This window comes from Oncorhynchus gorbuscha, linkage group LG19, assembly GCF_021184085.1.
Source record: "Oncorhynchus gorbuscha isolate QuinsamMale2020 ecotype Even-year linkage group LG19, OgorEven_v1.0, whole genome shotgun sequence".
NCBI classification, from domain to species: domain Eukaryota; kingdom Metazoa; phylum Chordata; class Actinopteri; order Salmoniformes; family Salmonidae; genus Oncorhynchus; species Oncorhynchus gorbuscha.
The window spans coordinates 33,742,291-33,813,744 of NC_060191.1; the positions used below are offsets into that span (position 1 = coordinate 33,742,291).

Consider the following 71,454-nt stretch of genomic DNA (forward strand, 5'->3'; position numbering starts at 1 on the left):
TGAGTAAGCAAAATGGAAACTGCATCTGCTTCCCTGTGTATGCTGTCTAAGGTGCTAGACTTATTATGGACAGGGCATGCCATCTACAGGGGACTGATAGACAGTGCTAGACCAGTTAACACACATTGATCCCTCCAAAGCATTACATACAGTTGAAGTCGGAAGTTTACATACACTTAGGTTGGATTTATTAAAACTCTTTTTTCTTCAACCACTCCACAAATTTCTTGTTAACAAACTAGAGTTTGGCAAGTCGGTTAGGACATCTAGTATGTGCATGATACAAGTAATTTTTCAATAATTGTTTACAGACAGATAATTTCACGTACATAACTCACTTGTATTACAATTCCAGTGGGTCAGAAGTTTACATACACTAAATTGATAATAATAATATAATATATGCCATTTAGCAGACGCTTTTATCCAAAGCGACTTACAGTCATGTGTGCATACATTCTACATATGGGTGCCTTTAAACAGCTTGGAAAATTACAAAAAATGATGTCATGGAAGCTTCTGATAGGCTAATTGACATCATTTGAGTCAATTGGAGGTGTACCTGTGGATGTATTTCAACACCTACCTTCAAACTCAGAGTCTCTTTTATTGACATCATAGGGAAATTAAAATAAATCAGCCAAGACCTCAGAAAAAAAATTGTAGACCTCCACAAGTCTGGTTCATCCTTGGGAGCAATTTCCAAATGCCTAAAGGAACCATGTACATCTGTACAAACAATAGTACGTAAGTATAAACACCATGGGACCACGCAGCCGTCATACCCCTCAGGAAGGAGACGTGTTCTGTCTCCTAGAGATGAACGTACTTTGATGCGAAAAGTGCAAATCAATCCCAGAACAACAACAAAAGACCTTGTGAAGATGCCAGAGGAAACAGGTACAAAAGCATCTATATCAACAGTAAAACGAGTCCTATATTGACATAACCTAATTAAAGGTGACATTTTTAAAAACTGAAAGGCCGCTCAGCAAGGAAGAAGCTCCAAAACCGCCATAAAAAAGCTAGACTACAGTTTGCAACTGCACATGGGGACAAGATCGTACTTTTTGGAGAAATGTCCTCTGGTCTGATGAAACAAAAATAGAACTGTTTGGACATAATGATCATCGTTATGTTTGGAGGAAAAAGGGGGAGGCTTGCAAGCAGAAGAACACCATCCCAACCGTGAAGCACTGGGGTGGCAGTGTCATGTTGTGGGGGAGCTTTGCTGCAAGAGGGATTGGTGCACTTCACAAAATAGATGGCACCATGAGGATGGAAAATGATGTGGATCTATTGAAGCAACATCTCAAAACATCAAGTCAGGAAGTTAAAGCTTGGTCGCAAATGGTTCTTCCAAATGGATAATGACCCCAATCATACTTCCAAAGTTGTGGCAAAATGGCTTAAGGACAACAAAGTCAAGGTATTGGAGTGGCCATCACAAAGCCCTGACCTCAATCCTATAGAACATTTGTGGGCAGAACTGAAAAAGCGTGTGCGAGCAAGGAGGCCTACAAACCTGACTCAGTTACACCTGCTCAGTCAGGGGGAATGGGCCAAAATTCCCCCAACTTATTGTGGGAAGCTTGTGGAAGGCTACCCAAAACGTTTGACCCGAGTTAAATAATTTAAAAGCAATGCTACCAAATACTAATTGAGTGTATGTAAACTTCTGACCCACTGGGAATGTGATGAAAGAAATAATAGATCATATAAATCATTCTCTACTATTATTATGACATTTCACATTCTTATAATAAAGTGGTGATCCTAACTGACCAAAGACAAGATAATTTTTACTCTGATTAAATGTCAGGAATTGTGAAAAACTGAGTTTAAATGTTTTTGGCTAAGGTGTATGTAAACTTCCCGACTTCAACTGTATGAATCTTAAAATAAGACATTTAATAAGTATGAAGTAGAAAGTGAATATCCAACAGAGATTGGTAATACAAATAGAGTAACATCGTTAGGGTAGACAAATTAAAACAATGCCTTCCAATATGGAGAAATATTTTTGTTTAAAACCTTGCAATAGGGGGAAAAGCAGAACTTGGTTTGAGAGTGATCCATGTGTATTAGTAGTAATATATTGAGAAGGTCTTCCAATTGGGAAGAAGGGAGTCCTATTTGAAGGAAATAGATATGGAGACTAGTGAAAGTAACAAAGTGAATGGTAATTGGCTTTCAGATAGCACTCTGATAATGCAATATCTTAGTAATTTGTTTCAAGTAAATGTTTCAATACAAGGTCACATGACAAACGGAGGGATTGAGCATTGGGACTGATATTAATTGAGCGGCCGCTATCTGGTGTTTGGGCTAGAGATAAGCATCCTGTGGAACAATAGATAGCCGCCAGTACACACTGAACTCAAACAGGCTGTAAGAGATACAGTGTGGACAGTGTGGACATTTGGGACAGAGGTATGAATAATTGAATAAGACATTTTTTTGACAATTTCTAAATTCTATAGTTTGGGTAGCACCAGTGTTTTAAAAAAGAAGGTAATGTCCTCTTAAACAAATATCTGTTTCCATTACGTGGAACTGTGTTCAGAATGAAGTAAAACCAGGTAAATGTTTTTAGTACCGAATGTTGAGCTCATAAGCCAGCACCAACTTTTTGAAGGTACTAGCAGATTTGTTAAACAACAGGTTTCATCTTTTGACTAGTTTATGTCCCAGGGACAGTTCGTACAGAACTGTATGTCAATGCACCAGGTCAATATAACATTGATTACAAGAGAGGGGTTCTAGGATTGCTTACTTTAGAAGGTACCTATTCAGCTTGATGGGTAGGGTCTGGCCATTTTGTTTGTTTTTACCCTACAATTTTTACCACACATACGCCAGCACCCACACACAACCCACCTGTTAATGAATATTTGTTAGCGGTTAATACGCTTGTTTGATTTATTGTGTGGGGTCTTTTTATTTCGGTTTTCGTAGATTTTTCACGGGTTAGAAATGATGCAACTTAAAGGGTACACAAATGAACATTTCTGAAGTTTCTAATGTCAGAGTTTTGGTTGCACACATATAAATGATCTTGATAACAAATGCACTGAAAACCACAATGTAAACCTGATACACAAAATGTTTGAAATATCTTTAAATAATGTCTGATTTAAAGGGAAACAAACACTCACTTAATAGGGCTGCCTGACCTCTGATCTGACTTTCTGGTGAGGCCTGATCACCCTCACTAGAAAGACTTGAGACATTGGGTGAGATTTAAATCGGCTATGTAAACACTAGATAATTAGGAAGAAGGGTATAATTTATTAACAGTCCTATGTGTGATTCGGAACAAGAGACAGAGAGAGAGCTGCCCCTGAATGAGGGACACCTGTCTCTAGTCTATTTTACCATTACCTTATGGGATACAATTAAGTTAAGATGGAGTCATCAAGGGTCGTAATTCTAATTTGATTTGTTATTTTGATTTAACAGGCCCTTTGGTAAATATGCAAATTGATTTTGTTCACATGCCTGCTTATAAAAGGAAAAATATAATGTTGGTAATGGTGACAGTTACTTCAAATGGATTGAAGTTTTCCCCACCTCTAGTTTTATATGAAGAAATGGATTGCTGTTTTGTTGTTTTCTTTGTTTTTGTCTTGCTTCAATAACAAATCTCACCAGACTGGGTCTGATGGATGGGCGGGATTTCTCCCTAAGGATACGCCCTCTGACTCCCTGACCCTGTAACTCTGCGGTGAGATCGCCAAGATGATAGGGGTGTATAAAAAATGGTTTCAACTGGGCGTTGGTATTCTCTTTGGCATTTGTCTTGGAAATCAGTGAATAATTTGCCATTTGTCATACAGTAAATAATTTGTATGGATTTCCTGAATCAGAAATGCCCTAAACTAAACTGTTGTTCTGGTCTGTCTTCTCTCGATGAATTTAGGCTCTTCCAAAACTGTTTTTTTGGAGTATCAGACTGACTGTGGAGGTCTGCACACTGCGAAATGTATAGTACTTTATACTAGAAATGCATTGAGATACAGATCTGTAATTAACATGCCTTTCGCAACAAAAGCTCCAGCTGAAATGTCATTGCCAGAATCAATCAATTAAATTGTGTAATGAAGCATTTGTGTAACTGTATGAAGCGAAGGTCTTAAGTAAAAACATTCTACAGCAATGGTTTTACAAGTATAACCCAGAATGACTGTATAACCCAGGATGAAGCGTTTGAAATGATGAAGTGTCTGTGTTGATTTCCCTTACTTTAATAGAAATATGATATAGAAGCTAAACTCTAATGCTTACTTTAAAATGGAATGACTTATCACACAAGTGATACGAGGATGGAATATGATGGACATGTTTATGTTTGTGCTTTTCTAATAACCAATTTCTGTGTTCATGCAAGTGACTGATTGAACAAATCTTCACTATCAGTATCTGAAATTTGGCAGTACACCCAGAAACTTGTTTTGAGAAAGGGATATCTTAGTTTCAAGGTCTCAGCTTAGAGAGAAGAAGCCTTGTGAGGTATTGGTCGGTCACATGAATGACGCAAACTTAATGATGAATGAGCTAAATCATGAAAATAGAACTATAAGAGAACTAAATGGGACTTCCCCGGGTAGAGCTGTGTAATTGGTGCATTGAGTTGGTTGGAACCTCTCCACTCACATACTCTGGACTGGAGGTAATCACTTAACAACGCTGTAACCTACAATTGTTGTTCTACTGGTGTGTTTATGAGATCTTGTGGTGAACTCTCCGGACAAAGCCCCATGTTATGTTGTCAGTGGATCATTTCAGCATACCATTTCTTGTTCAATTCAGATTGTTTTTGTTTTTATTATTATTATTATTTTATTTTTTAAATACCCCTGAATACTATGATACCCTGTTTTTGTCTGAAACTGATCAAAATGCTGTTTAAAACAGGGGTGCTCAAACTTTTGTAATCTTTTATAATCTGAGTAGTGGGCCGCGGGCCGAAGAAATAGACATTATTTAGAAATGTAAAAAAGGTAAACAATAGTTTTTTTGGGGGTCTTTAAACAACATCTTCGTAGTAAGCAATCATAAAATCAAACTTAAAAATTACTGTGAGGGAAAAATGATGTATTCACCTTATTTGTTGGCTATGTAACAATTATTTACTTAACGAACAGTAAGACATTTCTGTCTTGCAAATGCTGTGTTTTATGGTCTCCACTCTAGCACCCTGCAGCTAGTCTGGGTGTTGAGGACATGGGTTCTACTAGAGATAGCTTGAAGCAAACAATTGACTTGTGTTGTAGTAAGCAATCATAAAATCACACTTAAAAAATGACTCAAATTGTAGCCATATAACTTGACACCAAACAACACATTCTAATTACCAGGATTAAAGATGCATAAAAAATTATTTAAGCGTGGTGGCACAGAAACTGCAACCAAGTTTATATGTTCATAAGGCTAATAACTTGAATATGTTTCAAATGACTTAAATATGCACTACGCAGAAATCGCTACGCCATTTACTGGTTGTTAAAATTGCTATGAAAACGCTATGAATGCTATGAAATACATTTTGCATAATCCAAAATATTGAATTTTCAGCTGGTGCACAAAACCGTAATTAAAAGACGCAAAAATTAAATTTAAGACCGGGAAGCATAAAAATAGTGCACATAGAACATATATACCGCTTCTTAGACTTGCTTTCAATGAGAATGATAGATCTATAACTTACATTTCTATGTTAATTTGGTTGGGTAGCCAAAAAATATTTAAATATGAGAAAGGTGTTGGAAAGTTCGGTAAATTTTGAGGATGCTCATCAGGCAGAAGCGCCTCTAGCCTTTCGGGGAGAAACAAAACATTTTAGTGCCCGCCCTCTTGGCAGTGGATAATTGTTTATGCATTGTTAAAGTAAAACTTTCAGCAATTCTACTCATTTTGCCATGGGGTGGAGAGAAAATATTGCCGCTTCGAAGGTAATATCCTCAAATTCTGCACATTTTGCTATGAGGTGATTTTGTATTTATTTTTTCAGTTTAAAGCTAATTTCCTGCAATTCTACACATTTTGCCAGGACTTATGTCATGTTCACATGATATTTCTGAGTGGGAGTGACTCAAACATAAGCTTAGACTAAGCTAGTGTCTGACCCTTAGAATCTGTCTGACTCTTGGCAGTACGCTGGATGTAGGCCTAAGTGGAGTTTTGGAGACACAGAAGATGATAAGGTTAGGGGTCCATCCCAAATAGTACCCTATTCTCTATATAGGGCAATACTTTTGACCAAAGCCTCTATTTCTAGAGCCCTTACCTGGTGTATGTTGGATTCCTGGACCTTCATTTCCTGTGGACTGGAGCGTGATGGGTTGAGGAAGAAGCCGTGACCCTCCACCACCCCCGGGGTCTTCAGCAGGCAAGAGATACTCAACACAGTGCCAAGGAGGGTCTTCTGATACTGAAGCCCATTGTTGGGATCTTTGGGTTGGATGTGCTCCACCAATACCTGGAGGAAGACAATTTGAAGTATATTATATTAGCAAAGAGTAAACTACTTTTGAGATCAAGGCTGTCCATCGTAGACATATGAATGCAGTTGTTAAAATAATAATAATCTTGTTATAAATAGAACAGCATAGAATATAATCAGGGTTGTAGAAAACAGTCCAGAGGAGTGATGACAATGCATTACGGCCCCTGACCGTAGCGATATCTTTTTGCCGGCTGAAGTAGAGGAGCAGGTCCAGGTAGGAGAAGAGTAGCAGCTGGCAGAGATCCAAGTCTTTCACACGGCCTTGGAAGATATCGAGCACAGGCCCGATCACCTCGCTGAAGGTGCGCACCTCCTGGTCAGCCAACAGGCCAGCGATCACCTCCTCCATGAACTCCACCACCTCCTCCAGCTCTGCAACGCACAACAGAAACCACACTTAATGTCAGGGTACTTCTTGGCTCAAAAAGGGGCATAGGTATAGAAAAATAAAAACCCTGTATAATAGGCCTGTTTAATGCAGAGAATATACTGTACTTTACAGAACCATACATGTACAGGGATTTTCCTGGCTCATAAAAGGGTTTAGGTATACAGTACCAGTCAAATGTTTGGACAGACCTACTCATTATAGGGTTTTTCTTAATTTTTTACTATTTTCTACATTGTAGAATAATAGTGAAGACATCAAAACTATGACATAATACATATGGAATCATGTAGTAACCCCCAAAAAAGTTAAACAAATCTAAATCTATTTTAAATTTGAGATTCTTCAAAGTAGCCACCCTTTGCCTTGATTACAGCTTTGCACACTCTTGGCATTCTCTCAACCAGCTTCACCTGGGATGCTTTTCCAACTCTTGAAGGAGTTCCCACATATGCTGAGCACTTGTTGACTGCTTTTCCTTCATTCTGCGGTCCAACTCATCCCAAACCATCTCAATTGGGTTGAGGTCAGGTGATTGTGAAGGCCAGGTCATCTGACACAGCCCTCCATCATTCTCCCTCTTGGTCAAATAGCCCTTACACAGCCTGAGGTGTGTTGGGCCATTGTCCTGTTGAAAGACAAATTATATTCCCACTAAGCGCAAACCAGACCGGATGGCTTATCGCTGCAGAATGCTATGGTAGCCATGCTGGTTAAGTGTGCCTTGAATAAAATAAAAACCAGCAAAGCACCGCCACACCTCCTCATCCATGCCTCACGGTGGGAATCACACATGCAGAGATCATCCATTCACTTACTCTGCGTCTCACAAAGATACGGCAGTTGGAACCAAAAATCTCAAATTTGGACTCATCAGACCAAAGGACAGATTTCCACCGGTCTAATGTCCATTGTTTATGTTTCTTGGCCCAAGCAAGTCTCTTATTATTATTATTGGTGTCCTTTAGTAATGGTTTTGTTGCAGCAATTCGACCATGAAGGCCTGATTCACACAGTCTCCTCTAAACAGTTGATGTTGAGATGCGTCTGTTACTTGAACTCTGTTAAGCATTTATTTGGGCTGCAATTTCTGAGGCTGGTAACTAATGAACTTATCCTCTACAACAGAGATAACTCTGGGACTTCCATTCCTGTGGCGGTCCTCATGAGAGCCAGTTTCATCATGGCATTTGAGGGTTTTTGCAACTACGCTTGAATAAACTTTCAAAGTTCTTGAAATGTTCCATATTGACTGACCTTCATGTCTTAAAGTAATGATGGACTGTCATTTCTCTTTGCTTGTTTGAGCAGTTCTTGCCATAATATAGGGCTGCCTTGTCACAACACAACAGATTGGCTCAAACGCATTAAAGAAAGAAATCCCACAAGTAAACTTTTAAGAAGGCACACCAGTTAATTGAAATGCATTCCAGGTGACTACCTCATGAAGCTGGTTGAGAGAATGCCAAGTGTGTGCAAAGCTGTCATCAAGGCAAAGGGTGGCTAGTTTGAAGAATCTCAAATTTAAAATAGATTTAGATTTGTTTCACTTTTTTGGGGGGTTACTACATGATTCCATATGTGTTATTTCATAGTTTCGATGTCTTCACTATTATTCTACAATGTAGAAAGTAGTAAAAATAAAGAAAATCCCTGGAATGAGTAGCTGTCCGAACTTTTGACTGGTACTCTATATTAGGAAAAATAACTTAACAGATCAGTAAAGTATATTCTCTGAATTGTACAGGCCTCTTTCCAACCATTTTTGTTGGACACAAACCACACAACAACAACACATAGGAAAGTGAGGATATTGTACTCTCATAAATGCAGATCGACAAGTTCAAAGCAGTAAAAAACAGTTATTTTAATCAGCTGGGGCAAACTAGCCTAAGTTACAGCACATCCTGTCTTGGGAGGCCTCAACAGTCGATACCTGAGCAGCAGACAACACCATTTTCTTTGGCTACTGAGATAGAACAGAAGAGGGATCCTCAGACAGTCGGGCTGCTTTAATAATTGAATGGACTCACGGGCTCCGCCGACTCCCTCCAGCAGCAAATCCAGTAGCTGCTCATACACGTTCTGGCTGATGTAGATCTCGGGGGTGAGCAGGACTGTGCGCGTGTTGGACACCGTCAGGTTCTTACAGCGCACCGCATAGGACAGCAGCTTCTCCGGTACTTTGGTGACCTGGGGGTGTGTAATGTCAGGAGGGAGCAGGGAGGTTAGGAATTTGTCACATCATTGTCAGCGATGGAGCACAAACTAAACATGCTTTATTTTGCCTATATGCAGACTGAAATTATCTAGAAATAAACAGCAGATTTATCCTTAGACAGGTCATTCATTATGTTCAGTAAAACGATTTACCTTTTCACACTATTGTGGCAAACTGAACTGTGCAGGCTCTGATATTTTCATTTTACATTGACCTATACACCATGGTTTAGGCACTGAGTGTAGAAAACATTAAGGGCATTTACTACCATATCCCGTTCAAAAGCACTTAAATCTTTTGTCTTGCCCATTCACCCTCTGAATGCCACATGTCCATGTCTCAATTGTATCAAGGCTTAAAAATCCTTCTTTAACTTGTCTTCTCCGCTTCATCTACACAGATGCCTGGGCTTGAACCCAGAATCTCTGGTGGCACAGCATACACAGTGCTCTTTCCATGACGGACTTGCCAGGGGAATCCAGGTGAAAGCTATGATCCCTTAGACCACTGATGATGATCCCTTAGACCACCGCGCCACCCGGGAGGCCCCATCTACACTGATTGAAGTGGATTTGACTAGTGACATCAATAAGAGATCATACCTTCACCTGGATTCACCTGGCAAGTCTGTCATGGAAAGATCAGGTGTTCCTAATGTTTTCTACACTGTGTATGCCTGTTACAACACACTTTTCCTGACTGAATTCTGGCTGGCAATTCGTGGAGGAAGAAATTGGGAATGAGAGTTAGTGCTGTGTATGTGACCCCACCTCTTCCTTGGCTCTCTGGTAGCAGGCGTAGAGGAACGGTATGGCGCACTTGTCCCCAGCATCTCGGTCAGCAGAGAGATTCACAGCATTACACGAGGTCATGTAGATGAGGTGGTTCCCTGGCTCCAGCATCAGTAATCTGTTGAAGAGTGCCTAATACAGGATTTTAAAAAATGTAAATAGTCAAACTTAGCCAACATGCTGTGCTTTGAACATTATGTACTTATTTACTGATCTCTGCTCCCTATGGATCATAACGTTCCTATGAACATTGTACGCTATATATTTTTCACTATTACCATCTTCTTAGAGTAGACGATGAACTGTGTATATATAATAGACCTAGTCCCCTGAAAATACAAGCCAGCGAGGAAATCGTCATGAGAAGAGGACACAGTACAGTATACCGTATGCGAATCTCATGGCATAGAGGTCAACTGAGCTGACCAGTGAACAGTTCGCTACCACCATTCCCAAAGTGCAATCCTATTGTACCTGCTCGATGTTGTCCATGTCCAGCCAGTCTTGCCCGTCCATCTCTGCGGCCATCTCCTCCAGGAACACACAGCGTGGCGGAATCCCATTGCCTCCTCTCAGACTGGGGTCACCTGAGGTCAAACAACAAACATGTTGAAGAGCAGACACCAAACACTTAAGACCATTTTACTTTTCACTTACAGCAGAAACGGTCATTCATGACTCATTCCAGTATCCAGTTTATGAGTATTAAGTTGGGGTGAGTCATTTATTCTTTACTGGACGGCCCTGAAAATGGAATACTAAGAGGCCAGCGGTCCAGCAGCACCAAAGAGCACGAGCTGATTAGATTTAGACAAGAAATTGACAGAAAGGGGCTCCAGCATCAGGGCACTTTCATGCCAGTCAGTGAGGGATGATGAGCAGAGGAGGATGCCAGTAATCGGGGACCTGTAGACTCCCTTGATGACACAGCCTCTGAGTCAGTCAGTTGGCTGATGCTCTCCATATAATCTAGTACAGCCACAGAGAGATGTCATGAAGAAAAGACTGCCAGGAAGAATGGTTATACTGAATTCCCTTACAAAGGAGTTTAAGAAAGCTGTAATCACACAAGGGAATAAAGTAGACAGTCAGAATGGGGATATTGATGGGTGATGAATCAGGCCGTTGCTTGTGTATGGGCACATAAATGGTTGCCTGGGAAACAGACTGATTTGCTTAACTTCATATCACTACGCTACATCAGATAAAGCCAGCCAGGAAACAGTAAGGGTTGTTTACATGACAACAAGATTCAGTAAACTAGAAGAAGGGACAAGTGGCAAGTGGCATCACGCTGCTACTCCATTGGGGGGGGGAAAGTGCCCTAAACAAAGTAGAAATAGTGTAAAAACCCTAATACGCTCCAATCTAACTTCCCACACTTACTGTTGTCCAAGGTGATGAGGAAGATCCTCTGGATCATGTGGTTGATGTTGAGCTGTTCGCACAGTTCCTGCCGCGACAGAAAGGAGCGGCTGATTTCGGCCACCGAGTCGTCATTGTCCTCGATGCTGTCCGAGTTCTCCGACTCGGACTGACTCCCCTCAGAGTCCTCCGCTGCAACACATGACATAAGCCAGCAGATATATGAAACCGTATGAGGTCATTGTCGAGCATCAAGCCAGTGAGCGAGCCGCATCATATCAGTAATGTTTAAGTTAGACACAGACCAAAATGAGTAACACAGTGGAACTATTAGAGCTGGAGTGACCAACCTTGGGGAGCTATAAGGATTGCAGGCTTTTATTCCAGCCCAGCACTAAAACGCCACCGATTGAGATAATCAAGGTCATGTCATGCAGCCGATTAGTCAGGTCACGTGTGTTAGAGCTGGGCTGGAGCAAAAGCGTGCACGCTTTGTAACTCCTCCTTAGGAGGGTTAACTCACAGGGTGGTTCGCCATGGTGCGAAGGTGGTTTCTGGCCCGATGCAAACTGCTTGGCGTCGGCGAGGGAGCTGAAAAGGGCAGCGAATGGGTTGCGGGAGATGTGTTGGTTGTTGTTGCCCTGGTCAGTCATCTCACTGGAGCATAGACTCCATCCACAGGTGCTGGCACCAGCCTGGACATAAAGTTACACTGTGGTAACGCACTGGACTAGATTAGTTCAAACAAATCTACAGAAGTTGTTTCAAGTGTTAAAAATGTGTGTCAGTCTGTGAAGGCAATCAAGGGATGCAGGGGAACCCAGATTCTAAAATCCAGAACCTATTTTTCTAACTATCCACTCCTTATATTATACTCTGTGGCAAGAAGTGGAACGATAACTTAAACAGAGCGGTACCCCTAGGCTAAACCCATACAGTATGAATTTTCATTCAGACCTGAGGAATAACAAGAACCCAATGTTTTAATTTATTTAATAACACTTTCTATTGAAAACTGTGAATCACAGACTGACTGATTAGCTTATTGATAGGGCTCTACAGTGCTGCCATTGTGGAGGCATATGATCTTAAATATTTTGCTGTGCTTACATGGAATTTGAATTTGGTAGAAACAATAGCAAAAGAAAAACTAGAAAAATAAATCACCCAGGTAATAATTGTTGTAATGATTTCTTCCCTGTCCCGCTGCCCACAGCCTTAGTAGTATGCAGACATGTGGAGGCACAGAAATTAAGGAAATTTGGAGAGCTACAGATGAGCTTCAAGAGTAGCTAGGAATCATACAGGCCCAATGTAGGCTATATCCCAACCTTTAAAAAAAAACTTCTGATTCTCCTAAACCCTGTATTTTGTGGCAATTAATATAATTAAAGGTGCAGTCTGCATATACTACATCACTTTTGTTTTACTTATAAATGTATTATATAAACCCATTGATTCTTGAAAAGTATAACAAATGACCCATGAGCCCCATTAGAAGCCAAAATATAAGCCTGTTTTCCCACATTGTTTGTAAACAAGGTACATGTAAACAAACACCATATAACTTCAAACCATAGTTAAAACAATCATTTGTTTATCATGGGAGGTAAGTCGAGTGTGGTTACATTTCTCCAGCAGTATCTCTCAAACTTTGACGGATACCGTTGCGGGGCATCTTCTTTGTTATTGTTTCTACTACGGATTGTCCCTTTAATACCTGAAATGTTTCTTTGCGTTCCTATCATTTTTCAATTTAGGCTCACGTGTGCACCCTGTAAAGCATTTCACAGTAGAGTCCTGAATGAATGAGGATGTTTACGGTTTGACTGAAATAAGGCAGCATAGACAGACTGTCAACAGATGGACGTCTTCCATCTTACACTCTCATTTGGCGTAATGTAACATTATTACCATCATCTTGCATAGGAAAGGTTCTGTCAACTTCAAATGTCGGTGAACTAACATTGACACCTGTCAAACGCGCTCGTTAGTAAACATAGCTTGTTAGATTGCTGACTAACTAGCTATAGCCTGGTTGGCTAATTAACGAGTTGTCAAGTGATGGTGACTTGATGAAGCTTTATCACAACAAACAAATAAAGGGTGTTCCGTGATGTTTTATTTGAAGGGAGGGCACATAGCTAGCTACTGTTACGCATCTTTAAATACCTAGAATCAATTACAGAAACGATTCAATAAGCAAGATGATGATGATGATGTAGCTAGTTGTCAGTGAATCACCGGTTCCGCTTAAGTAGCTAGCTAGCAGTCGTATTTAGCTGGCCATCTTGCTAGCTAACGTTAGGCTAGCAGCTGGACTATTTTACATTAGCCAGGTAAATTGTTAAGACCGCTGTACTTTTTCAGTTAAGGGGCAAAACCCGACTCTTTTGACAAATGTCAAACACAAAAATATCGGAGTATTGTCATACCTGAAACAACAGCAGATACGTGTATTTCAATTAGCTAGAAATGCTTTATTTCCTCTACTGTGATTCTGGCACCGCTCTGAAAGCAGGCAGGATAACTAAGTACTTCCGGGTCACGTATTTTTTAAAAATCTTTCAGAATGAAAGTTCCACCCTGTATACTTTGTAAATAAATAATTAGTGCGAAAATGATGGGTCATTTGAACAATTATCGATACATTTTATACTAGTATTATACAAATAACAATTAAAACGTTTATATAAGATATTATGTCATTTATTTGTTTATTTGTAAAAATGTCAAGCTTAAATGGTCAACAATGTTTTTTTGTGTGTGCAGGGCCGGCGTTATGGATTTAGGGGGCCTGGCCCGCCCTAGCGTACCTCCTTGTCGGTCCAAATCAAATATTGAAATATTTATAATTTATTTGACCAAGAAGCGCGCCGACAGAAAGAAGAATCTAATCATATTATTTATTGGACGCATACACATATTTTATTGGTCGCGAAACAGCGCCCCTTTGTACCAGAATGTGTAGACCATGTATCTGATTCTGTCTGGACCAAAAGAGTATGACATGTCATACTATTTCTGGCCAAACAGCATCAGATACATGAACTACGTATAGTAAGATTTGAGAGGGGCGCTGTTTTGGACAGGAGAATCGTAGGTGCGGTGAAGTTATCAGAGACCTTGGTATGGACCGAGGATCAGAAAAAATAAGAGTCTGTGACAGTAGGAGTGAAGTTTATGGAAAAAGTGGACTCTTGCCTTTTGGCTGATCCATTTGTGGTTTCACGGTGGGTGACAAAAATAGTCGGGTCATGTGGAATCGGTGAGGGTAACCAGAAGTGGTCTAGTAATAATTGTTTGAGTTTCTGTCGGGCAGAGGGAGAAGGCGTTCGGTGTTAGACGAATGGGGGAAAGAAAAGTGTATTGTTTCGCTTTCAAGAAAAGGGCACCAATGAAAGGAGTGATAACTGGGGTAGCAGTGAATATAAGAGTTGACCAGTAGAGGGGAAAGATTCCTGGTGTTTGTGATGCTCGTCGTTTGATGCGAAGCAGACAGGGCGGGGAGACAGAAGTGTCCTTGTCCTCTTTAGAGTTTTGATGTTGTCTTTCCCCTACCTAGTGAAGTTAGGATATATAAGTTATCCTGTTTGAGCGCATGTGCCGAATACATTATGATGTTACAGGTGTCAAGCTTATGGTCATGTGGCAGCAGTGTGTAGGAGGGAGGGTGCAATGTGTGAGAAAGGTGCAGAAGGGCACGAGACAAAGGAATGTGTAGTATTGGGGAAAGTAGTGGAATGTGTTAATTGTAGGGGTGCACATGAAGCTGGGGATCAGAAATGTGGTGAGAGTAGTAGAGACATACCAGTACAGAGGGAGGAGTGGGGAGAGTAGTAGAGACATACCAGTACAGAGGGAGGAGTGGTGAGAGTAGTAGAGACATACCAGTACAGAGGGAGGAGTGGGGAGAGTAGTAGAGACATACCAGTACAGAGGGAGGAGTGGTGAGAGTAGTAGAGACATACCAGTACAGAGGGAGGAGTGGTGAGAGTAGTAGAGACATACCAGTACAGAGGGAGAAGTGGTGAGAGTAGTAGAGACATACCAGTACAGAGGGAGGAGTGGTGAGAATAGTAGAGACATACCAGTACAGAGGGAGGAGTGGGGAGAGTAGTAGAGACATACCAGTACAGAGGGAGTGGTGAGAGTAGTAGAGACATACCAGTACAGAGGGAGGAGTGGTGAGAGTAGTAGAGACATACCAGTACAGAGGGAGGAGTGGTGAGAGTAGTAGAGACATACCAGTACAGAGGGAGGAGTGGAGAGAGTAGTAGAGACATACCAGTACAGAGGGAGGAGTGGGGAGAGTAGTAGAGACATACCAGTACAGAGGGAGGAGTGGGGAGAGTAGTAGAGACATACCAGTACAGAGGGAGGAGTGGTGAGAGTAGTAGAGACATACCAGTACAAAGGGAGGAGTGGTGAGAGTAGTAGAGACATACCAGTACAGAGGGAGGAGTGGTGAGAGTAGTAGAGACATACCAGTACAGAGGGAGGAGTGGTGAGAGTAGTAAGAGGCATACCAGTACAGAGGGAGGAGTGGTGAGAGTAGTAGAGACATACCAGTACAGAGGCCAAAAAGTGATATGTGTTTCAGTAAAATTTGATTTTTTAGCATTTATAACAATGGTTATCAATTGTACTGCAGGGATGGATCAGAAGTCTCAGAAAATGGAGGTTGTGGTGGCAGCTGCAGAGAGGTTTGGGTGTACGAGACTTGACATCAGAAGAGTTACAGGGTGTGTTTAAAAAAAATGTGTTTATGTCCCATCCTTTCAGGATGATGGCATGAGGTAGGAATAAATACATTTAATTCGTGGAGCAGGGTGGTGCTAATTTGATTTTATATACTTTTGAAATTAGTGAGTGTAGTGTTAGATTGTAGGGTATTTTATTTAGTACTTTTTTATTTTTCAAGCAAAGAATAAAGGAGTTGTACTCCAGTCTAGACGGTGACGGTAAATGCAACAAATTGAATGCCAACCACCGTTAAACCTCTTAAGAAGAAGAAGGGCGCTGGTTCGCTCATCGGATGCTTCCTACGGTAAGAGAGTTTTAAGCAACGAGGAAGAGGCGAAGCGTGAGAGCTCAGTCTCGCCAAAATCTGTCCAGAATACGCCCAATGCGTTTGTATGGGCATAATATACAGACCTAAACGTGTCGCCTGCCTTCCCACCTTTGGGACAACTACAGCTATTGTTAGGATGGAGACATAAGCATCTTGTCATTACAGATCTCTGGTTTCAGCCTCTTGCGAATTGGAAAGGAAAGTTAGCGAGTGTACTGATAAGGATGCGGTCTTCCCTTAAAGTAAATTGATGTTTTTCCAAAATTATATAATTACTCCTGTCTAAATAAAAACATTCAAAGTACTTCACCAGAAAGCATGACTTAGTCACAGAGGATCAGTAGCTTTAAAAAAATAATAGTGTAGGCATATGCCTATTTGGGAAGCTTGCATTGCAATATGTCGGGCTGATTGGGTTGCAGCTGTCAGTGAAAAGCGTCTAAAATATGTGTGAAGGTAGTGTGTCTTGAGTATAATTTGAAATGTTGCAACAAAATGACGGGGAGGGGTGTGTGGCGAAGACATGGAATGGCTCAGGAGTCTCCCGCCATTGATCGTAAACATTTCACATTACATATAGTATGTATACCAGTAGGCCTAGTAAATGTACCGTTAATCACCCATCATTTGGTTACATTAATTTCTATTAATGCATGTATTAATAAGCCATTTACCATTTTCATTCTCAGTGAAAAGTTGTTTGTGGAGTTCACAACTTGCTACACTTGCAAGAAACAAGTTTTGGTGTATTTCATAACCATTGAGTTTTTGTTCTGATTTGTTAATTGTCTTTTGTTTGGAAGCTCCATATGAGCATGTGTCTGGTTCCTCTGCCCTGATAACTTTGAGAGAGCTCCTGTGCCTGAGCATACATAGAAGTAGGCTTTCCTGGCCTGCTGTATGCAAACATCAGAAAGTGCCCAAATACTAATGTCTGATTGTCTTAACTCGCCATAAGCTGAGCTTCAAGTAATGTTTCTTCACCTCACTGAAAGTCAAGTCTGTTTTTTTAAACAGCCATTGAAAAATGACAGTTCCTCAGTATTTAAAAAATATTTTCAACACTCCCAGCCGTGATAATCACCAAGCCTTGGTGTGAAAGAGCTAAATATCATGATCGGATGATTCCATATATCCAGTGGAAACATTTAAAACAGCTGTCTGTCCTGTGCTCGCTGGTGTGGGAAACGCGCAGTGCCTGAAATAGGCTTGTTGATGCAGTGTTGCAAGTTCGCTAGGGACAGATTCAGGCTGGATCCAGTTGACGATTTGATACAATGTTTCATTATAGCAGTAGCTCAAGTCAAGATGGATAGAAAGGGAGGCAGAGTAGAGAGATGAATGGGATTGAAAGAACCGGAATTTGCATCAGGATGTTTTTATTTGTCAGCTTTAGCCCTATGCATTTTACTTACCGGTAGTTGACATGTCCTACTGATGCTGGCAGTTCTATGCACTCACTCCTTTAGCTCCACAGCGTATACATTTTTATTTAAGTAGTCAGTTAAGAACAAATTCTTATTTACAATGATGGCCTACCAAAAGGCCTCCTGCGGGGGCGGGGATTAAAAATAAGAGCTAACACAACAATAAAAGAGACCTAAGACAACAGCATGACAATGTGTTCATATGGCTGCGGCTGGTGCTCTAGCCTTGGTTGAATTTGAACTTTGTATTATTTTAGTTCAGATTTTTTTTGCTGATTAAACACATGACAATGATTGAGAAACCAAACGGATGGCGGCGATGGAAACCCGGATGATGTTGGGATCAGGAACCACCAGCCTGCGGAGGGAAACATGGAAAGGAGGGTGAGATCCAGTAGTTGGTGGGGAGTTCTAAAGGATAGGTTACTTCATTGACCCTCAAGGTTCCCACAAACCGAGGGCTCAGCTTCTGGCAGGGCAGGAAGAGCGGGAGGTTCCTGGTGGAGAGCCAGACGTGATCACCAGAATGGAACACGGGAGCCTCACTGCGGTGGCGGTCCACTGATCCTTCAGAGGGCGGTCTCCTTCGGAACCTCCCCAGCTCCTGGTTGGTCCTCTCCACCTGCCTGTTAGACTGAGGCCGGCACCCAGATGTGAGGCTGACCGTGCCCCCCCAGCTTCTCCATAAAGGCTTTCCAGACCCGCAACGTAAATTGGGTACCACGGTCAGAAACAATGTCCTTAGGAAAGCCATAGGGCCAGAAGATTTGCTGAAATAGTGCCTCAATGACCTGGAGAGCGGTAGGTAGACCAGAGCGAGAGATAAAACCCCAGGCTTTAGAGAATCAGTCAACAACCAGAATAGTGGTAAAACCATCAGAAGGGGGGAAGAGACATTAAAGTCAATGAACAGATGTGACCAAGGCTGCTGAGGCACAGGAAGTAGTTTCCCTGCTGGGGCGTGTCGGGGAGATTTGGATTGAGTACATACTAAACATGAGTTGACATAGTGTGCGTAATTGTGCCGGATCCCAATGGTCGCATATCCAGGGCTTGGACAGGAAAAGGAGAGGAGAGCAGGTTTGAAGTTGTGTTAAGGGAGTAGGCGAGGACCTGGTCGAAAAAGTTCCTGCGGCACCGGAGTCCACTAGAACTGTAGAGAACACTTGCCAGCGAAATGGGAACCAAAAAGAGTTTGTCGGAAAACGATGATAATGGAATACTTACGCCTACCCTGGGAGACGGAAGGTCACAGGACCGTCCCTCTGCTCTAGTGGACCCCGAGTTGGGACACCATTGAAGCTGGTTCCCCTTCCGGCCGCAATAGGGACAGCTGTTATCCAGACAGGTTATCCAGACAGATGGCCATCGCGATGAGAGCATCCAAGGATATATTGTCATCCCAACTCCGTCTGGACCTCCTCACGCAGTCCACCGTGGAATAGAGTGCGGAGCACCAGCTCATTCCATCCACTGGAGGAGGAAACCACGGCATTGCGATTCAGTGCCATCATACTTTTCCAGAAGGGACAGTCGGGCATCGCTGACCTGGGGGGATGGCTGGGGGACTGGCTCACAGTGACGACCCGTGGTAGGAGACCCTCACTGGTGGTGTCAAGGCGGTGAAGAACGTGGAGGACCTCCTTCATGGTCGTACCCAGTAGAGCCAGCTGGTCGTGGTGTTGGTGGAGTAGATGACCCTGTTCCTCGACCGTAGGGAAGATGGTGTAATCTTCCGCTGCTTCCATAATTTCTGAGGCAGTATTATGTCATGTAAACACAGAGTCAGGAAGCAGAAGGTTTAATAATAATTAACATGCCGGAAATACAAAACCAGAGATTCTTACTGAATGTAATCTAAACCAATACTGCCTGATGACTGAGGCTACAGAGGGCTATATGAAGGGAGCTTGTGCTTGTGCTGAAGTTCAAGTGTGCTTAACGATGAGGGGCAGGTGTGCGCAATGATGGTTGCCAGGTGAGCGCAATGTGGGTTGCCAGGACCTCTGGTTAGTAGACCGACAGCGTTGAGAGCCAGAGCAGGAGTGACGATAACATACACTTTAGAATTTAACGCGCATGCGCGGGCACACATAGGGGGTCCCGTGAAAAAGCATGCATGCCTATGGTGGAAATCAAAGGGCCTTCAACTGATTTGTTCTAGTGCCGGCTTTGTGCGTACTCCTATCATTTATTGCACGATCCAAAATTATCTGTGCGTTGTGTCACAGTAAAAGAGCGGTGCATTCTACTCAGGAGCACTTCTAGTTTCCAAATCCACAGAATTTACACCCAGAGGAGCGTTGTTGCTCATTTGGCGGCCCTTCTAGAGAGTCCCATCAGCAATAATTGTTTTGTACTGAAAGACTCATCTTTTTATGGGTGTTTCCCAGCAGTTTGTGATTTGTTAGTATTTTGTATCAGGGGTGAGTTCTTGTTGCCTCCCGAGTGGCGCAGTGGTCTAAGGCAGTGCTAGCTGTGTCACTAGAGATTTGGGGTTAGAGTCCAGGCCCTGTTGCAGCCTTTTTCAGTTTCTCCAACATCGGCTTAAATTAGTTTCTGTGTTGTTTTTTCCCCTTCCCTCTGGAAAATAGGTATTTCAAAGTAGCTTCAAATCAAAACTAGCATTGACATTATTTCTGTTTCCATGTGTCATTATTTTGCCTTTACTACATTACAACTGACCTTCATTTATGTTCATCAACAACTCACTTAAAGAGCATGGCCAGCTCTATGCATTGAATAGCAGTTTTATGCAACTTTTCCACAGACTAAGGGCCAGTATAATAGCAGAAGTTGTATACAGTGCAATCTGTACAGTTTGTTCAATGTAACACTGAACGCTACAGAAAAGGCACATTTCCATTGTTAGTCAGACTTTTAAACGGTCACTAGATGGTGTAGTTGTTCAAAGTGAAATGTTTTCATGAATATGTTTCTCTTCATCATGTTAATTTTCTTATATACGCTACATGACTAAAAGTATATGGACACCTGCTCATCAAACATCTCATTCCAAAATCATGGGCATTAACATGGAGTTGGTCCCCCCCTTTGCTGCTATAAAAGCCTCCACTCTTCTGGGAAGGCTTTTCACTAGATGGGACATTGCTGGGCAGAAATGTTATGAACTGACTTCTTGGAAAGGTGGCATCCTATGACAGTGCCACATTAAAAGTCACTGAACTCTTCAGTATGGGCCATTCTACTGCCAATGTTTGTCTATGGCGATTGCATGGCGGTGTGCTCGATTGTATACACCTGTCAGCACCGGGTGTGGCTGAAATATACAAATCCACTCATTTGAAGTGGTGTCCACATACTTTTGGTCATGTAGTGTACTGTACATTGAGCTAGTTTTATGCAATTGTATGGCTTATCAAGTACTTAATAATAGATCTTTACACTTTGTACACCTTGAATCATTACATACAATAATGATCATAGATTCTCAACTGAGCCCCACTATTGTTTTTCCCATCTTATTTAGTTTATCTTGATTTCACCTTAGAATAAACCTAAACTTCATTATCCCTTTCTCACACAAGTGATATCAATCATTTAAACGGTGTGCAATCTACTCTGCAAATCCTATTTCGCAAGAAGCAGGTCCTTAGCATAGCTCTGTCGGCAATAGTCCTCAAAAAGAAGACGTGAGATTGGGAGATGTGTAGAGAAGGGATTAAATCCTCTGACATGTTTCAGATGGAAGCAGACTCACCATGGCTATGCCCCAAATGGCACCCTTTCCCCTACGTAGTGCAATACTTTTGACCAGAGCCCTATGGGTCTGGTCAAAATATTGGCATCTAATTCAGCCCTTCTCTTTCAGGTTGCATTCAGAACTAGAGGGAACAGCTTAATTTATTTCATCCTGCATTGTTTTGCAGTGTTATCACTGGCACATTAATTAATGATTGCAGCTATGTTGTTGTTGATGCTGTGCTAGTGCCAGGTCCTCCTCTGTTAGGTGAGATGTTGTCTTCATAATGACTTTGGTCACTTCTCAGCATTCCTTCACAAGAAAGCATAATTATTTTTCTATAAAACCTGCAACGCATTCGATTATTAAGTATTATTGATCTGTAGGTTCTGTATTAACATTTGTATCTTTCTGTGTGTTTGTGTGCGTGAGTACATGTGAGTGTTCCTCTCCTGTGGAGTATGACCCCAGGAGTGATTGGAAGCCCACTCTGTTTGAGTCTCTCATACTCTGACCTCTCCGCAACCAGTAATTTCAAAGACGTCGCGCTCTTCTTTATCAGCGTCACAATGTCCTCAAGGTACTCATTCTCCACATTCTGGCCATTCACCTCCACAACGACATCCCCTTCCCACAGTCCAGCCCTATGTCCTAAGCCCTTTACCACCACCTGCAGGACAAAAGAAAACTGCAGTCATAACCGTGTGTAACGGATGTGAAACGGCTAGCTTAGTTAGCGGTGGTGCGCGCTAAATAGCATTTCAATCGGTGACGTCACTTGCTCTGAGACCTTGAAGTAGTGGTTCCCCTTGCTCTGCAAGGGCCGCGGCTTTTGTGGAGCGATGGGTAACGATGCTTCGTGGTTGATGTGTGCAGATGGTCCCTGGTTCGCGCCCGGGAATGGGCGAGGGGACGGTCTAAAGTTATACTGTTACACGTGGCACTCATTTCTAATAGGAAACATCTTAACACCTACCCTCGGTCATTATAACAATGCTTGTGGAAAACACAGCAGATCAATATCGGGAACTTTTGATTGATGAAAGCTGCTACTCATTACTACAACTTTGATTTGGAATTTTTCAAATGGCCTATTTATGTCAGGAAACATAATGATAGAGATGACAACAAATAGATGAGAGAGAGCTAGGATGACCATGGTGTTATGTTGTTGATGTTCAAAGGAATCCCTGCCCTATGAAAGTCCCTGGCTCATGTTGAACGCAACCCAGATTAAACCCAAAGCCTGATTCTTCTCTCTCTCGAGGACACAGAGTCTTGGACAGGGAAGTGAACCGTGCTCATTTTTACTCAGCCCATCCTGCATCTCAGTGCAAGGGGACTGTGTCTTCCTCATCCCCTCTCCTTTTGGCAGACTGTCCTCATGGAATAGCAGGGGAGATAGACCCAACTGCAGTAGGAAACAGAATAGACAGTGTTTTTTTGACCGGGAAGGTATTTTTAGTTGACACAATTCCTAAATATTCTAACACAAGAACTCGCTTAACTCCTATTGTGTAGAAGTCTCTTCCATGTATGGGTATGGTGGTGAGGCTAACCCGCTTGCCACTCTTCCCCAATGTCCTGACAATATTCTCACGCTCCATGGACTCCGAAGGATGCCCATTGACCACCAGCAGCAAGTCTCCATCCTGCATACCAGCCTTTTCTGCTGGACTCCCCACATCCACCTCACGGAGTAGGTGAGCTGGAATCGACAGCAACAAAATGTAGCTCAGCCAGCAGGTATAATGCTTATTATTTGTTCTAGGCATGTATGAGTCTTTCTAATGTCCTATTACAAGGTTTGTAGCGTGTCGAGTATGTCTGTCTATGCAGCACATTTTCCACGGACTTAGTCAGGATCATTAAGATATGACAATAAGAAATGATACGGTGGTCATAGTAGGTGCTTGTAACATGGTCATGCATGCAACAAATGGAAGTTTCTAGCAAAAGAGAAAACATTATCACCTGATGTGTGCATCATTCTCACCATTACGACCCCCTGATGACAACCTCCCTTGTCGTAATAGGAAGCCGTATTCATCTGACCCCTGGACCAGATGCATCGTTTTGGGCCTGTGTGGCAGATTGTGAGAGCCAGCCATGATAGGCAAGATGGGCAGTTTCCGCCGGATGTAGCTCGCTTCACTTTGTCTGTTGATGACTAGGACGGTAACATGGCCGCTACATTTCTTCACCTGAGCAGTACAAATCTCTAAACGTGAGGGGGAAGTGAGGAACATGCTTGGACGTGCACACACACAGACTTACTAAGACACATACAGAGACACATCTGCCAAGAGCATTTCTGAGAAGGAGGGCCTGTATGCTTACCATTTTACTGATTGCTGAATGGGTGAGCATTGATACCATGCACCGTTGATCCACACCAGTCTATCTCCACTACGCACCCCTGCCCCTGCAGGGCACTCACTCACTGTGCTCAACATGTATCGACCCTTCTGACCTGGAGAGATACAAACAGACACAATCAAACACCTTCACTGAGATCCTCTCGTAGGTAATCAAATCAAATGTTATTTGTCACATGCGCCGAATACAAAAGATGCAGACTTTACCGTGAAATGCTTACTTAACAAAGCAGAGTTAAAAAGTATGAAAAAATTATCAAATAAGAAAAATATGAAATTATAACACACTATACACTACCAACAATGCTTTGAAGAATCCTTTTTGATTCCAGGTAGAACACTTTTGGTTCATGGTAGAACCCTTGACACAGAGGGTTCTACATGGAACCCAAAAGGATTCTACCTGGAACCAAAAAGGGTTCTCCTATGGCAAACAACCATCTCTCGACCGTCTCTCGACTAACCCTATATCTATAGTCTGCCGTTTTTCAAATTGGACTCCACGCTTATCGGCCTCACCATCTCCCCCTCTCTCCTTCCGACTGTCTAGCAAATGATCTGCCAAAAAAGATTACGGAAATAATAACTTGTTTCTAACTTCAATGGGGATGATGCTGATCCCCAGACCTAAGACAGAGTCTTTGGTGATGTGACACAGCCTGGGTCGGGAACACGACTCCCCTCGGTAAGTCCTGGTCAGAGCCTGGAGGTCCAGTCCCTGGGCCAGCGCCTCCTTATACTCCTCCCCCTTCAGAACCAGCAGCAACAGCTGCAGCCCACATGCCTGGATCCTCTGCACCACATGTCAATCAGAGCAGAACATGTTGCAGCTAAGAAACAAAGACTCTGTTTAGACCAAGTAGGTCAGCTGAGCCAGAACAGCCCATAGGGAATGAGCCTGTTTATGAGGAAAATGGAAAAAGTCCAAGTTGAAACATGAAGTGGCATTAAGGATGCCCAAAATGTGTAATCATGACAAATTCGCTAATGTCCTATTTTGTATTATGCACATTGTCTCTAGTCCAATTTGTAGCCATCAAAACATAAAAAACTATGATCACTCCTCTTACCGTGGAAATTCCACTGCATCCTCAAAAAAGATCATGACAAAAATCACTCAAGTTTATTTTCTCTGCAGTAATGATTCCACGAATGACCCGTATGTCCTTGATCCAAAAATCCAGGTTACTCATCTCCAACTGAGATACAGTGCCTTCAGAAAGTACTCACACCCCTTGACTTTTTCACTGGCCTACTTACATTACCCCATACAGTCGTGGCCAAAAGTTTTGAGAATAACAGAAATATTAATTTTCACAAAGTCTGCTGCCTCAGTTTGTATGATGGCAATTTGCATATACTCCAGAATGTTATGAAGAGTGATCAGCTGAATTGCATTAATTGCAAAGTCCCTCTTTGCCATGCAAATTAACTGAATCCCCAAAAAACATTTCCACTGCATTTCAGCCCTGCCACAAAAGGAGGACAAGGCTGGAGATCACTCTGTCATGCTGATTGAGTTTGAATAACAGAATGGAAGCTTCAAAAGGAGGGTGGTGCTTGGAATCATTGTCCTTCCTTTGTCAACCATGGTTACTTGCAAGGAAACACGTGCCGTCATCATTGTCATCAAATACCTGGGTGTCTGGTTAGACTGTAAACTCTCCTTCCAGACTCACATTAAGCATCTCCAATCCAAAATTAAATCTAGAATTGGCTTCCTATATCGCAACAAAGCATCCTTCACTCATGCTGCCAAACATACCCTCGTAAAACTGACCATCCTACCGATCCTCGACTTCGGTCATCTATAAAATAGCCCCCAACACTCTACTCAACAAACTGGATGCAGTCTATCACAGTGCCATCCGTTTTGTCACCAAAGCCCCATACACTACCCACCATTGCGACCTGTACGCTCTCGTTGGTTGGCCCTCGCTTCATACTCATTGCCAAACCCACTGGCTACAAGTTATCTACCAGTCTCTGCTAGATAAAGCCCCGCCTTATCTCAGCTCACTGGTCACCATAGCAGCACCCACTCGTAGCATGCGCTCCAGCAGGTATATCTCACTGGTCACCCCCAAAGCCAATTCCTCTTTTGGTCGTCTTTCCTTCCAGTTCTCTGCTGCCCATGACTGGAACGAATTGCAAAAATCTCTGAAGCTGGAGACTCACATCTCCCTCACTAGCTTTAAACACCAGCTGTCAGAGTAGTTTACAGATCACTGCACCTGTACTTAGCCTATCTGTAAACAGCCCATCTACAGTATCTACCTACCTCATCCCCATACTGGTATTTATTTATTTTGCTCCTTTGCACGCCAGTATCTCTACCTGCACATTCATCTTCTGCCGCTCTACCATTCCAGTGTTTAATTGCTATATTGTAATTACTTCGCCACCATGGCCTATTTATTTCCTCAACTTACCTCATTTGCACTCACTGTATATAGACTTTTTGTTTTCTTTTGTTCTACTGTATTATTGACTGTATGTTTTGTTTATTCCATGTGTAACTCTGTATTGAAAGACTCACAGCTGTAATTACAAAGTATTGACTTAGGGGTGTAAATTAGATATTTCTCTATTTTCTTTTCAGAAATTGTGAGAAAAAAAAATTGAAACATGTTTTAACTCTGTCATTATCAGGTATTGTGTGTAGATGGGTGATAATATTTTTTTAAAATCTGTTATGAATTCAGGCTGTAACACAACAAAATGTGGAAAAAGTCACGGGGTATGAATGCTTGCTGGAGGCATTGTATTTTCCCCCGGCCCTGTCCGGATGCTTGAGCATCACTGGGCACAGTCACAGGTGATCATTAGCTTTCATGTGAGGACCCGTGTCCCAATATAGCATTTGATAGACACAGTCAAGTCCATTCATTACTTATTAATGTAGTGTCATTCTAAGGTTTGGCTCCATCTTTCACCATGAATATCCTAACCTGACTATTATTATGAGAAGGAGGATACTCACACACACACGCCACAGCATGCCAGCCCTTATACGAGCATTTCTCATTTGTATGCAGAATTCATCCTGTCCCTTCCTGCTCGACTGTTGCACACACACACACACACACACACACACACACACACACACACACACACACACACACACACACACACACACACACACACACACACACACACACACACACACACACACACACACACACACACACACACACACACACACACACACACACACACACACCTACATTCAATCTCTTGGCAAGGAGAGGTCTGTGCAGTCTGTCAGGTTGTTAGTGGTGATATCTGCAGTGTCATGTTCCCAGCTATCTGCTGACTGTCATTATTCTAGCTGTGGAGGGACCGGACAGCTTTTATCAGACGGCCTTTTATTACAGGATTGCAGCCTTTTTTCATTCTCTATTTTCGGTAGACCTAGCAAGGACTGCCCATGTTGTATGTTGACTATCAACATGTTTATTTTGGATACAGCAGTCAATGTATGCTGATGGAGTAGCGGTTCAGAATTCATTATTCATCCCCCCAAAAAATGCTCAAACGTATAATCCAGTCATTTTCATTTTAAAATCAAACTTGTTACTTCGTAAAAGGTAGAGACATTCATTTCCAGCACTGTCACATAACACAGAAGGCTACCTTTTAATCACCAATGATTAAACACACTTTAGAACACACTCACACTGACTCAAAGAGAGAATGCCTGTCAGAATATACCTATAGGCTATTGTAACGTAAAATACTATTTGAATATACAAATCCCGTGTACTCATTCGAATTCTGAAGCAAGACCAGCCTAGTGAAGCGGAGAAGCACGTCGGTGTCGTAACAATGGAGACTGGTCTTGAGAAAAGGCTTTGTGCCAAAACATATACATTAAACACTATACTCTCTTGGACGTTAAGATTCCTCTGTTTTGTCAGCATTCGAGATGGTAACGCCTTCTTCCTCCACCATAACACTAGGCCTCCTAGGCTTAATGTTTAGCTAACCTGTGACCAGACCTGGTAACCCATCACATAACTAAACACTCCCAAGGTTTCTTAGATAAGTGTTATCATACAATGGTTTGCGAGCTTGAACAACTCTGAGTTGATACCAACAAGTTGAATGTATTGACTATACTGTCAATGTAAGGTCATCGGGGTCATGAGTGCTACACTGCAGGTGAAATAATGGTTTATTATGGGCACAATGAGACTAAAACAGCAATGAGCCTATCTGGAAATGCTATGAGGATCTAGGTTAGGGCTATGATTTAAATGTGTTGTTGTGGGGACCTCGAGTACATCATTGTCCATTCTAAACCTGATGTAATGAATTTCAAAATAGACTTAACGTAATGGCATTGATTTTGACTTTTTAATTGAAATGAATTTAATCAAAGCGCACATACAGATTCACATTGCTCCTCTATCCTGTGCTAGAGCAAAACAGTCAAAGTCTATCATTTCCAATACAAGCACTGAATAACATATTCAATTATATCACACAAAATAGTATTCAGTACAAATGAATGAAGGACAACCTTCAAGTACATCAATAGATAAACTGCTATGAAAATATATTTTTTTTTTTGAGTGAGCAAATTGTTTGATGCAGCACAGCACACAGCCTGCTATTTAAAAAATCAAATAATGTTTAAGTCCCATGAGGACATCGAAGCCATTGCTTGGAGCATTTCATCTAGTGAAGGTCATAGAAAAGTGTTGCAACCAATGGCTTTCGCAGTACATGCAACACTAGATGTATTTTCAAGTATCGATCCACGTTGACTTTATCAACTGATTGTTCCTATTAAAACAGCAAAACACTTAATAATAAACACAAACGGAACACATTTCCTTTTAAACCTGCCTGAATATATTTATTAAACACAAGCAGACATCCTCAAGCAAAAAACAGGGAGAAAATACAAGATACTACACATTTTGCACACAGGTACATAAGGACGCCCAAAACAAATATGGCTATGTGCATAATTCTGCATAACCGATCATGCAACACATTCCTACGTAGTCTTGAAAAGGACACTTTCAGTTTCATACCATTTCATATATTTTATTTTTATTAGTTCATTTTGCATAGATTTGGCTGTCCCACATCTTACTTGCTACATTTCTTCAAGGCGATGGATACATGGGTTTATGCTCTGGTTGGAAGACTGGAACATACTCATGAATGGCTCATGATAAAAATAAAAAACGCAGACATGGCTTGAACATTACTTGGTACTCCCACCGGTCCTCGTCGGGATGTCCTTCTGAAGCATCTGCAGCGTCTGCCTGACGCCCTTCTCCACCCTGCGGAAGTGCATCTTTTTCCAGAAGCTTGGTGCCTGCTTCCTACCCCACTCCAGGTCTCGGAGGAAGATCTGCAGCTGTTCCCTGACGCGTTCGCGCTCCCAGGACAAGGCGTTCTTACTGATGACGCTCAGAATGGGGTGCCAGTCCTCCGAGATGTTCGAGCCCTCGGTGACTGAGGCCAGCACCTTCACGCGCCGCCCCGTGCCGCCTTGATCCGGCGGGACTCCTCGCACGTACAAGGACTGCTTCCCCACATTGCTGAGAGGATTCAGGTACAAGCTGTGGAACACAATGGAATAGATTTATACACAACCTACATATAGACACATTCAAACGCCACTTCATACAAAGACAATGCATAATAAGTGCATGATGAAAAGAAAATAGCCTAAATAAAAGTATTAAAGAAACCATAGTGGTCGAGTCATGCAAGTTCATTTTGTGTGTGTATATAGGAGTCTGCAACTGTTGGCCCACGAGCTAAATCTGGCCACCACAGAACAATTTATTGCCCCGCCTAACCCCATATACTGTAATTCCAGGACATGTGGGTACGGTGCTGCTTAGCTTACTGCACAGTGTGGATGCTGGGGTGCTCTCTGCAGGCATCCACCAGGGTCAGAGCAGCGTTGTCTCCGATGTTGTTGTAGGCCACGTTGAGCTCCTGCAGGCCCGTGTGATGGTTGAGCCTCTCAGCCAGCTCGCAGGCCCCCTTGTCGCCCATGCCCGTGTGCATCAGGGACAGCTGTCTGAGAGACTGGTTCCCTAGCAGGGCGTCCAGCAGGCAGCGAGCCCCGGACTCTAACAGCGGATTATCACACAGGCTACAGAGGGACAGTCACAGGGCACTGTATCAGCATTCAGACTGGACAAGTGAAGGCTGGTTGAAGCAGCATATCTGTTAGTTCAACATTAGACCAACCCTCATTTGGATCTCTTATTTGAAGTGTAAAGTGAGCAAATTCTCAAATGAGAGAAATTGTCCCTTTCTGACCAAAGCAAATTAATATGGCAATATTTACTGATAAAGTATTAGTTATCATACTTAAGGTAAGTGGTAAATTCCTTTGAGTTAAGTTTTATTATTACCAATACCTACCTTTTGAGCCATAGAAAAGGCAATAAGGTCATAAGCTTGGTAAAGAGTCAGCGTCTTACTGTAGAGATCTAATAGTACTGTTGGGGTCAAGTAGTAGATCTCGCAGGAGAATGCAGGACTCAGGACCCAGGCTATTAAACTGGAGACTGAAGACAACGGAGAAAGAAAAAAAGCATACACAGCTATCACAAACACACGCCCACACACATGCGTTAGCCTGCAATCCACGAACCTCAGGTAGTCAATAGAACGACTATTAAATACAAAGAAACAAACATTGAACACAGACTACACTCCTTTAAAACTTGTGAACTCCAGATTAATAAGACATTGAACACAGATTAAACTCCATGTTGCAGTTCTTAATGAAGTAACACCATGCTTTTTAAATTTTTTACAACCACAGCCAAAAAGCCGGCCAGACTGAATAACCTAATAACACTAAAATAGATAAAGGATATATTATGGGTAATAAAGTCTCCCTTTACTATCAATGCGCCTTCCTTTACTAGCATGAGAATACCCTGTTCTCAATGCCCAAGTCAAACAAGCAAGTCAAACATATTTAGGCTATAATGTCAAACCTACCATGAATAAACCCATGAATGTCACTGGATGGATCAAGTTAGGAACCTGATATGTCACTTGGCAGTTAATGATTTTAAGGCTTCCCTCGCAAACACTAACAAGCAATAAAAGCCAAAAGGGCAAATATTTCTGCATGTTTGGACATCTTTCAGTAAATAGAGAATTTGGAGTGTTAAGGCTTTGTGGTCCACTTAGATTTACCACCTGTATTCTGAAAATGATAACAATTAAATGAGGTGAACAGAGGGTATATGTAACGTAATAGGTAAAAATACACTCGTAATATGACCTTTTTACTGTGGTAAGTAGTGACTGTTACCATGGAAAGATACAAGAGGTCAATCTTGTGAGAACTTTGTAAAAAAAATATAAATACATCCTAACACAAAAAAGTTTACTTGACTAAAGGCCCAGAATTCAAACCTTCTCTCACTTGAGGTTGTGTGTGTGGCGGAAGGCGGGCCACAGCATGGTCAGCAGGTCGTTGGTCAGGTGACAGGAAGAAAGGTCCAGCTCCTCCAGGTGGTACCTCGTGGGTGCGCAGGCCAGCACAGAGCTCAGGACAAAGCATTTGAGGGGCGTCATACGCACGGTGGACAGCTTGATGCTGCGGATGGAGAGCAGGACCTCTGCCGTGAGCCGGGGATTCTGGAACTCGTAGAGGAGCACCAGCAGGTCCATGAGCTCCTCGGGGGGCTGCCACTTCACGATCTCTGCCGCCAAGTGCCTCTTGAGGGTCCGTGTGATCTGAGCCACCGTGGTGCTCTTGATGCTGCAGCCCAGCTGCTCCAGCAGAACCCGGTTCTCGTAGTGAAGCAGGCCGCCCATGAAGATGGGGTAGAGCTCGAAGGCCCGGCTGTCCAGGCGCTCCTGGGGCTGAGGGCCGTGAACTCCCAGCAGGCTCTGCTCCACTTGGTCCAGCACGTCCTCGTTGAAGCTGTCCTCGCTGCGGAACATCTCTGCCGCCATGGTGCGGGCGATGCGGCCCTTGCTGCGGCTGCTGATCTTTTCAAACAGGCTGGGAAAGAGCTTGAGCAGGTTGAAAACAGCAAAGACTCTGAGGGGGATGAACTTGGAGATGATGCTGATGAGCGTGTTGACATCTTCGCCCACTTGACCGATGACCACGGTCACCTCTTTGCTCAGTTTCTCCAGAGCCGTCTTGTTCTCGCCGAGGACGACGTACAGGGCAGCCAGGTACTCTTGCATGGCGGGAATGGCAAACACGTAGCGCTTCTCCCTTTCATCAAGCTCTGACCTTTTGGTCTCGACGCAGGGCACCAGGAAGAAGTCGAGGACGTCAGTGCGGAACACGGCCAGCTGACGCAGTTCCTCATCTGTTTTGGTCTTACCCCCCACAAACTGTTCCAGTTCCTCCTCTGAGAAGGAAGTGCGCTTTTTGGAGACTCCGTCAAAGGCCAGTTTGCCCACAGTGCGGACTACATAGAGCATCAATGAGTTCTGGTCATCTGGAGAAGATACAGCCCCACCCATGTCCAGCACTTCCCCTCCAAAGTTGAGTCTCAGAAAGCTGGTATAGATACCAGTTAGCGTACGTATGGGTGCCTGGGCGTCGGTGAAATGTAAAAAGTGGAGTATGGCACAAGTCAGCCAGCAATAGGAAGGTAAAAAGCAGGCGGCCGCCAACTGGCTCTCCCTCTGTAGGTTGAGGTAAAGCAGCTCGATGAGGGACTGGGCCTCCTGGTTTCTCGGCTTCTCTCCAATCTGTTGCAGCAGTCGGCTTGTGAAGTATGCTCGCTGGCGATCTGGGTCATTAAAGCCATATATCTGTGCGTAGCGTTTCACATACTTTGTAGGGATGTGGTCAAGGGCAGACAACCTTGTGGTGACCAAAATACTGGCCTAAAAAAAAATTAGTTAAATTATCAATACATGTACATTACTAAAAATGTTTCATCACAACTTGCTGGGGTTGGAAATAGACATACTGAACCTGATTGAAGTTGATAACCTTGAATGGTAACATACTGTATTTTTCTGTTTGATTTTATAGCAGCATCTGCATTGCTTAAACAGCACTTTCCTTAGCACACAGCACATTTTACTGTATGCAACTGACTAAATGTAGGTTGTGGGCCAATACCTCAGGCAGCAGGTACTTCCTGAGCAGGTTCACCACCACTGCCCCGGAGGGGAGGGCCTCGTCTGGGTTGCTGCACAGCTCTGTGGAGCTAATGCGGAAGTCCAGTTTCATCTTCTCCATGCCGTTAAACAGAAACAGCACATCCTTGGCCTGGTTGTTCTCTCCACTCAGCATGGGGATCTTTTTCAGGTGCAGGTATTTCCTGCTGACGAGGTCTCTCAGAGATGTGGACTTGGATAACTGGGAGAGGTCCTCGCAGGAGAAGGGCACCAGTAGTTTGAACTGGGTCAAAGTGAGCCCGGCACACCAGTCTAGAACCAGCTTCCGTACCACTGTGCTCTTCCCTGTCCCGACCGCCCCGTACAGCAGCACGTTAAGGCCCCGCTCCCTGCCTCCTTGCTGAGTGGGCTCAAAGAGCTGCTCCATGGTGACCGAGGCACTCTGGGGGACCTGGGATGGCTTGAGGAGAGGGGTGATTAAGGGCCCTTTCCTATCTTCTGGCTTCCTCTCCAGGATGAGCGGCTCCACGTGCATGGTCTCGGGGGTGAAGTAGCCCCCGAACTGCTTCTCTTCCTGAGGTAGGTGGCTGAACCATAAGGTCAACTTCTTCTTGTGGATCTCAATGGGATCTGTGAAGGAATCGACCAGTATTTAAACACAGCAATGAACGAACACATTCTCTTGAATTATCAAGAGCACCAAGATTACTGAAATACCTATGGCAAAACCTCTCGTTGAAGGATTAGTATGGCCACACATTACCTACAGTAGGATTAACTATCTTCTTATAATCTACGTAAACACCCTATAACAGACCAGTAAGTACAGAACAGTAAGGAACATGCAGTTATGGAACACTTACCACTTTGCCCTTGCTTTTTGTTGCTTTTTAATACTTGTCTGTTAATTGCATACTTATTTTCCTTATAGTTCCTAATACATAGCGGGGACCTACACAACAGATGGTGTGAATTACGAGGACCAGGCTTCAACCTTACGTGATGGGACATATGTACAAACTCGGTTTACCTGTTTGATTATGGACTAGACTGGAGCAAAAAAATCTTGAATGAAATCCACTGGCTGAATAGGAGGAGGATTTCAACCTCCTCCATAGTCCTCCTGGAAGCCTCAGCTGTCTGTGGGGGTGGACACAGAGAGGCTCACTCAACAACACTGACTATTTCTCTACTTACATGTCACAACAGGTCGCAAATGTCCAGGACACACACACACAATACTGATTGAGCACTAAGACTAGCACTTTAAGGTTTCCTGGACACAGATTAAGCCTAGTCCTGGACTAAAAAGCAAGCTCAACAGAGAATTGCCATTAAAAAAAATGATTTTTAGTCCAGTATCAGGCTTAATCTGTGTCTGGGAAACTGCCCCTATGTGTTGTCTGTCTACACTGTATGTAGGGGTGGAACTGTAAAATGTCAATGTCTGGGTAATGAGCAGTTGGTTTGGTGTTTCTGTCAAATGTACAAGTCTGTGGAAGAGAATGTTGACTCACCTGTGACATGAGCTCATCTTCCTATAAGTGAGGACTCTGCTTGCGAGTCTGCTGAGATTCACATCTAAAGACAAACACAGTCACTACGCCATATAATTCTCAGTGGTTATAAGGAATACATAATACATACAGTATGCTGTAACTATTCCCTCCCTCAATTTATTACAATTGTTATATAGAGATAACAATACTGTTATGCTACACAGACAGTTTTTCTTACCTCTTTGTAAAATAGAGATGTTAGATTTGGAGAGGACATCATTGAGAGTGCCTTGCCATCTCCTCCTGAGGACCCCTGAGCCGATCCAACACTGCCACATCCTCCTAGTAGGCTTTCAACACTGTCAAAGGAAAGAAATCAGTAAATGAGCCAATAACTGTCTCTAATTTCATTGATTAATTTGGTTGTGCATAAAATGAAACAAAGTAATTTATTCAGAAGAAAGCTTGAATGCATGACTCACTTGTTCCAACTAGTTTACATCTTGAGGAAACTTAAACAGTGCTTCCACTTCCTGATCCTAAGTCTTTGTTTCCCGTGGGTCTTGGTTTACTGTAGTTTAACGTGAACCTGCAATGCAACATGACACTCAACTTAGTGCAGTATATCATATCAATGACCTCAAAAGCATAAAGTCACCTACTAAGTCAATTACACAGTAAGTGTTTTTGACATTGTCAACACTCTCTTAGTTACATCGAAGCTAAGTAAGTGTTAGTTCCCACTGGACACAGACGTCGATTCAACGTCCATTCCATGTTGGTTCAACGTAATTTCATCGAAATTATGTGGAAACTGTTGATTCAACCAATGTGTGCCCAGTAGGTTATCACTCGGATATTAGCATATTCACACAAATCTAATTTCACTAAAAAGCATTCATACACACGCATGAATGCATTCATACACACATGCAGGAAGGGAAACACTATACCCTATGAAAAGTTTGTCCCAGTCCCAATGCGTTTCCTCTGTGTTCTCTCAGGATCAGACATGTAGCTAATAGGCTAGACTGTGCTGCTCCACTTTCCAGCTGCTTGCTCTTGACTGGCCAAACAAGCTGAGTCATGACAGCAATAAGAGATATGCACTCCTAGAGGCAATGTGAGAGAGAGTCCCGGAACATAGTCTTCTCCCAAACCACCACACCATTACCCCTGTCCAATCCCTACTCAGCACAGCTAATTTACACTGTGTAAGGCCCTCCCCTTCTTTAGTTATGCACCTATCCCTCTCCCACTCTCTTTGGTCCTCCCTCAATGCATGGAATCTCGGCCACTCCTAAGTTCAACACTTTTGGAACAATTTTGAAACATATGGGCAGTCTATCAGAGGAGGCTTGTGGGAGGAGCTGACGGCTCATTGTAATGGCTGCAATGGAATTAATGGAACGGAATCAAACAAATGGAAATCACATGTTTGACTCAGTTCCATTTATTCATTTCCAGCCATTACAATGAGCCCGTCTTCTTATAGCTCCTACCACCAGCCTCTTCTGCAGTCTGAGTCTATTAATGCACTGGTGTGCCCCATAAGACGTTTACATTATCTGTGTTAAAAGACAAGGTCACAGGGTTGTCATTTCAGCTAAAGCTAGGGTATGGAAAAGTGTCAAGTCAAGTCAAACAGCAGTGACCTAGCCAAAGCCATCTACTACAGCCATCTTTACCTCTGCCATGTGCAGTGGCGTGTATTCATGGATGCAAGTGTCAAGGGGAGCCCGTTTGGATTTGGCTTCACACCAATCACATCAGAAGCCAAACGTCAATGCATCTCTTTGTGTTGTTGTGATCCGGTGGGTGGCTAGCTAAAATTGTCCCATTCCTAAATTAGCCATGGATGGAGAAAGGGATTTGGACTTAATTCTCCGCACTGGCTAATGATTATAACGTCGATTGTGATCCAACCACAAACGTATACATTGGTGCCCCTGGCCTGCGATGATGGAAGTTCAACATGGAGCTAAATGTAATAGGCCTAGCACATTGTTGCCCATGAAAGGAAGTTAGGCTAGCGAGCAAGCATTTTAGCCTGGTAGCCTAGAACAGAAACTAAAAGCATGTACTGTATGACAGAGTCATAGACCATTTTGGCAACATGAAAAGAGGAGGATGGCATTGCTGATTTATCTCAACAAGTGGGGTGAATCAAGATGTTTTTTTCTACTTGCAAACACACACAGAAATCAGTACAATGGACAGCCACATCATATTTAGTTTACGTTGATTGGACTAAATAGTTTTCGGTATCTTTTAGCTGTCACTGTCTTAATCGAATCACCTATGCTTAGTCTGTTAAAGTTGAAATGGTGCTGGATTAATGGAGGCCGCGCCTGGTTTCTTTGCGACAACTCTCCATGGTTAGTAGTCTGAAAATAACAGGAAAATGTACTTGCTTGACTATGCTGTAACTGTTTGTTACATGCAATATGTTTTGTGGACTTAACCAGACAGATGTTTCTCTACGGTTTTGGCGATGAAACAAAAGATTTATTGAATTTATTCTGCCACTGTGTCTTCTTATTGTCTCAGCCTTAGGCCTATATGATCTAACAAGTTATAGAGCAAACAACGCAATTATCACAACACATAGGTTGCCATAATTATGGCTTTTTTCCCACTGGTTTGCCTACTTTGGTCTTGGCACCTGCGCTCTAGCCAACAGCTCGCAGATACAGCACGGGTAGGCTGTGCGGGTATAGTCTGAGATATTATGGATAAGGGTAAGAATATTTGTATTTGTCAAACGGATGTCAAGCATCGATAATCATGTCACCAGAATAAGACCCTCGATATTTATTGGAAAGGAGCATCAAGATCACAGTGCACTTTCACCACCCTGTGATGTTCATTAGGGATGCACGATATATCGGTAGCTAAAAATGCCAACATCGGCCTGATGTCTAGTTTAACGCCGATGTGCAAAACCAATGTCAAAGCTAACGCGGATGTGCCAAACCAATGTCAAAGCTGACGTGAATACCTATTTAACGTAAGTAGATGACGTAATGATGCCACGAAAAATACAGCGCTACACAGAACAAAAGCAGAAAAAATACTAAGCGCACACTTCTAACAACCAAACAAGTTCTTGTCGAGTAGTCATTTGAAAGAGTAAAATCATTTCAGCGAGACAACTCAAAGGCGAAATCCATTAACCCCTTGACAATCAACAGTCCTCTGTCGTGGATGATGTCGACTTTCGTTGGCTGGTCGAGCCCTGGTACACACTATTTTTCAGATGTTGCCCTACCGGAGTTACACAGTACTGTTGAAACGTGCATCCATGAGCTATTTGCTATGGGCGTCAATACTATTATCTTCACGACTGACATTTGGACCAGCGATGTCAGACCCATGAGCATGCTGACTCTGACAGCACAGTGGGTCGACGAGGATTTCGTACTGAGGAAAGCCATATTGCATGCTCAAAAATGTGCTGGTTCTCAAACAACTGCTGCCATTTCAATGACATTTGAGAACATGTTTGAAACTTGGAAACATGAACACACCCCTAGTGCCATTCGAACAACTGACTTGATAAAAAAGCTCATCAGCCTAGTGGTTAGAGCGTTGGACTAGTAACCGAAAGGTTGCAAGTTCAAATCCCTGAGATGACAAGGTACAAATCTGTCGTTCTGCCCCTGAACAAGGCAGTTAACCCACTGTTCCTAGGCAGTCATTGAAACTAAGAATTTGTTCTTAACTGACTTGCCTAGTTAAATAAAGGTAAAATACATTTTTAAAAATAAACTGTGTCTGCAGCAGACATGACACCCTCTGTTATGGCATTGAAATGCCTGCTCAACCTCACGGCCGACAGACAGTGGGGTTAAACCTTACAAAAGCTCGAGGCTGTGAATAAGCGATTCGGTGGCATTCTCTCTGAGCCTCTTTAATGTGTCGCCACCATGCTCGATGCTAGGTACAAGGACCGCTACTTCGATGTAGACAAGAAACAGGGTTTACGTGAAATGTTACATACACAGCTGGACAAGATGGAAAAGGACAGTGTGCACTGAGGAAGAGTGTCCATGGACAGACATAGCTGAAACTTCACGGCTTGACATGTATGATGAAATCCTGGTTGAGAATGAAACGACTGAACAATTGAACAACGAAACAGCTCAGCAAATAAGTGAAAGAAATGGGCTTTTATTGTGTTTTCTGGTAATGGGGACATACGTAAATACAAACAAAATACATTTTGGTGTGGTGTGTGTAACCTTTATTTAACTAGGCAAGTCAGTTAAGAACAAATTCTTAGTTTCAATGACGGCCTACCCCGGCCAAACCAGAACGATGCTGGGCCAATTGTGCACCGCCCTATGAGACTCCCAATCACGGCCGGATGTGATACAGCCTGGATTCAAACCAGGGAGTGTAGTGACGCCTCTGAACGGATATTCAGTGACTTAGACCGCTGCGTCCATGTGTGTGTTAACTATTGAACTGTACTAGAATGGACGCAAACATTTTAAATATCGGTACTGATTTATTACAAGGAAAATATTGAATATCGGTATCTGCCAAAAATGTCATATCAGTGCATCCCTAATGTTCATCATAAATTAAGTCATCTGTAGCCTAATAAACTGCATGGTTTTCAGAGTCATAGTGAGAGGAGGACCACACACCATATCAACACATTAATCCAAGTGAACTTTGATATGATGGTTATTATATCAATATTTGCACATAAAGGCGTTTCCACTTGCATTTCTCGCATAATTAATTTTACAGACACAAAATGATCCCATCAAGCTGAAAGACCAAATTCTGTAGTATCAAAACGAACTGTTTCCATCACAGCTGCCATGTTTTTAAAAATCCTGTATGATTTACTCGCATAAAAACTGTGGATGGAAACGTGATTACTGTTTCTTCTTGTCTCGCACTTAGGCTTATGTAACACGGTGGCAAGGCATATGAACTAACAAGTTATAGTGGAAACAACACAATTATCACAACACATCGGTTGTAATATGGATTATTTTTTATGGTTTGGCTTCTGTATTTGCCTTTGAAATCGGGATTGGAATGGTGTGGCCATACCCAATTCGCCCACGACTGGCTCACGTGAACTACAATTTCGACGCTGCGTTGGAACGTTTAAAAACGTAAATAATCATGCTTGCAATACCACTTTCGACACATAATGGCCTTTATCTTTCATCAGCGAGAAATAATCCTTTATATGAAAATTAAACTGCTACAGTACGTATTGCACAGATCCATACATGGGTGCCTCCATCCAACTACACTTCTGCACAGTGTTGTTAGATTCTCCTAACACCGAGATATCCTGCGATAATTGGGTGTTCTATACTTTCTGTGTTCATGTTCAGACCGAGGGTCGAGCTCTTAACAAACTCCCCGGTATAGAAGACGCCTTCGTCCAATGACTCTTACATGCAATGTAATGGAACTGAGAGTCATGAACAAGGGCATAATATTTTTCTGGACACACACCTAATTTGATTGGCATAGTTCAATGTCCCTTTGCATAGTCATTAAAATGTAAACTGGGTGATTCCTCATTTCTTTACAGGAACTATTGGAGAGACACCAAGTGCAGTAGATAGAACTGCTTCAACGAGCAAAACCGTTAGGCTAAAATTCTGAATCGTAGGCTACTCCTCAGTTACGCAACAAAACTGTGCGATGCGCACTCCCAGCAATTCTGATTTGATACATTGTAGCAATGTGGGCAAGCGAAACAGGCTACGTTGTTGCTCAATGAAAGATATGTGCAATGGCGAAATGCACTTATTCTGTTGCATAAAAAAAGAGCCCAGTCGACTGGTGATAGTGACAGACAGCCCCAAAAACAAAAAAAACAAAAAAATAATAATAATAAAAGACAGTGACAGACAGCCCTGACGACGGTGTCCTTGGGAGAGAAAATGCTCCTAGTTAACATACATGCGTACAAAAATAAGTCACGAATTGAAGCGTAGCCAAAGCCAAGTTTGAGGCATATAATGTTATTTTTAAAACTGTTACCAAAACTTTCATGACTGAGTCGACGACGTTTAATATTTGATTTATTTTAGCCATTAGATAGCCTAACGTATCCAGAGTTGCTAACGCTATCGCTTACCTCTCTTTTCAGAAGAAGTCAGTCATCATAACATACAATATATATTTTGTTGACTCGGTCTAGTATACGGAATGATTTGCGCGTTCTAAAATGCTCGTGCAGAAGAAGAAAATATGACCGCAATCATTTTCATGTGGCGCAAAGTAGACTAGACCGCTTCCTCAACTGAGCTGAGTGTGTACAAATGGTGCTGTCAGTATGTAGCGCCTGATGCCCATTACCCTTGTGCGAGAAAGCATGGTGAAGCCTACTTTGGGTGACTGGCAGTTCTTTAACCCGAGGCTATAGTCAAGTCAAGGGTATTGCATCTAAGGGTGAAAAATGTATTCTACTATAAATCTCATTTAAACTTTATAGTTAAACGTAATACATATTTCTTATTAAAACTGTGACTCTTGTAAACGAGTTAATGCCAACAAATCCAATAGGCCTTCATGCAGTGGCGATTTTACTATGTAAATCTTGGTGGGGCAAACAAACAACATGTTTTTTAGATGCATGGCAGCAAAGCCACAACACTAAACAATACATTAATTGCACTATAACGGTAACAAACGGTGCAAACAAACTGTTAGGGCCTACATAAAGCTGTCCCAACACCTTACCACTGCTGCACCTGGCTATCAGCAGAGCCTTGCCTGGCAGTGAAACAATTAATTCAGTCTCATATCTCTGCCTTTGAAAAAAACATAGCTAATATGGCTGACAATTGAGGTTAACACACTATGGCATAAGGGTAGACAAGCGGATTCGATGCAATCCGTAATTTTGATAAAGATAGTAATGAGCGAGTCAGATAACTAGCTATTAGTGGGTTATCTCCGACGGTGGCAACTGGTGTGATGGCCAGATATCGTTTCCGAAAATACAGATTAGAAAAGATAGCTTATGTAGCTAGTAAAAACCTTTCCTTTCAAAGAAAAAAACACAAAAGCTAACTAGCGTGGTGACTAGCTTGCTAACGAATAGTTTAGATACAGCTAACTTGGTCGTGAACGAGTTAGCCGTGTTACAGCTGTATCCGTACCACGATTTTGTGTGACTCAAAATGGGTTGAAATTTTACCAAGATACAGCAAACAAATAGGACCATATGCATTTCAGGTACTATAACATCCCATGTTTATCTTCCAGGACACAGAAGTTTACATACACCTTAGCCAAATACATTTAAACTGAGTTTTTCACAATTCCTGACATCCTAGTAAAAAATCCCTCTCTTAAGTCAGTTAGGATCACCACCTTATTTTAAGAATGTGAAATGTCAGAATAATAGTAGAGAGAATTATTAATTTCAGCTTTTATTTCTTTCACATTCCCAGTGGGTCAGAAGTTTACACACCCTCAGTTAGTATTTGGTAGCATAGCCTTTAAATTGTTTTACTTGGGTCAAACGTTTTGTGTAGCCTTCCACAAGCATCCCACAATAAGTTGGGTGAATTTTGCCCCATTCCTCCTGACACCGCTGGTGTAATTGAGTCAGGTTTGTAGGCCTCCTTGCTAGCACACACATTTTCAGTTCTGCCCAGAAGTTTTCTATAGGATTGATGTCAGGGCTTTGTGATGGCCACTCCAATAACTTGACTTTATTGTCTTTGAGCCATTTTGCCACAACTTTGGAAGTGTGCTTGGGGTCATTGTCCATCTGGAAGACCCATTTGCAACCAAGCTTCAATATATGACATCCTCATGATTCTGTCTCGTTATTATTATTTTTAGATAAAACACACTGTTTTGCAATGAAGTTCTAAAGTAGCCTCAGCAGCACTCTGTAGGGTAGCACCATGATGTAGCTGGAGGACAGCTAGTTTCCATCCTCCTCTTGGTGCATTGACTTCAATACAAAATCGAGGACGCTCGTGGTTGACACCCCCTTCCATAGACTTACACGGTAGTTACATGTATGACCACTTATGCTGCAAATACTACGTCCAAAATAACACATTTTTTTACTGCAGTAATTTTGCAGTGTAACTGCAGTTACAGTGCAGTATAAATGCAGTTCACCCGCAGTACACTGCAGTTATTCTGCAATCACTGCACACAAATACATTTACATTACATTTAAGTCATTTAGCAGACGCTCTTATCCAGAGCGACTTACAAATTGGTGCATTCGCCTATGACATCCAGTGGAACAGTCACTTTACAATAGTGCATCTAAAACTTAAGGGGGGGGGGGGTGAGAGGGATTTCTTATCCTATCCTAGGTATTCCTTAAAGAGGTGGGGTTTCAGGTGTCTCCGGAAGGTGGTGATTGACTCCGCTGTCCTGGCGTCGTGAGGGAGTTTGTTCCACCATTGGGGGGGCCAGGGCAGCGAACAGTTTTGACTGGGCTGAGCGGGAGCTGTACTTCCTCAGTGGTAGGGAGGCGAGCAGGCCAGAGGTGGATGAACGCAGTGCCCTTGTTTGGGTGTAGGGCCTGATCAGAGCCTGGAGGTACTGAGGTGCCGTTCCCCTCACAGCTCCGTAGGCAAGCACCATGGTCTTGTAGCGGATGCGAGCTTCAATTGGAAGCCAGTGGAGAGAACGGAGGAGCGGGGTGACGTGAGAGAACTTGGGAAGGTTGAACACCAGACGGGCTGCGGCGTTCTGGATGAGTTGAAGGGGTTTAATGGCACAGGCAGGGAGCCCAGCCAACAGCGAGTTGCAGTAATCCAGACGGGAGATGACAAGTGCCTGGATTAGGACCTGCGCCGCTTCCTGTGTGAGGCAGGGTCGTACTCTGCGGATGTTGTAGAGCATGAACCTACAGGAACGGGCCACCGCCTTGATGTTGGTTGAGAACGACAGGGTGTTGTCCAGGATCACGCCAAGGTTCTTGGCGCTCTGGGAGGAGGACACAATGGAGTTGTCAACCGTGATGGCGAGATCATGGAACGGGCAGTCCTTCCCCGGGAGGAAGAGCAGCTCCGTCTTGCCGAGGTTCAGCTTGAGGTGGTGATCCGTCATCCACACTGATATGTCTGCCAGACATGCAGAGATGCGATTCGCCACCTGGTCATCAGAAGGGGGAAAGGAGAAGATTAATTGTGTGTCGTCTGCATAGCAATGATAAGAGAGACCATGTGAGGTTATGACAGAGCCAAGTGAATTGGTGTATAGCGAGAATAGGAGAGGGCCAAGAACAGAGCCCTGGGGGACACCAGTGGTGAGAGCGCGTGGTGAGGAGACAGATTCTCGCCACGCCACCTGGTAGGAGCGACCTGTCAGGTAGGACGCAATCCAAGCGTGGGCCGCGCCGGAGATGCCCAACTCGGAGAGGGTGGAGAGGAGGATCTGATGGTTCACAGTATCGAAGGCAGCCGATAGATCTAGAAGGATGAGAGCAGAGGAGAGAGAGTTAGCTTTAGCAGTGCGGAGCGCCTCCGTGATACAGAGGAGAGCAGTCTCAGTTGAATGACTAGTCTTGAAACCTGACTGATTTGGATCAAGAAGGTCATTCAGAGAGAGATAGCGGGAGAGCTGGCCAAGGACGGCACGTTCAAGAGTTTTGGAGAGAAAAGAAAGATGGGATACTGGTCTGTAATTGTTGACATCGGAGGGATCGAGTGTAGGTTTTTTCAGAAGGGGTGCAACTCTCGCTCTCTTGAAGACGGAAGGGACGTAGCCAGCGGTCAGGGATGAGTTGATGAGCTAGGTGAGGTAAGGGAGAAGGTCTCCGGAAATGGTCTGGAGAAGAGAGGAGGGGATAGGGTCAAGCGGGCAGGTTGTTGGGCGGCCGGCCGTCACAAGACGCGAGATTTCATCTGGAGAGAGAGGGGAGAAAGAGGTCAGAGCACAGGGTAGGGCAGTGTGAGCAGAACCAGCGGTGTCGTTTGACTTAGCAAACGAGGATCGGATGTCGTCAACCTTCTTTTCAAAATGGTTGACGAAGTCATCTGCAGAGAGGGAGGAGGGGGGGAGGGGGAGGAGGATTCAGGAGGGAGGAGAAGGTAGCAAAGAGCTTCCTAGGGTTAGAGGCAGATGCTTGGAATTTAACGTGGTAGAAAGTGGCTTTAGCAGCAGAGACAGAGGAGGAAAATGTAGAGAGGAGGGAGTGAAAGGATGCCAGGTCCGCAGGGAGGCGAGTTTTCCTCCATTTCCGCTCGGCTGCCCGGAGCCCTGTTCTGTGAGCTTGCAATGAGTCATCGAGCCACGGAGCGGGAGGTGAGGACCGAGCCGGCCTGGAGGATAGGGGACATAGAGAGTCAAGGGATGCAGAGAGGGAGGAGAGGAGGGTTGAGGAGGCAGAATCAGGAGATAGGTGGGAGAAGGTTTGAGCGGAGGGAAGAGATGATAGGATGGAAGAGGAGAGAGTAGCGGGGGAGAGAGAGCGAAGGTTGGGACGGCGCGATACCATCCGAGTAGGGGCAGTGTGGGAGGTGTTGGATGAGAGCGAGAGGGAAAAGGATACAAGGTAGTGGTCGGAGACTTGGAGGGGAGTTGCAATGAGGTTAGTGGAAGAACAGCATCTAGTAAAGATGAGGTCGAGCGTATTGCCTGCCTTGTGAGTAGGGGGGGAAGGTGAGAGGGTGAGGTCAAAAGAGGAGAGGAGTGGAAAGAAGGAGGCAGAGAGGAAAGAGTCAAAGGTAGACGTGGGGAGGTTAAAGTCGCCCAGAACTGTGAGAGGTGAGCCGTCCTCAGGAAAGGAGCTTATCAAGGCATCAAGCTCATTGATGAACTCTCCGAGGGAACCTGGAGGGCGATAAATGATAAGGATGTTAAGCTTGAAAGGGCTAGTAACTGTGACAGCATGGAATTCAAAGGAGGCGATAGACAGATGGGTAAGGGGAGAAAGAGAGAATATCATAGTCAACTGCAGATACTGCAGCTTCAAAACTTCTATAAGGGCACGATTGTAGTGGTTTACTAACACGTTCGTTCTAGGAGCTATGTTGACTTGAAGTTAGCTTATATGGCGACAACGATGTAGGCTGTGTGTAACAGTTAGCGGTCATGATATGAAGGTTTGGCTTGGAATGTTTTTTTTCGGGCTTGTCACAGACAGCTGATGTGTTTTGCACTGAAGTACACAAACAAAGGGAAAAGGTGAGAGGAGAGCGCCTAGATGCGAAAAGGAATTACCGAAAAATCAACGGGGCTCATGCTGTTTGTATGTGGCTGCTATGAAAGCGTTTTAATATGCCACAATAGATGTTGGCAAAATACCTACCTGCACTTTCAAAGGAGCAGCTTTTTTGGGTGTGTACGTGTCTCTCTGTGTGTGTCCTCAACTTGCAGCCGGTAGCCAAGTTGCGCATTCGTTTCATGTGTTTTCCCTACCCTTTCCCCACTTGTTAGATATTAAGCACATTGATAGCAAACGTCCTCGCCATGTGATTTATCATAATAGCAGGCAGCAGCGACCTAAATGATCAGCCCGAAAACATGCAAAGAAATGTGATCGGGTGAAATTATGAAGCGAGTAGAGGAGAAATAAAGCTTCATTCTATCCAACAAGAGCAGCAGGATCAACATACAGACTTACCCCCATCGCGAAGTCCCCTAAAGGCTAACTTTCTAGCCCCTGCTATCTGCTTGCTTGCTAACCCGGTCTGCTAACTCCTAGCTTGCCGGGCCCGGTCTGCTAACTGCTTGCTTGCTAACCCGGCCTGCTAACTGCTAGCTTGCCCTGGTCTACTAACTGCAGTCTACTAACTGCTAGCTGCCGGCCCCGGCCTGCTTACTGCTAGCTTACCTGCCCGGTCTGTAACTGCTAGCCCATGCTAATTGCTTGCTTGCTAACCCGGCCTGCTAACTGCTAGCTTGACCCAGTCTACTAGCCTACTAACTGTTAGCTTGTTAGCATCATTTGCCTGCATCCGTAATTGGTCTGTGACCAAACAACCACCCCTCATCACTGTCAAACGCTCCCTGAAACATTTCTGCAAGTAGGCCTTTCTAATCGACCTGGCCAGGGTATCCTGGAAGGACATTGACCTCATCCCGTCAGTAGATGATAACTGGCTACATTTTAAAAGTGCCTTCCTCACCATCTTAAATAAGCATGCCCCTCTCAAAAAATGTAGAACTAGGAATAGATATAGTCCTTGGTTCACTCCAGACCTGTCTGCCCTTGACCAGCAAAAAAACATCCTGTGGCGTTCTGCGTTAGCATCAAATAGCCCCCGTGATATGCAACTTTTCAGGGAAGTTAGGAACAAATATACACAGGCAGTTAGAAAAGCTAAGGCAATATTTTTCAAACAGAAATTTGCATCCTGTAGTACTAACTCAAAAAAGTTCTGGGACACTGTTAAGTCCATGGAGAATAAGAGCACCTCCTCCCAGCTGCCCACAGCTCTGAGGCTAGGAAACACTGTCACCACTGATAAATCCACTATAATTGAGAATTTCAATAATCATTTCTCTACGGCTGGCCATGCTTTCCACATGGCTACCCCTATCCCGGTCAACTGCCCGGCACCCTCCACAGCAACACGCCAAAGCCCCCACCATTTCCCCTTTACCCAAATCCAGATAGCTAATGTTCTGAAAGAGCTGCAAAATCTGGACCCCTACAAATCTGTCGGGCTAGACAATCTGGACCCTCTCTTTCTAAAATGATCTGCCAAAATTGTTGCAACCCCTATTACTAGCCTGTTTAACCTCTCTTTCGTATCATCTGAGATTCCCAAAGATTGGAAAGCTGCCACGGTCATCCCCCTCTTCAAAGGGGGTGACACTCTAGACCCAAAGTGCTACAGACTTATATCTATCCTACCCTGTCTTTCTAAGGTGTTCAAAAGCCAAGTTAACAAACAGATTACTGAACATTTCGAATCCCACCATACCTTCTCCGCTATGCAATCTGGTTTCAGAGCTGGTCATGGGTGCATCTCAGCCACGCTCAAGGTTCTAAACAACACCATAACCGCCATCGATAAGAGACATTACTGTGCAGCCGTATTCATCGACCTGGCCAAGGCTTTCGACTCTGTCAATCACAACATTCTTATTGGCAGACTCGACAGCCTTGGTTTCTCAAATGATTGCCTCGCCTGTTTTACCAACTACTTCTCTGATAGAGTTCAGTGTGTCAAATCGGAGGGCCTGTTGTCCGGACCTCTGACAGTCTCTATGGGTGTGCCACATGGTGCCATACTGGTATTAATTTATTTTGCTCCTTTGCACTCACTGTATGAAGACTTTTTGTTTTCTTTTGTTCTACTGCATTATTGACTGTATGTTTTGTTAATTCCATGTGTAACTCTGTGTTGTTGTATGTGTCGAATTGCTACGCTTTATCTTTGCCAGGTCGCAGTTGCAAATGAGAACTTGTTCTCAACTAGCCTACCTGGTTAAATAAAGGGGCAATAAAAACATATATATATTTTTTTTTACACGGAATTGACCGCCACTGCGCAGATACCTCTATGGCCATAGACACTATTTACTAACAATTGCTTGTATACATAACCAGAGACACTATTCAGGTTACATTAAACTTACCACAGGTCACAGGTAGTGAATCCAGGTAGGTTAGGTTTGACATTATTCATACATTTTATTTAATCAAGAGGTTCAGTTTACTAATTTAAAATATATTATTGATCATATGTTGATTGGTTTGTAAGCGTGTCCATAAATACTGTACTTTCCATTCATTTTTTGTGGCCCTCATTCTAAATATTTACTTAATGGTCACCCCTGGTGGGTGAACAGTGAGTCTAAAGATCCTCTGAGGCAGGGCTTCCCAACCCTCTTCCTAGAGATCTACTGGTCTGTAGGTTTTCGATCCAACCCTAATTTAGCATATCTGATTCATCTAGTTAACCTTTTCGAGATAGGGGCACTCTTTTAATTTTTGGATAAAAAACGTTCACGTTTTAAACAAGATATTTTGTCACGAAAAGATGCTCGACTATGCATGGAATTGACAGCCTTGGAAAGACAAAACTCAGACGTTTCCAAAACTGCAAAGATATTATCTGTGAGTGCCCCAGAACTAATGCTACAGGCGAAACCAAGATGAAGTTTCATACAGGAAATGCCCCAGATTCTGAAGGCGCTGTGTTCCAATGTCTCCTTATGTGGCTGTGAATGTGCCAGGAATGAGCCTGTGCTTTCTGTCGTTTCCCCCCATTGTCTGCAGCATTGTGACGTGTTTGTAGGCATATCATTGGAAGATTGACCATAAAGAGACTACATTTACCTGGTGTCCCGCCCGGTGTCCTGTGTCGAAATTATTGCGTAATCTGTAGGTCCATGCGCGTTCCATTTCTTCAGAAGAGAAAATCAACTGCCACGATGGATTTTATCGTCGATAGATATGTGAAAAACACCTTGAGGATTGATTCTAAACTTCGGTTTGCCATGTTTCTGTCGATATTATGGAGTTAATTTGGAAAAAAGTTCGCGTTTTAATGACTTTTTTTTTTCCTTACCCAAACGTGAACAAAACGGAGCGATTAGTCGACACAAATAATATTTTTTGTAAAAACAGAACATTTGCTATCTAACAGAGTCTCCTCATTGAAAACATGTGAAGTTCTTCAAAGGTAAATTATTTTATTTTTTATTATTTTCTGTTTTTTGTGGAAAATGTTGCATGCTGAAATAGAGGCATAATCCTATGCTAGGCTAATACTAATACTAATACTGTTACACAAATGCTTGTTTAGCTATGGTTCAAAAGCATATTTTGAAAATCTGAGATGACAGTGTTGTTAACAAAAGGCTAAGCTTGAGAGCAAATAGATTAATTTCATTTCATTTGCGATTTTCATGAATAGTTAACGTTGTGTTTTGCTAATGAGCTTGCGGATAGATTTACACAATCCTGGATACAGGTTTTTTTTCGTAGCTAAACGTGACGCAGAAAACGGAGCAATTTGTCCTAAACAAATAATCTTTTAGGAAAAACTGAACATTTGCTATCTGAGAGTCTCCTCATTGAAAACATCCGAAGTTCTTCAAAGGTAAATGATTTTATTTGAATGCTTTTCTGGTTTTTGTGAAAATGTTGCCTGCTGAATGCTAACGCTAAATACTACGTTAGCTATCAATACTGTTACACAAATGCTTGTTTTGCAATGGTTGAGAAGCATATTTTGAAAATCTGAGATGACAGTGTTGTTAACAAAAGGCTAAGCTTGAGAGCAAATAGATTAATTTCATTTCATTTGCAATTTTCATGAATAGTTAACGTTGCGTTATGGTAATGAGCTTGAGGCTGTATTCACGATCCCGGGATGGCTCGGCGCAAGAAGTTAAGATCTTGTTGAGCAGCTAATTCGTAGAATCAGGTGTGTTAAATTAGGGTTGGACTGAAAACCCACAGGACAGTAGATCTCCACGAAGAGGGTTGGACAGCCCTCCTGGAACTCATGCCACATGCCAGTTCAAAACATGTGTTACACATACATTACACAATAACTTGAGAAAGAGGGAAGAGGAAATACATTTTATTCCTTGTCAGAAACTCCCCAGATAAGGAGTGGCTACCGGTTCAACATAAAACGGCATGTATGAAATGAGTACTGGACACTTCCAACAGGACCTGAATACAAGATGAGTATGATCATGGCATCTTTTCTCTCCGCAGCTCTGCTGTTGCTGGTTCCTGGAATCCTGACTGAAAGTAATGTAGAATATATTTATTTACTTTACGTCTTTGTAATGTCATCTCTATCACCTATACGCTACAGTATAGTTGACATTGTAAATTACAATTTAAGCAGAGTCTTCCATTGAGTTGGTGGTAGTCAACAGCATCTCAAACACACCCAATAAGACCTACAGTACTAATGTCGCATTCAGAGGGGTCCTTATCGGTGCCATGAGAAGACTGCAGGAGACCACTGCAGGATTCAAGTTAGTAGATTATTAAGTTAAATTGGCTCATTGTTACATGCTGTTTCGTTAAATTCTTGGCAGTTGGTGTGTCAGTGAATTTATGTTATGTTGTCAGGTGTCATTGGTGAGCACTGTTGTTTTTGCAGTTTCACCTACACAGAGGACCGCAACTATGGTCCCTTCCTGGTAAGTGTGAATGGTGTAGCCGGGAACAATACTGAAAACACTTTCTGGGAGCTCCTTGTTCAGACTGGGGGGAATGGGACCATAATCAGACCTGATGTGGGTGAGTAATGATGGAAATCCTCTTCTCTCTCTTTCTCATTTTTTTGTGGTGTATTTGCTGAGGGACAAATCACCTGATAGAAATTAGGGGAAAAGCATGCATAATATTAATTAATGACATTCATAATATATAACAACACCTCTGTCACACAAATGTTGCACATACTGTACAGTATACCTACTCACACACAGACCTATTTGGACATTATTTCTGCAGGTATTGGCTGTTACATCCCTGAACCAAATGACCGCATCATCCTAAAATTTACTGAGTTCGTCTCGGGCTCGCACTCCGTGAGTGGCAACAGTTCGAATCCTGGGAACCTCACAGCAGGAAGTAATGTAGCATTTTTTAAACTTCTAGAACATGTTTACCTCTTTGCAATGTTATCACCACAGTATTGACATTGCAGGCAACATGGTTTTTCAACAGACACTTCCAGACTAGATTCCATTGAGCTTGTGGTAGTCAACAACATCTCAAACACCACCAACAAGACCTACAGTACTGACATTGCATTCAGAGGGGTCCTTATCGGTGCCATGAGGAGACTGCAGACCAATTCAGGATTCAAGTTAGTAGATCACTAGCTTCCATTGTGTCATTGTGAGATGCTGTAGATTGTTAAATGTGCGTTCAAATCATTACAGTTTGAGCAATTGTGTAGAACCTTTCAGTGACCATGAACAGACAATATTATGTAGTGCAAGGTGTCATTCATTGCATGGCATGGAGTGATACTGCATTTTGCACCTTGTTCACTGTCAAACGTAATTGTGGTATTCTGGCATTTCACAATGACTCAAATTCAAATAAATTCATTATTCTGTTGTTTTTGCAGTTTCACCTATACAGAGTACCCCGACTATGGCCCCTTCCTGGTGAGTGTGAATGGTGTGGCTGGGAACAATACTGAGAAGACTTTCTGGGAGCTCCTTGTTCAGACTGGGGGGAATGGGACCACGATCAGACCGGATGTGGGTGAGTAGTGATGGAATGTCTTTTGGTCGGTCAATACGATCTGTCGGACCGTCTCTCTGTCTTCATCTTTCTCTTTCTCTGCAAAGCTAGAGAAATACAGTAAGGAAAAAAGCACGCAGGAGTTATTTTATATTATTTACATTCATAAAATATAACAACTGTCACCAAAAGGTTGCACATACTGTATAATTACTCACACATTGTTCTATTTTTATATTATTTCTGCAGGTATTGGCTGTTACATCCCAAAACAAAATGACCGCATCATCCTGAATTTTACAAAGTTCACCACAAACTCCGCAAGTGGCAGTTGTACAAATCCTGGTGTGTTGTTGTTTTTGGTGGGTTTGTTTTTTTGTTTTCTAATCTAAGCTTAACCCTTGCCTCAGTGACTACCATACATAACCCTAAGACACTATCTAACCCCATATCTTCGTCACTACCATACCACACCTTATTAAGTCACTAATTAACTCCATATCTAACCGTAAGTCACTTTCTAACTCATTAGCAGGGAAGTTCACTTGCTTAATACATCTAAATCGGCAGATAAACATGTGGGTTTTTGTTGTTTTCTGTGAGTATGATTTTCAACCAGTGTAAAAGTTATTGTGTGATCATGTTGGAATAGACAGTAGCTCCTGATCAGTACTGTTTTGTGATTTGAAAATGTGCCACAGTTTTGCTTTAATACAATTTGTCATTCAAATAAAAATACATGTTAAATGAAAATAAATCTCTCATTGTTTGAATTACCTTTAAAATTCATGAAGCTTTACCCTGACACCATAGCAAATACGCTGCAAAGGCATGTGTTCCTTGTAGTGTTGGAAAAAGTATGCAATTGAGTAAAAGTAAAGATACCTTAAAGAAAATGACTCAAGTAAAAGTGAGTCACTGAGTAAAATACTACTTGGGTAAAAATCTAAAAGTATTTGGTTTTAAATATACATAAGTATTAGAAGTGAAAGTATCAATTATTTGAAATTCCTTATATTAAGCAAACCAGGCGGCACCATGTTCTTGTATTTTTATTTACAGATAGCCAGGGGTACACTGCAAATCTCAGACATCATTTACAAACTAAGCATTTGTGTTTAGTGAGTCCGCCAGATCAGATAATCAAGGATGTTCTCTTGATAAGTGAATGAATTGGACGATATGCCTGTCCTGCTAAGCATTCAAAATGTAGACTTTTGTGTGTCAGGAATGTATGGCATAAAAAGTACATTATTTTATTTAGGAATGTAGTGAAGTAAATGTTGTCAAAAATATGATTAGTAAAGTACAGATAACCCAAAAAACTACTTAAGTACTACTTTAAAGTATTTTTCCTTAAGTACTTTACACCACTGGTTCCTTGTTCTTTCTTGGTAAAGACTAAGAAGAATGACGATGAAAGATGAGGATGAAGAAAATAAACACCTCTTGAAGACTGTTAAACAAATGTTAAATGAAGAACTCCGAATCAAATAAATATATTTAATTAGACATACAATTAATGAAGGTAGTTAACCTGCCGAAAAGGTCTATTTTCAGTTCAAGGTAATTAGGTTGTACTCATAGAACAATTCATATTTGTGGGCATGGACACCAGAAAATATTGTGAGAATGGAGAACATTCATCTGAGATCTATGAGACAATCACTATCAACCTTTCTTGTTTTCAAAAATATTCACAGACATTATACTGCAATAGAAGCTCCATTGTTTTAGACCGGTTCCACTCTTACACAACCGAAGAGGGCGCACACAGAGAAAAACACAGATCAGGAACTTGCACTGTCAATACTTGCACTGTCAATAAAGGTGAAATTCAGTACTTTACAACTAATTACAACAAATTGCACACATGCCTCTATCACTTCCATTGATTTTTAGCTAGCAGAGGCAAAGGTAAACTGAAGTTTGTATTGTCAAAACCATGGATTACAGTTTCTCCTGGCCCATAGCCTACTGTCAGGTTCAGGAACCATCTATGTAAAATACTGAACTTCCCCTTCAAATCTTCAGTCTCACAAAATAAAATATTGTGGTAATAGAGATCCGATATCTGATATCTTTCTAAAAATGAGTCAGAGACAATCAAACTTCCTTGTGTATCACTGGTTTCCCGGCTTACTGTCAATGTCGGGGAGGAATGTTCATTTGGACGTCAAACTGAGTAGTTGGGTGGATCAAAAGGAAAGCTTGATCCACCCAACGACTCAGGTTTTGTTTTACATTCTCCAGTCCTTTAAAAAAAAAAAATTCAGCTCTAGCACTTGGGTCCTTGTCTTTCTTTTTCTCCTCATTCACTCTCTCCTCTCCTTCCGTAATCTCTCTCATTCTCTCATTTTCTCCCTCCACCTTCTCTCTCACCAACTCCATTTCCTTCTTGACCCTGCTTTACATGTCCTTAAACCTCTACCTCTTTCTCACTCTCCATCTTCTCCTTCGACCCTTCCAACTCCTCCATCAATCTCTTCATGTCTTCCGCTTTTCTCTCGATTTCCTTTCTCTCTGTTGTCTTCTCTTCCATTCTCTTAATCTACTCTCTGACTCTTCATCTCTATCCTCCACTTCTCTTCCAACTTCTCCTTTTTCCGCTTCACCTGCTTCTCTCTCTTCTCTATTTCCTTCCTTCCCAGCTCCTTTCTTGTTTATCTTCTCTCCCACAACCTCAATGAACTCTCTCATTTTCTTCATCCTGGTGTTCCACATTTCCTCTGTCCCCGCCTTCACAAGCTTCACCTCTTTCTCTTTCTTCTCCTCCATCTTTGCCATCACCCTCTCTACCTTCATCTTCAGCTTCTCCTCCATATCTAACTTCACCTACTCCACCTCTTTCTCTTTCTTGTCCTCAGTCTCTATCATCACCCCCTCTATTTCCATATTTAGCCTCTCCTCCATATCCTTCTTCACACGTTCCACCTCCATCTTCCTCTCCTCATACTTCTCTTCTCCAGTTTCTCTTTCTGTCTATCCAATCCCTTGTCTTTCATATCTTCCTCCTCCTTCTTCTTCTCCACTTCAGTGACCGTTCTTCTGGATCGGATCATCCTTCACTGGATTTCCATCTCAGAACTTCGCCATGGTTGCTGTTGAAGAATCAGATAAGACGTTGCTGGTGCAGTTTATGGCGATATTGCATTTCGCCACAAGAGAGCGTAACTAGAACGTTTTCTTATCGAAATTGATGATTTCTTTGGCTGAGGATCTTCACAGATAAACGATAACTTTTCTGTTACTTGTTTATTTTCTAATGTATATCTGATATAAGTAGGGTGAGTTTTACCAGTGTACTAGATATAGGTTAGATTTTGACGTGATGTTTTAAAAAAAAGAATATATATATATATATATATATATATATATATATATATATATATATATATATATATATTTGTTTTTCTATTTACATTTTTATTAGGGTGTTGATTTCCCATTGTTAAAATGGAAGGTGTTGGGAGAGGTAGGGGTTTCCTGTCATTTAATCTGTCACCATCTGTTGGTAGGGGTTCAGCCAAAATTCCAGTTACTTCTACACCTATGCCCAAATTGGAGGGTTTTGATGATAGTTTACCCATGGACACGCCCAAGGATGTGTATGAAAGAGTTTTACCAAATACAGGGAGTGGGGAGGTCTCCATGGATTTCATAGCAGACATAGTACAGCAGATTGGTCATTCCATTGGGGAGAACATTGCCTCCTGTTTGGAGTCAAAGGCAATTGTTGGACATGTTGGGGACAATGTTATGGGGAGTGTATGCAGCTCGAGGGGTATGGATGTGTCAGGCCTGAACCTGGTTTTGAAGTCTGATATCAGGGAACCGGTGTACTTTCGGGGGGATGGCTCTGAAAAATGCACAGTGCATGAGTGGGAGGATATGGTAATGGTTTACAAGCAGTTGAGGTTATGGGCAGGCTTATGGGAAGGGCCCGCAATTTTGTTAAAGTTGGTATACGCAGCAATCCCTCCATTGATTTATCTAAAGGCCCGAGTCCCATCTTTGACATACTGAAACAACATTTTAGTGACACTGTTTTTTCAAGCATGCCCCTTGCTGACTTTTATGCCACATTACCTCTGACTGATGAACAACCATTTGAATATTGGCTCAGACTGAACAGGGCTATGGAGGTTGCTGCAGATAATATAATAATAATAATAATATATGCCATTTAGCAGACGCTTTTATCCAAAGCAACTTACAGTCATGTGTGCATACATTCTACGTATGGGTGGTCCCGGGGATCGAACCCACTACCCTGGCGTTACAAGCGCCATGCTCTACCAACTGAGCTACAGAAGGACCACAGATTGTCTAAAGAGACAGGAAAAAAGTGTTGAAGACCCGTCTCGTGAGCTCACAGTCATGTTTATCAGACATTGGCCTAATGCTGAACTGTCGCTTATCTTTAAGTGCAAGCCATTACAGCAGTGGACTGCTGCAGATGTTCATGAGAGGCTGGATGAATACAGGAGGGAGCAGAGGTACTCTCACTTATCTAAGTTGACCCCAGCCATCGCAACAATGAAGCAGGAAGTTGGTGCTGTCTTGCCAATCACCATGCCTGCTGTGAGAACCCACATGGAAGTACCCAATACGTTGCCTTACCCAGCCCAGACTATTCAGGGCTCAGCTGAGCTGATGGAACGTATCCTTGCAATGCTGCAGCGTGTGCTGGAGCAGAGGCCACAACAGTCTGACTATAAGTTCCAAAAAGGGAATAGGAGCAAAGTGAAGTCTAATGGGCCATGTAACGTGTGCGGGGATGCTGGACATGATACTTACTTTCACTGCAGGGACCTCTGCTTTCTTTGTCATGTAGCTGGCCACGCATGCTCTCAGTGCCCCAAGGCCGCAGCTCTGAGCACAGCTGGTGGAATCCCTACAGTAATCCCTGCTCAGCTCCCGGAAAACTAGTAGGCCTGCATGTCGAAGGGGAGAGTGTTGGGCCTTTTGTAGAGTCCCCATCAGTGAGAGCTGTTGATTTGGAGTCTGTATATAAAAGTGTTTGTGACGAAATGGTGACTGAGAAGAGTATCATAATGCAGAACACAGAGACTTTCCCCGTATGATGATTTATTTTATGCCAAGGTGTTAATAGGAAGAGAAGTAGAAGTGAGAGCTATGCTTGACAGTGGATCCATGGCTTGTACCTTGAGCTCTAGGGTCTTACCTGAACTGTTGCATGCAGGTGTGTTGAAAAGTCCATCATTGAATCCTACAGAGGTAGTCTTGGTTTATTGTGGTGGTTTGAAGACGAGGACTTTGGGAGTATGTGAGCTGGAGATGGAGGTGTACGGATGTAGAGTTGCTGTGCCTACACTGGTGGTTGAAGGCCAGCGTGATGACCTCATCTTGGGCAGCAATCTCTTAAAGCACTTGATTCGCCACCTGAAGACGGATGGAGATGTCTGGAAGAGGGTTTATACTCCTGTGTGTGACGGGGGTGAGGATAGCAAGCTAATCAATATGATGGCTAATGTGGAGAGATGGAGAGACAGTGAAGTGCCTGACAAAGTTGGAACTGTGAGGAGGAGCACTGGAACAGGAGCACTTAGTCTGGGGCAGACTACGAAACACTCAGAATCTATCAGCTGGCAGTGCTGTTGTCATTGAGCCCAGCAGTTCAAGGTCAACACCATGGTCAATACTGGTAGGGAGGACAGTAGCTCTAATGCGGGGGGATGGGTGGCTCCCTGTTAGAGTGATAAAACCCTTCTCAGAAGACAGTGACATTGAGACGAAACGCCACTCTAGCCGATGTCTTTCCTTGCATGGCTCTAGAGGACTTTGACTGTTCGTGTGTGAATGATGATTCATCAGCAGCTTTACAGCAGCAAGTGCAGAGAACGGCTGATATACTCACTGACTGCCAAGATGACTTGACACTGACTGACGGTTCCAGCCAACTTCACGATACTGACGGACCTGACAGTTCAAGCGATCCTGAGGTCTTACGTGACTTAGGTTTGACTGATATTGATGTCTCCTCCTGTCAAGCGTCTCCTGCTGGTAAGAAGAAACTCATCCAGCTCATAGCTGAGAACCAGTCTATTTTTTCCAGGCACAAGTTGGATTGTGGAAAGGCTTCCGGATGTCTTCACCGCATTCAACTGAGTGATGAGAAACCCTTTCGGATGCCCTACCGACGCCTTTCACCAAATAATTATGAGAAGCTCAAACAAGCATTGAATAAGATGGAAGAACGTGATATCATAAGGAAGTCTAGTAGTGAGTTCGCCTCTCCCCTTGTCCTTGTATGGAAGAAGTCTGGAGACCTGAGACTCTGTACAGATTTTCGTTTGCTCATTGCTCGCACCATCAAAGACGCCCACCCACTCCCTCACCAGGCTGACGCGCTGGCTGCGTTAGGTGGAAATGCCTTTTTCTCGACAATGGACCTTACCTCTGGCTACTACAATGTGGAAGTGCATGAGGATGACCGGAGATTCACAGCTTTACGTCGCCATTTGGATTGTACGAATACAATCGAATGCCACAGGGGTTGTGTAATAGTCCTGCAACCTTTATGAGGATGTTGCTAAACATCTTTGAGGATCAGAACTTTCTTAGCCTGCTGTGTTACCTTGACGATGTCTTGGACTATGCGTCCACTGAAGATCTGGCTATACAGCGCCTGGAAATGGTTTTTGAGCGTCTCAAGGCTCACAACTTGAAGTTGGCACCGAAAAAGTGTAACTTTCTGCAGAGGTCTGTGAAGTTTGTGGGGCATATCATTAGTGCGGATGGTGTAGCTACAGACCCTGAGAAGGTGAGGGTCATTACAGGAGTAACAGAAGCTGATCTGATGAAAGATGGCACTGACATTCCATCTCAGAAGAAATTGAGGTCATTCCTTGGGATGGTGGTGTATTATCAACAGTTCATTGAAGGTTGCTCGACCATTGCAAAGCCTCTCTTTGGATTGACTACTGGACACAAGGCTCCACGCTGGAAAAAGAAGCGAAGCTCACCTGTCAGGAAGTTGACGGCTGCCGACTGGACAACAGAATGCAGACAGGCCTTATTCCAGCTAAAGCAAGCCTTACTGGACCAGGTTTTGTTGGCCCACCCCAACTTCGAAAAATCCTTTATACTCTCGGTGGATGCATCCAGCAATGGCTTAGGTGCTGTGCTATCTCAGGTGCAGGAACCGGGAGCTACAGCGAGACCTATAGCCTTCGCAAGCAAGTCCCTTAGTTATGCACAGTCGAGGTGTCTTGCGCACAGGCTCGAGTTCATTGCCATGAAATGGGCTATCTGTGACAAGTTCCACCACTGCCTACGGGGACAGCAGTTTACAGTATGGAAGGATAATAATCCCTTGACATACATTCTGACCAAAGCAAAGCTTGATGCTTGTGAACAGAGATGGGTCGCCAACCTGGCACCGTATGAGTTTGACATTAAGTACATCCCTGGAAAAATGTATGTTGTTGCAGATGCTTTGAACAGAGAGCCCTTCGTACGACCCAGTGCACTCCATCGCCTGACAAGGGTCCCGTACGAGACCTTACTAGCTGAAGCCGACGCTGTGCACACAGACAGAGTGCAAGATGTGTTTCGCTGGTCCAGCCACCCCTTTGACAAAGCCTCTGACTCCAATGAAGTGGTCATTAGCTGTCAGGCTACTGTTGACCCCCCATCTGGTGCTTTATCAAGACATGAAGTTGCAGCTGTTCTTCATTCACACAGGTGCTGTGTGGGTGAAGTGGGTTCACATGCACTGCTGTAGCCACAGCTCCCACAGGCTGTTATGCCATCAGAGCAGACCGATGTCGATGTTCTGCCACACGACATACTGATGAGTAAGCAGCGTGATGACAACGTGATCAGCAAAGTCATCTTCTTTGTTGAGAGGGGGAGAAGACCATCCCGGAGAGAGCGTGCCCATGAGAGTGTTGAGGTTTTGTGTCTTCTCAGAAGTTGGGACAAGTTGACCATGAAGATGGGTGTACTGTATCGTTTCGAAGAATGTGGTTACAAAGAGGAAAATGTATCTGTATGTGGTTCCAGCCTCCATGAAAGCAATGGTCTTGAAGGGTGTCCATGATGAAGCTGGCCACCAGGGCCAACAGAGAACAGTCTACCTGACAAGACAGAGGTTCTTCTGGCATGGCCTGGAGAGGGAGGTAAAAGCTTATGTGAAGTGCTGCAGGAGATGCGTGGTGAGCAAGACTCCTGATCCGGAAGCCAGAGCTCCTCTTGAGAGCATAATAACAACTGAGCCTCTTGAACTAGTGTGCATAGACTTCTGGTCTGCAGAAGATTCTTCAAACAAATCTTTGGATGTGCTCGTTGTTACTGACCACTTTACCAAATTAGCTCATGCCTTCTTGTGTCCGAACCAGTCTGCTAAGTCAGTAGCTCATCAGTTGTGGAACAACTATTTCTGTGTCTACGGGATGCCTCGCCGTATACACTCAGACCAGGGAGCCAACTTTGAGAGCGCTTTAATAGCAGAACCGTTGAGTGTTGCAGGCGTTCAGAAGTCTCACACCACGCCGTACCATCCGATGGGGAACGGGTCCTGCGAAAGGATGAATAAGACTTTGGGAAACATGATCCGGGCCCTGCCAATGAGAGCAAAGCACAGATGGCCTCAGGCTCTGAAGTCCCTTACGTTTGCATACAATTGTACAATCCACGAGACCACAGGCTTTGCCCCTTTCCTGCTAATGTTTGGGAGGACGCCAAGACTGCCTGTTGACATAGTCTTTGGCTCTGTCATAGAGAACCCAGAAGTTGTCGACTATGACCAGTTTGTTCAGTCTTTGAGGAGAGATCTGAAAGAAGCCATGAATGCAGAACAGGCATCTGCAGCGAAGCAGTTGAAGAGGCATGCTGACCTTTATGACAGAAGAGTCAGAGGAGCACCAGTGGAGATTGGGGATCGAGTATTGCTGGCTAACAAGGGGGAGCGGGGAAAGCGGAAGCTCGCTGACCGTTGGGAGGATACTGTCTACCTTGTCACTGGATTGAATGCTGACAGTCACACTTTTAAGATTCAGAACAGCTCCACTGGACAGGAGAAGACGGTACATCGCAACCTGATAATGCCAGTCAACTTTCTTCCTCTTCCCCATGCTGCTGTTGAGGAGGGAACAGACATGTCTGGATTAACAGAGTCTGAGGACATGAATGACAGCCTTGTGGCCTCAGCTGCCATGGACACTGCAGTGGATTGGTGCTGAGTACAGAACCAGAGTGTGGGTGTCAGAGTTTTCTTCTGAAGGAACAGGTGACACAAGCCTGGAGGGTGATGTGTGATCCTTGGATGCTCAGGATATTCCACCTTTTGATTCCGTGGATGATATACTGCAGCTGGAAGGTCTGCCTCGATCAGAGAGTCTTCAAGAATCTGACCGAGACTGTAACAGTGTAGTGAGTGAGCTAATTGACCAGTCTGATTACGATATCCGTACTGACCTACCAAACGCGGACCATTCCTTACCTGATCAGTTACGTACTGACTGTGTTGACGGACACACTATTGCAACAGTACACAACACTGTTACCCCTTATGCAGTTGAAGGTAGTCGGGATCATATTAGGTCAAGGGCAGGAAGGCTATTTAAACCAGTGTCAAGACTGATTGAGATTATGAATCAGCAGAAAGTTAGCTCTTGAAGGTTAAATATGTGAATAGATGGTCAATGGTATTGACATCTTTTATTTGTTTTGCTTTTACATCATTGTGACCATGATTAGAGGTTGCAGGATGGTAATGTGACATGATAAAGTCTCTTATGGTGGTTTATTTTATTACTTGGATGTTTTAAAGTCACTGAGTGTACTTAACATGTGACAGGCATGTTTACCTATGAGGGCTAAGGGGATTGATCAACCGCTTTTCACTCTAATTCTCAAGGAGAATAGTCTAATGACTGGAATATTTAGTGACTGATTTAAAGCAGGGTCTGCATCCTTGATATACACAGCTTTACCTTTTAGTTTTCTCTATTAGGTAGTATATATATTTTTCTCTGGATTATTCTGTACATATGTTGAGTGTCTCTGTATCTGGTATGTTTGCACAGTGCCGTTTTGTATTTTGTTATTTTTCTTGGCAAGTGGAATTCAGTAGGGGGGAGTGTAACAGGGTTATATTGGTGATTCCCCTTGCCACTTTATTGTTAAGCCAATGGGGTTTTGGTTTGAGTTTGTCTTGCCTTCACCTACTCAATGTGGCATCTTATTGGCTGGTTTTGCGTAGCTTGCTTATGAGGGGGGATGTTCCAGTTAGAATCGCCCCAGTGAACCAAACCAAACCAGCGGTAAGTTGTTGGTTGCAAAGCACTGTACATCAAAAGGGATTTTTATACTCTCAAGTGATGATTTAAATGTACAATTTATATCAAATTGTTTGCAAATGTTATTCGAACATCACACATAAGATGCAGCGGTTTTTGGAGAATATTTGTTGTGCATTTTGTTGTAGAGAACTCCCGCCAATACTAGCTAGCAACTTACTGTGTCTGGTGGGGGGGAGATTCAAATATTGTGTACAGTGCGTGAGTGCAGAGTTGGATGGTGAGATTTGCATTGCATAATGTGCAATTTTGTGCCGTTCCTATCAAGTACATTGTTAAAGATATTATATTGTATATTGTAATTGTATTATTTTGGTAACTAGCCCAGTGAACACGCACCAAACCAGAGTGCGTGAAAGCAGAGTTGGATGGTGAAATGTGCGTTGCATGACGTGCAATTTTGTGCCGTTCCTATCAGAATAAATCTACATGACTGGTGCTACATGTTGGAGTTCCGTGTCGATGACTGATTCTACACAACGCAAGAAGAGTACTGTTACACCAGCCGCACCAATGTATCGGAGGAAACACTGTGCACCTGGCGACCTGGTTAGCGCGCACTGCGCCCGGCCCGCCACAGGAGTCGCTAGTGCGCGATGAGACAAGGATATCCCTACCGGCCAAACCCTCCCTAACCTGGACGACGCTAGGCCAATTGTGCGTCGCCCCATGGACCTCCCGGTCGTGGCTGGCTGCGACAGAGCCTGGGCTCGAACCCAGAGTTTCTGGTGGCACAGCTAGCACTGCGATGCAGTGCCCTAGACCACTGCGCCAGCAGCTTATGGGTGGCGAGTTGCCCACAACACACTCATCCAACATATTACTACTTTATTTTTAAAAAATCTACATTTTTATCTCTACAGAAGTGGATTTCTCTTAAGGCTTTCCTACTTGTATATTTAAAAAAACATATATAGATCTAACTTCATTGGAATATATCTACACTGTTTTAAAAATGTACCACAAAATTGTTTTGTTGAAATATCTCAAAGTTGTGATGACACATAGGATATGTTTTGTTCAGCAAGAACAGTGACAGCCAGGAAAAGCGTTTGGGGAAATAATTTGGTGACATCTTCTGGTCTTTATGTGAATTACAGGGGGGCAGTTACCAAAGAGGGCTAGTTACTCCTTAATAACCTATCTGATTGGATGTGTCACATTTAAAACAAAACTTTTGGGGGGGGATGTGTGGTGTGGGTGTGTGTGTAGCCAGCCAGCACGTGGACGTGCTGCATGTGTAAAGTCAGAAACAATAAGCGGTGTAACGGTTGTCTTTCAACAACAACAAAAAACACACACAAAAATATATATATATATATATATATATATATATATATATATATATATATATATATATATATATATATATATATATATATATATATATATATATATATATATATATATATGCTTCCACAAATCCTGTGAAAATCCTCCAACGACCCCCTCCCCTCCCACGCACAGAGCACAACATATGCAACCGTTGATGTTCCGGAGAGAAAAAAGGTGGGGATACGAAGCTTTCCTTTGTCTAATTATTGCTGTGGAAGCGACAGGATTACCGGGACAGAGCACTGGAATGTCACCGTCTGTGATTTAGTGCACCATTCCTCAAACATGTGCCATTTACAACTATAAAGGGACCTGGTGGATGAGGCTCTAGCACTCTAAATAGTCTAAATAACATTTTGGAAAAACCCGTCAGTGTTCAAATTGAACCGTTCACGGGCCAGGCCCAGAGTGCCTGGAAAATCTCTCCGCGCACCTGGCACAGAGGGAGGGGCCACAGTTGACCACACAGTAGTGTGATCTCCGCTAGCCAGTGATTCTCTGGACAATGTGGTGCTATTAAAATGAGAGACCCTTTGTCTGTACCCTGGCTAGGGTGGGGGAAATCAGGGCCAGGGAATGCATACCGGAGGACGTGTAGCCACTCCCATTGGTACATCCCGATCCCTCAGGGAAAAGAACTGTGGACACTTTATTCTCCATTGATGCATAAAGATCCACTGATGGAATGCTGAAGTGCATCCAAACAAACCTAGGAAAGAGACTGTCTGCGTGGGAATCAGAATGCTCTTAAATGTCCAGTTAAATGTCCAGTTCATCTCAGCCTATGCCTCCCTCCAGTCCCTCGACTTCTTGGCACTGACGGAAACATGGATCACCACAGACAACACTGCTACTCCTACTGCTCTCTCTTCGTCCGCCCACGTGTTCTCGCACACCCCGAGAGCGTCTGGTCAGCGGGGTGGTGGCACCGGGATCCTCATCTCTCCCAAGTGGTCATTCTCTCTTTCTCCCCTTACCCATCTGTCTATCGCCTCCTTTGAATTCCATGCTGTCACAGTTACTAGCCCTTTCAAGCTTAACATCCTTATCATTTATCGCCCTCCAGGTTCCCTCGGAGAGTTCATCAATGAGCTTGATGCCTTGATAAGCTCCTTTCCTGAGGACGGCTCACCTCTCACAGTTCTGGGCGACTTTAACCTCCCCACGTCTACCTTTGACTCTTTCCTCTCTGCCTCCTTCTTTCCACTCCTCTCCTCTTTTGACCTCACCCTCTCACCTTCCCCCCTACTCACAAGGCAGGCAATACGCTCGACCTCATCTTTACTAGATGCTGTTCTTCCACTAACCTCACTGCAACTCCCCTCCAAGTCTCCGACCACTGCCTTGTATCCTTTTCCCTCTCGCTCTCATCCAACACCTCCCACACTGCCCCTACTCGGATGGTATCGCGCCGTCCCAACCTTCGCTCTCTCTCCCCCGCTACTCTCTCCTCTTCCATCCTATCATCTCTTCCCTCCGCTCAAACCTTCTCCCACCTATCTCCTGATTCTGCCTCCTCAACCCTCCTCTCCTCCCTCTCTGCATCCCTTGACTCTCTATGTCCCCTATCCTCCAGGCCGGCTCGGTCCTCCCCTCCCGCTCCGTGGCTCGATGACTCATTGCGAGCTCACAGAACAGGGCTCCGGGCAGCCGAGCGGAAATGGAGGAAAACTCGCCTCCCTGCGGACCTGGCATCCTTTCACTCCCTCCTCTCTACATTTTCCTCCTCTGTCTCTGCTGCTAAAGCCACTTTCTACCACGCTAAATTCCAAGCATCTGCCTCTAACCCTAGGAAGCTCTTTGCCACCTTCTCCTCCCTCCTGAATCCTCCGCCCCCTCCCCCCTCCTCCCTCTCTGCAGATGACTTCGTCAACCATTTTGAAAAGAAGGTCGACGACATCCGATCCTCGTTTGCTAAGTCAAACGACACCGCTGGTTCTGCTCACACTGCCCTACCCTGTGCTCTGACCTCTTTCTCCCCTCTCTCTCCAGATGAAATCTCGCGTCTTGTGACGGCCGGCCGCCCAACAACCTGCCCGCTTGACCCTATCCCCTCCTCTCTTCTCCAGACCATTTCCGGAGACCTTCTCCCTTACCTCACCTCGCTCATCAACTCATCCCTGACCGTTGGCTACGTCCCTTCCGTCTTCAAGAGAGCGAGAGTTGCACCCCTTCTGAAAAAACCTACACTCGATCCCTCCGATGTCAACAATTACAGACCAGTATCCCTTCTTTCTTTTCTCTCCAAAACTCTTGAACGTGCCGTCCTTGGCCAGCTCTCCCGCTATCTCTCTCTGAATGACCTTCTTGATCCAAATCAGTCAGGTTTCAAGACTAGTCATTCAACTGAGACTGCTCTCCTCTGTATCACGGAGGCGCTCCGCACTGCTAAAGCTAACTCTCTCTCCTCTGCTCTCATCCTTCTAGATCTATCGGCTGCCTTCGATACTGTGAACCATCAGATCCTCCTCTCCACCCTCTCCGAGTTGGGCATCTCCGGCGCGGCCCACGCTTGGATTGCGTCCTACCTGACAGGTCGCTCCTACCAGGTGGCGTGGCGAGAATCTGTCTCCTCACCACGCGCTCTCACCACTGGTGTCCCCCAGGGCTCTGTTCTTGGCCCTCTCCTATTCTCGCTATACACCAAGTCACTTGGCTCTGTCATAACCTCACATGGTCTCTCTTATCATTGCTATGCAGACGACACACAATTAATCTTCTCCTTTCCCCCTTCTGATGACCAGGTGGCGAATCGCATCTCTGCATGTCTGGCAGACATATCAGTGTGGATGACGGATCACCACCTCAAGCTGAACCTCGGCAAGACGGAGCTGCTCTTCCTCCCGGGGAAGGACTGCCCGTTCCATGATCTCGCCATCACGGTCGACAACTCCATTGTGTCCTCCTCCCAGAGCGCCAAGAACCTTGGCGTGATCCTGGACAACACCCTGTCGTTCTCAACTAACATCAAGGCGGTGGCCCGTTCCTGTAGGTTCATGCTCTACAACATCCGCAGAGTACGACCCTGCCTCACACAGGAAGCGGCGCAGGTCCTAATCCAGGCACTTGTCATCTCCCGTCTGGATTACTGCAACTCGCTGTTGGCTGGGCTCCTGCCTGTGCCATTAAACCCCTTCAACTCATCCAGAACGCCGCAGCCCGTCTGGTGTTCAACCTTCCCAAGTTCTCTCACGTCACCCCCTCCTCCGTTCTCTCCACTGGCTTCCAGTTGAAGCTCGCATCCGCTACAAGACCATGGTGCTTGCCTACGGAGCTGTGAGGGGAACGGCACCTCAGTACCTCCAGGCTCTGATCAGGCCCTACACCCAAACAAGGGCACTGCGTTCATCCACCTCTGGCCTGCTCGCCTCCCTACCACTGAGGAAGTACAGCTCCCGCTCAGCCCAGTCAAAACTGTTCGCTGCCCTGGCCCCCCAATGGTGGAACAAACTCCCTCACGACGCCAGGACAGCGGAGTCAATCACCACCTTCCGGAGACACCTGAAACCCCACCTCTTTAAGGAATACCTAGGATAGGTTAAGTAATCCCTCTCACCCCACCCCCCCCTAAGTTTTAGATGCACTATTGTTAAGTGACTGTCCCACTGGATGTCATAAGGTGAATGCACCAATTTGTAAGTCGCTCTGGATAAGAGCGTCTGCTAAATGACTTAAATGTAATGTAAATGTAAATGTGTTTATTCTGATACCTAGAAATGTCAGGTGTTCCAAGAGCAGCTGACTGTGTTCTAAGACATCTTGCCTCGATTGAGCACACAGCAACCAGTCGTCTATGTATGTCATCAGCTGAATGCCCCTCTCCCTGAGTGGGGCTATGGCTGCCTCAGTACACTTCGTAAAAACCTGTGGAGGGAAGGGTGTACGACAGTCCCTGACGCACTGTGTATGCTCGGTTGGCCTGCACCAGGAGAGCGCTTATGTGGCCTACCACCACAGAAGGAGCGTCTGGGGATCCTAAAGGTTGTGGGGGATTGACCTGCTGCAGCCTGCACAATGGTGCGGCGAGGTACAGGGGAGGCACTGGGCTGTGTCTTCCTGGGCAGACAGAAGTGGGACCAAAGTGGTCTTTAGGGTCTACTGGAGCATCTAGGATCTTCAGCTTCTCACTATCAGACACCGTGGATAGATTGAGACATTGTGCCCTCTCCTGGGATATCATGAGCGCCATCGTTCTTCCTGATGCCAGGACGGCGGCTTTAAGCCTCTCCTGTAGCTCAGCTTGGTATGCCAAAAGCATGAAGGCTGTGCTGAGAGGCCTCACCGCTGTGGCGACTGACTTGTAGACCTCTGTCGCGGAGGACTGGAAGTGCACTTACTTGGTTGGTAAGGTGGGTCCAGTCGAGGTCATGGAGGACTTCTTGGTGGGATGTAGATGGGAAGCCAACAGTGGTTTGATAGGGGGCATGTGAGCAATCCCTTCCATGTCAACACAGTCAACCACCTTGGACAGGGTTCTTGAATGGAGAAGCACGGGTAACCTCCAGGCATTCTGGGAAGACTGGTAGTAATTGCTTGGCCGTCCGTTTGGCTTTGGGTATCCTTTTGCCCTCGTAGCGGGATGTGGTGGTCTCTGCAACTGCATTGGGCCAGTGAATCACCAGTTTATTCGCAGCTTGTTTGCACATGTCCCTCAGGTCCACACCGAGAGCTGGTGGGGGTGCTCCCACCATCAGGCCTGGCTTTCATTTCAGTCAGATGATTTTGAAAGGAGGCTGTTGGAAAACTCAATGGAGTCATTGTTGTCTTCAATCAGGAAGCCCGGCAGGGGGGTTGTGAGCTCGTTTGCTGGAGTCCTCCAACAACAGGGCAATGGCATAGCGGTGGTCGCCCCAGCCTAGTGCAAGCCGTCGCTCCAGGATTCCCTGTGGGAATATTCATGGCTTCTGATGAGTAATTGGGGATGCCAGCCCCCATGTTAGAGTCCTGTTGCCTCAGGCTAGCTTGTCATGTGAGCCTGCGACGGAAGCTCTTTACGGTGAAAAGGGCACAGTGTGGACAGGTGCCGGGGGAAGCTGACGCTTCCTGGGCATGTTGCAACCCAAGGCAAGCCGATCACACCAAGTGGGTGTCCTTGGCCGATATCTTGTTTCCACAGGAGCATATTCGTGCCGAGAGCTTCTCCTCATTTGGGGTGGGAGATGCTTTTGTCACCATAGCTGGGATGATATGTTTTTAGCTGTCAGAAAATAACTAGCTTGGGAGTCTAGTCAGATAACTAGCTATTAGTGGGTTATCTCCGACGGTGGCACCTGGTGTGATGGCCAGATATCGTTTCCGAAAATACAGATTAGAAAAGATAGCTTATGTAGCAAGTAAAAACCTTTCCTTTCAAAGAAAAAAACAAACGCTAGCTAGCGTGGTGACTAGCTTGCTAACGAATAGTTTAGATACAGCTAACTTGGTCATGAACGAGTTAGCCGTGTTACAGCTGTATCGGTACCACGATTTTGTGTGACTCAAAATGGGTTGACATTTTACCAAGATACAGCAAACAAATAGGACCATATGCATTTCAGGTACTATAACATCCCATGTTTATCTTCCAGGACACATTAGCTAGAAACAGCAAGCTAGATACAATTGAAGTCAGAAGTTTACATACACCTTAGCCAAATACATTTAAACACCGTTTTTCACAATCCCTGACATTTAATCCTAGTAAAAAATCCCTGTTTTAAGTCAGTTAGGATCACCACCTGTCACGTTCTTTCAAAATCAAAACCAGAAGCAGACCAGGACAAGGAGAGTAGGAAGAAGGTGAGTATTTATATACAAGTGAATGTGAATGGGTAGATATATCCAGGTGGCGTGGTGGTGAGTTGATGGGAGTAAATAGGTGGATCAAATGGGGTAGCGGAATCCTCCGACGACCAGGCGGGAATGGGGTAAACGATCCGGGTGAGTAACTGAAGACAGAACAAACGGAGATAAGTTCAAGGCAAGCAATACGTAAAAAACAACAAAACAAATTCTATCCAACTTGAGGCTGATACTATGGCACAACATACTGTTCATGGCTAACGATCCGGCAGGGAATGGATGTCAGGTCAGAGCTTTTGAAGGGGAGAGGTGATGATCAGGACAGGTGTGCAGATTACTGATGGGATACAGGTGCGGGTGAACATTGATCTCCCAACAAGCTAATTCGCACGGCAACCAGACAGGGTGCGTTCCAGGACACCGGAAACACACTCCAGGACAGAAACACAGGCAAACACAGACTCAGGAAGCGGGATTCGTGACAGTACCCCCCCTCTGACGAACGCCACCAGGCGGACTACCTGGAGCGCCAGGGTGGAGGCGGTAGAAGTCACGAAGCAGGTCGTCATCAAGGATCTGACGCCGAGGAATCCAACTCCTCTCCTCTGGACCATATCCTTCCCAATCCACGAGATATTGGAAACCTCAACCATTATGCGGCGCACCGTGTAGGCAGGACCACCTCCGATCATCCGAGGAGGAGGAGGACGACGAGGAGGAGGGGGCAACAGAGGACTGAGGAGAACCGGCTTGAGGCAGGAGACATGAAAGGTGGGGTGTACTCGAAGTGTTGCCGGCAATTTGAGTCGGACCACAACAGGGTTAATGATTCTCTCCACCACAAACGGACCAATGAACTTTGGTGACAGTTTTCTCGACTCAGTCCGTAGAGGAAGATCCCATGTAGCCAACCAAACCTTATCTCCGATTAGTATAAGCGGGAGCAGGAATACGGCGACGATTCACCTGGATCTGATACCGGTCAGCAACTCTAAGGAGGACCTTCCTGGCCCGATGCCAGGTCCGGTGGCAACGACGAATGTGGACCTGGACAGAAGGAACCGAAAGATCCCTCTCCTGAGAAGGAAACAAGGGAGGTTGGTATCCGTACAGGCATTGGAAGGGGGACATCCCAGTGGCAGATGAAGGAAGGGTATTATGGGCATACTCGACCCAGGGTAATTGAGATAACCAAGAGGTGGGATCAGAGGAGACAAGACAACGCAACGTGGACTCCATCTTCTGGTTGGCTCTCTCCGCCTGACCATTAGATTGTGGTTGAAATCCAGAAGTGAGACTGACTGTAGCTCCAATGGCCAAACAGAAGGATCTCCAGACAGCAGAGCTAAACTGAGGACCACGGTCAGAAACAATGTCACTGGGCAATCCGTGGACCCTGAAAACCTCCCTAACCAGGATCTCGGACGTCTCCGTGGCAGGTGGAAGCTTGGAGAGAGGAACATAATGAGCAAACTTGCTGAATCTGTCCACAATGGTCAGAATGACCGTGTTCCCAACAGAAGGGGGCAATCCCGTGACAAAATCCAGGGCCAGATGCGACCAAGGTCGCCGAGGAATAGGTAGGCGGTGAAGAAGCCCAGAGCTGGGCCGATTGGTACTTTTGTTCTGAGCACAAACAGGACATGCGGCAACAAACCTCCGGGTATCTTCTCCCATGGCAGGCCACCAAAATCGTCTGCGCAGTAGCGCCATAATCCGAGCAACGCCAGGGTGACAAGCTATCTTGCTGGCGTGGGACCACTGAAGAACAGCAGAACGGACCGACTCAGGTACGAACAAGCGACCGGGTGGACCATTACCGGGGCCGGGCTGCGTCCGAAGGGCCGCCATCACATCCTCCTCAATCCTCCATGTAACGGCTCCCACGACAAGGTTCTGGGGAAGAATAGTCTCAGTCTTGGCCCCACTCTCATCCGTCTTGGAGAACATCCGGGACAAGGCGTCCACTTTGCCGTTCTTCGACCCAGGTCGGAACGTCAGGGAAAAATTGAAGCGTCCAAAAAACAAAGCCCACCTGGCCTGACGGGAGTTGAGACGTTTAGCCGATTGCACGTAAGCCAGATTCTTGTGGTCGTTCCAGACCACAAACGGTTGCTCCGCTCCCTCCAACCAGTGACGCCACTCCTCCAAGGCAAGCTTCACAGCGAGAAGCTCCCGGTTACCCACATCGTAGATTCTCTCAGCTGGTGAAAGACGACAAGAGTAGAAGGCGCAGGATGGAGTTTACCATCAGTGGAGCTACGCTGGGACAGGATGGCGCCCACCCCCACATCAGACGCGTCCACCTCAACAACAAACGGACGGGAAGTGTCAGGTTGAGAGAGAATCGGCGCGTTGGTGAATCGGCTCCTCAAGTTCAGAAATGCTCGGTCTGCCTCAGGAGTCCAACAGAAACT

General features: G+C 44.1%; 3 protein-coding genes and 1 pseudogene across 9 annotated transcripts in view; 1 reads left to right on the forward strand and 3 right to left on the reverse strand.

The window, feature by feature from the left end:
- Positions 1 to 13,818, reverse strand: part of ube4a (ubiquitination factor E4A (UFD2 homolog, yeast)) — a 26,806-nt gene extending 12,988 nt beyond the window's left edge. Inside the window, exons 1-8 of one of the 2 annotated variants that reach the window (XM_046315660.1) lie at positions 13,709 to 13,818; positions 11,797 to 11,968; positions 11,295 to 11,465; positions 10,383 to 10,495; positions 9,888 to 10,040; positions 8,930 to 9,089; positions 6,678 to 6,880; positions 6,290 to 6,481 (exon numbers count right to left, since the gene is read on the reverse strand). In XM_046315660.1, coding sequence (XP_046171616.1) covers positions 6,290 to 6,481; positions 6,678 to 6,880; positions 8,930 to 9,089; positions 9,888 to 10,040; positions 10,383 to 10,495; positions 11,295 to 11,465; positions 11,797 to 11,926 — 1,122 coding nt within the window. In that variant the 5' untranslated portion in view covers positions 11,927 to 11,968; positions 13,709 to 13,818. Of the gene's footprint in view, positions 1 to 6,289; positions 6,482 to 6,677; positions 6,881 to 8,929; positions 9,090 to 9,887; positions 10,041 to 10,382; positions 10,496 to 11,294; positions 11,466 to 11,796; positions 11,986 to 13,708 lie in introns of both variants that reach the window. The other variant, XM_046315659.1, reaches the window with a different exon arrangement.
- Positions 13,819 to 19,171: 5,353 nt separating this feature from the next.
- LOC124004879 lies at positions 19,172 to 25,048 on the reverse strand (annotated as a pseudogene).
- A 3,644-nt stretch (positions 25,049 to 28,692) lies between these two features.
- Positions 28,693 to 40,746, reverse strand: nlrx1 (NLR family member X1). 3 transcript variants are annotated; one of them, XM_046313929.1, is made up of 10 exons: positions 40,569 to 40,746; positions 34,930 to 35,036; positions 34,686 to 34,806; positions 34,466 to 34,529; positions 33,979 to 34,088; positions 32,950 to 33,578; positions 31,279 to 32,708; positions 30,317 to 30,403; positions 29,731 to 29,982; positions 28,693 to 29,437 (listed from the first exon to the last, which is right to left on the reverse strand). In XM_046313929.1, exons 3-10 carry the CDS (start codon positions 34,783 to 34,785, stop codon positions 29,077 to 29,079), a joined length of 3,033 nt encoding a protein of 1,010 aa, XP_046169885.1. In that variant the 5' UTR covers positions 34,786 to 34,806; positions 34,930 to 35,036; positions 40,569 to 40,746; the 3' UTR covers positions 28,693 to 29,076. The 3 variants fall into 3 exon arrangements, with proteins under 3 accessions (XP_046169885.1, XP_046169884.1, XP_046169886.1); XM_046313928.1 differs by lacking the exon at positions 40,569 to 40,746 and adding an exon at positions 35,401 to 35,665; XM_046313930.1 differs by lacking the exons at positions 30,317 to 30,403; positions 40,569 to 40,746 and adding an exon at positions 35,401 to 35,667.
- Positions 39,315 to 52,335, forward strand: LOC124005056 (transcobalamin-1-like). Of its 4 annotated transcripts, none has more exons than XM_046313933.1 (8): positions 39,315 to 39,585; positions 50,097 to 50,132; positions 50,230 to 50,365; positions 50,494 to 50,633; positions 50,850 to 50,969; positions 51,066 to 51,207; positions 51,475 to 51,614; positions 51,843 to 52,335. In XM_046313933.1, exons 3-8 carry the CDS (start codon positions 50,331 to 50,333, stop codon positions 51,983 to 51,985), a joined length of 720 nt encoding a protein of 239 aa, XP_046169889.1. In that variant the 5' UTR covers positions 39,315 to 39,585; positions 50,097 to 50,132; positions 50,230 to 50,330; the 3' UTR covers positions 51,986 to 52,335. The 4 variants fall into 4 exon arrangements, with proteins under 4 accessions (XP_046169889.1, XP_046169890.1, XP_046169888.1 ...); XM_046313934.1 differs by having other exon boundaries at positions 50,233 to 50,365; XM_046313932.1 differs by lacking the exon at positions 39,315 to 39,585 and having other exon boundaries at positions 49,719 to 50,132; positions 50,233 to 50,365.
- The last annotated feature ends 19,119 nt before the right edge of the window (positions 52,336 to 71,454 follow it).

Bases quoted from the DNA above. Each gene is read 5' to 3' on its own strand.
- nlrx1 (XM_046313929.1), bottom strand. From the start codon at position 34,785: ATGTGGCAGTGTTGGATCGGCTCAGGGGTCCTCAGGAGGAGATGGCAA. The intron at 33,579-33,978 runs GTAAACCGAGTT...ATTCCTTCACAG, and splicing joins TCTAGTCCATAATCAAACAG to ATCCCATTGAGATCCACAAG. The intron at 30,404-31,278 runs GTGAGAGAAGGT...CGTTGTCTTCAG, and splicing joins CGCCACACACACAACCTCAA to TCTCCAGTTTAATAGCCTGG.
- LOC124005056 (XM_046313931.1), top strand. From the start codon at position 50,063: ATGAGTATGATCATGGCATCTTTTCTCTCCGCAGCTCTGCTGTTGCTG. The intron at 50,970-51,065 runs GTAATGTAGCAT...GTTTTTCAACAG, and splicing joins TGGGAACCTCACAGCAGGAA to ACACTTCCAGACTAGATTCC. The intron at 51,615-51,842 runs GTGAGTAGTGAT...TTATTTCTGCAG, and splicing joins CACGATCAGACCGGATGTGG to GTATTGGCTGTTACATCCCA.